The sequence below is a fragment of the Hermetia illucens genome, chromosome 3 (genome assembly GCF_905115235.1).
Source record: "Hermetia illucens chromosome 3, iHerIll2.2.curated.20191125, whole genome shotgun sequence".
Classification (NCBI taxonomy): domain Eukaryota; kingdom Metazoa; phylum Arthropoda; class Insecta; order Diptera; family Stratiomyidae; genus Hermetia; species Hermetia illucens.
In genome coordinates this window covers 52607859-52679676 of record NC_051851.1, presented here as the reverse complement: position 1 = coordinate 52679676, position 71818 = coordinate 52607859, and the positions used below count along the sequence as shown (strand labels likewise).

Here is a 71818-nt window from a genome sequence, read left to right as displayed (position 1 = left end):
TAGCGAAGTCAATCGAGCGTCATTCGGAACGATAAATGCGAGCTTTATTACGACGATCGATCTGGCATGTGACTTATCATGTGTTTAACATTATAATTTCCGAACGACTCTGAATATGAAAAAATCACTCTGGCTATATATTCTACACTATATCTAGATGCAATTGATGATGATGATTGCTTGGGTGTCATTAACTGTTGTTTCCTCTCTAGATTGAGGTTCCATTACTTCTAAAACTCATTCGCATTTGCCATCCAAGGCACTCGGTGATGATTGCTCTCCGGTACTTCAAAATTAAAAAAATAAAAACCAAGTGACTTTTCTCGCCCTGCAAAAATGTTTATTTTCACCAAAATACGGTCCAACATCAAGTAGATGTAGGACCCCCATATTCCAAATAAAGTTTAACTTTGGCTGGGCTTAGGCTTAAAATACTGACAGTTTTAGGTTGGATATAATTCCCACCCTTGCTGTATTTGCGATTATATAAAAAGAAGCGATTTTTACCATATATGTTGCCACTTTCGGTCACGCTGCTCCCAAGGCAAAAGTAAGGCAGCGTCTGATGAGTTGCCTGTGAATTAGAGTAGAGAGTGACCCATATCTTTAGGCGCAAAGGCCGTAGCAATTAATATATCAAAAGCTACTTACACATCTTCATTTGCAATCCCATAACGGGCTTAGATTTGTCTGGAGAATCAGCGTGGTAGTCAACCTTTTCTGCGTAAACACCTAGAAGACCGTTTAATATTCGCAAAACCGATCGGGCAAATGAGAAATTAGAAATCTCGCCGAACTAGTAGAAGCTTGACTCTTCGCCAGCCAGCTTGCACTTATATATCTTACCTTAAACGGCCAAGCAATATGAAGCATAAGCCAATAATTGAACTTTGAAATAGCAGGGCATACTCCCGACCGCCACCAATGTGTCGGTTACAACAACAACTATAAGCCCAAAGTGACACACGCGGAATTCATGTCACAGCTATGCTTCCGGAAGCAAAGGCAAGCATTGAAGTAAGCACATCCACTTCGGAAGATGAATCTGACGACACCGAAGTTAGGAGCTGCAAAACTATCAAGAGACAAATTAAGATCAATACGGATAAATAATATGAGGCCTAGCCTGAAAAGGTGGTATCACGAGCGGAACAGAAAGAATCAAAGAACTAACAGGACGACTGACACAGAATGATCAAAAACCGCAGTGAATAATAAATTCAAGTTCATTATCGATGCCCAAACTTGGAGCACGGTCCTCCAACAAGTAAACGACTACAAGTAGGCATTTAAACTGAAGAGAAACTGTAAAAAAATTATCCAGACGACTCGTAATCAGATTTGACTCAATCAGGGTTAAAAAAGGAATATCATAAGCGAATCAAGCAACAAATCAAATCCAACCTTGATAGTGAAGAATTTATTCTAGAGTACAGTTCGCCTGAAGCATAGCTGACAGATTACCTAATCGGAACTTCTTGAACATCAATATCATTGGTTGCTCTCCATCTAGTCCAGTCAAACATCAAGTAGATATGGTCTTAGGATCCCTCAAATCCAAAAAAACATAGCTTTAGCCTGACTTAGGCTTAAAATACTGGCGGTCGTGTTTGCAGCCCCACTGCCCAAAGGGCTGGGGCGAAGCAGCATCTGATGAGTTACCTCTGCCCTGGATGAAACCGTTAGTCATTTTTCTTTCTATTTTTCTCTTTTACGTGTTTGAGACAACTCTCCTCCCGCTTAAAATTCAATGTATAATGGCATCATTTACTGCATTTATGCAGTCCGGGGACCTCATTTATTAGAACGCTAAGCTATTATATCATAGTAAAAGGCCGTGAATGACAGTTGACTCATCTGTGAATGAGTAGCTGAGCGAGACCAGGGTACCGCAATGCAGTTAAGCGCAATGATGATCACATTGTCCCATTCAGTGCACTGTAGTCCTATAGTGAACCATTGCGATCGTGAATGAAGTACTCTAACACGCTTCAGGGCCCTGATCCAATTGAATTGTCGCGCAGTTTGTTATTCACTGCATGCATGCGTTCAATAGCAGAAACCCTTCACAGATGGACACACAGCTTTCGAAGTCAGAAGACTGTCCAACAGATCCGGAACCCACTGCCAACGCAGTGCTGATTCATATGGTCATCTACTGACGGCGACTTGCAAACACTGAAAGCGCTAATAGTTTCTGAAGGAAGGAAATTAGTACGATGATAAATGTCATATTTTTGGCAATACTCTAGTTACAAAGTAAACTACACGCACAAGTAGCATCAGGTCCCATTAGGGTAAACTAGTTCCAGAAAATAGGTTTAACGAAAAGACTCTTGAAAGGTTCTGCTGCAAAATACAACACTGGAGTAAAACCGGCTGATAAGGCCTAACAGATCAATGAAAAGTAACCCGTTGTTGCCTCATTTTTAAGCAATACAAATACATTTAAGCAATACAAATAACAGTAAAATGCTTTAAGTGACTGTGTAAGGAAGCTTTCTTTAGCCCAGGAGCGATACATATTACCGAACCCAACCTGCTACAAGGAGTAGTGCCGAATTTTTTATGCAGAATGAGAGCCTTTCTAACTTTCTCACTGCCCAGGTAAAGCCCTTTTAACTTCTAGCGGCAAGTGAGGAAAAGGTAAGATTACCTCCGATGGCTGGAAATGAGGAGATCTCTCTAAGAATCAGTTCGCATTTTGGCACACGAGATCTACGATCGATGTAGTTAACCTGGTAATTAATATAATAAAAGCCACACAGGGTGAGAATAAATATTGTGCAGTGATAAAACTCGATATGAAGAATCCCTTGATTTCCACTATAGGAAGCAAAACTCTAGTAGCTTTAGGCGATACTGCAACTTAGATAAAAGAGTGAAATTAAATCAAATAACAGATGGCGTCTCACCAGGGTTCGTCGTAGAATCTCCCCTGTAAGTAGTTATGAATAGACCTGGAAAAAGTCGCGCCACTACTGGCTTCGCGATTTACACAAATGAACCAGCTTATGACACTAAGTGCTGGTTGGAAAATTTTGGGGTATCGCCACGGAAGTAGTATGATATTTAGCAGAAAGAAAGCACACGTCTTTAAATCGTAAAGTTACATTTCAGCATGTGCAGGTATAATTATGGTCCAAGAAATAAATTCCATACTTCAGATATATAACAACGGAGCACAGATGACAGGTGGCCTTAGGCTGAGCCGTGCCCTCCTTATCTTAATGCTGGTTAGCTCGATGCGGTCGCTTACAAGTTAAAATCAAATAGAAACATATCATTTCATACCTGTTCGAATTACGGCTCTTGAATTCAAAATTAGTATTTAAGGCCGGGCAACGTGTGCAAGGTGGAATATCATCCTCACATTAACCTTCTATCCGATTGTCTCGTCATGTCGATACCTGAATAAATAACTAAAAGCTTTCTCAACTTATTCTAGTAAATAAATCTGCGCTATTTGCGGATTATCAATCTATCTGCAGATAAACAACCGATGATTGATCACGAATCATATTAAATTCCACTTATTGTACAACCTAGGTACACTCAACACAACTGAAACCACCTTTCTTCCTCCATTATTTTGTGCTGGAACATCATGTAGTTCTCTGTACTGGTAAGAGTTCATACTATCTCTCACGTAATTACAATAATTACTTCACGAATGGTTGGAGTCGATAATGTTTCCTTTCTGCATGAACTTGATTAGTTCGCTGTTCAAACTAATTTTCTTGCACACGAAGTTCAATCTTTCCAGGCATGCTTCAAGAAAAATATCGTCACGATGCCGGACTGTAATTCTCTTTGAACTCCATTCTGTATCTGAAGGAAACGAAACCATCTAACGAAGATCCTCTGCAATTGTCGACAGGCCTTGCTGCAGCTACGTATATGCATACTATATATGAACGTGCCCGTCCCCATTGGGAGGAAAAAAATAGATCCGAAACGCTAAACACGGGTGAAAACAAAAGGAGTACAAGCCATTTGTGAGGATCACACTCGAAAGATTGCATTTCAACCGAACATATAATCGAACACCACTGGCAGGCAGAAAACAAGATCGAAAGTAATGCCACACCTTGGAGTCATCTTGGCAATTCACCTGGACTGAATGCTGCCTGCTTAAGGGAGCTTGTTATTCGCTACGAACACAGTTGCCTCTCAAACAGCCACTTCAGGGCCAAATAGGATCACATTGTGATCATTCCAATGGCTTAGCCTGGATTAAAATCGTGCTTGTCGATGTTGTTGATCTTCACTGGGTAAAATAATTGTTAACTGCACACAACATTGCGTACTAATAGTCCAGTTAACACTTCCGAAGCTCGGAGATGTGCAGTTTGTGGCTATTTCATATACATATGCAGAAATTTCCAAGCAGATGAAACTTAAATTTACAAACAGTTGCGGTTGAATCTGCCGCACGGAATGTTATCCGCCAATGGAAACCATGGAAGTAAAATGTCTTCGTCTACTAGACATAATTCTACCAACATTAATCAATTAAAATGTGAATATCTGAAAGTATCAGCAGATACGAATTGCATGCATCTGCACGCTATTCTGGATATCCTCTCTGGCGGTTTGTCTCTGGAGGACAAAGTAATATTTGTTCACTATTAGATGTTGGTTTGAAGGGTTACATCTGGTTAATGTAAATTTGATCCCCTCGAGTGTCTCCAGTTTATTTGGTTTTCACACTAGTTGCTACATGTATATAAACCATCTTTTTTTATCCACATACGCCTTTTCAGCTGGAGTTTGTTACTATAGGGGTGGGAGGTATAAAGGAGTAAACAGTCCTTGCTAAAAAAAACTCAATCAAAAGAACAAATAACGCCTCTATCACTTTAAAGTACTTTCAAGAGCGAATGTCAGTAAATTCGTTTGCCTGTAGTACTATAATGAAAAACTACCATTATAGTAGTAGTCAGATAAATGCTTGAATATGGTCCCGTATCAAATTTAATTCAAGAATACTCGAATATTGTAGCTTTATTTTTTTTCATAATATTTTTACGACCACAACTGGGGAGCTGATTGTATTTAGAAGTCACGTTATGGAAATTTAAGCAAAATTTCGAAGAAAATGCCCATGACTTTCAGAAGTGACCTTAGGGTAGTTAACTAGAGAGCAGAAATTTGCAATTGTGAGGTTAAGAAACGAAAATTTGTCATTACCGGGAAGAAAGCAGGATCTCGTCTTTTGGTTGTTTAGCAATCTTTACGCAGGTATAAAGACAGTAAATCCTTAGAGAGAGCTTCTAGAAGTCAAAGTGCGAACGAAATAACGATGGCGCGGAGGATCCTCTTTTAGTTTGTTCAAGTTGTACAAACTCATCTTGGCTGGTTTTTGTTTGTTACTTCCACACAAAAAACCAGAAAACACCAATCAAGTCTAAACACCACAGCACCACGCGTCGACGGGTGATATTGGAAGAATCTTCGTAGCGAATGAAATATATCTGTTTCGTCGAAGAATTGATTAATTTCCGTATTTCTATTAAAATAACTTTCTCGTTTTCTACGTTCTTAGGTTGTATCAAATGACTTGCAATTCTTCACTACTTAAAAACGCGGATGTCCGTAGTCAAGGTTGGAGATAGAAGAGACCGGCTTATTTTCATGCGGTCTTTTCCTGTCCCAACCAACGGCGCTTTCTCACCGCTAGCTCTCCACTCCCGTGGCGAGTTCTAAAAGGTGGAGAGTTCCGCGCCATCTATTTGTTCGCATTCGCACCATTCGAAATAAATTTCAAATGCTGCGAATCCTGCCGCGCCACATCACTCCGCCCCCAGATGAAACCTAAGGGGTTTCGGTGACTGATCCCCGAACTTCGTTGACCGTCGATCCACAAAGCGGACACGACGCTGCTTCGGGGCGCACACGGGTTTCAGCCTGGACAGAGGGATCGCCTTTTTGTGTCCACCGATCTCGAGCCCTCATATGGAGGCTGCAGCGGCTTCCGGACGGCATCCGTCCTGACCAGAACGTGCGTGCACGTGTCCAGTTCCTTGGGCGAGCAGGCAGGTGTGGACGAGTGTCGGGTGGGTGGTGTGACTTTGATGCGTCGGAGATTGTCCCTCAGCAGACGCACCAACCCCGACTCTGTGAGACCCGATCTCTTGTCGAAGACCGGATCGCTTGGGAGTCTTGGATTCTCCCCGTATACCAGCTCCGCGGGGTTGGCAGCAAATTCCTCTCGTCGGGTTGTACGTAGGCCGAGTAGGACGAGAGGCAAGACTTGAGTCCAGGACGGATTGTCGCGAGCCATAATGGCGGCTTTCAACGTCCGGTGCCAGCGTTCTAGCATCCCATTGGATTGCGGGTGGTGTGCCGTAGTCCGCTGGCGTTTAAAACCCAGGAGTTTGCCTAACTCCGAGAAAATGGTGGACTCAAATTGCATTCCTTAGTCAGTGATGACCACTGCAGGGACACCAAAGCGAGGTATCCACTCTCGACAGAGGGCTTCGGCACAAGATTGCGCCGTAATGCCTCAGGCCACCGCGTCAACCTGTCGATGATTGTGAGGCAATACTTGTAACCGTGCGAGTCTCTCAAAGGCCCTACTATGTCGAGGTGTATCGTGTGGAAACGCTTGGTAGTGCGGGGGCATGAGCCCACTTCTTTCCTTTCCTTTCATTCCTTACAAGTCGTGAACTGCGTGGAACACTTCCTTGCGAAATGTGGCCGGAATGTATGGCCGAGATCCCTTTTCCGAGTCTCCGCAGCAGAGAGAGAGGTTTGAACCAAAGATGGGCAACTCCCGAAATTTGTATTTGGGGTTGGATTTGAGGCTCTGAAGTGCTGCGTCATCCTCCTGCGCCTTGGCAATAGCCGAGAAATCGAGTGAGGCGGTGATGTTAACCTCAGAGACACGAGACAAAGCGTCAGCGACTACGTTGTCCTCGCCGGATACAAGCTGGATGTCTGACGTAAACTGGCTTATAAAGCTCAGGTGTCGAAGCTGACGAGGGGACGCTTTGTCGGGCTTTTGTTTCAAAGCATACAAGAGAGGCTTATGGTCCGTGAACACTGGGAGGGGGAGAAACGGAAGTATTTGATGCTCAAGTACGCGGCGAACAGTTCGCGATCGTAGGTACTGTAGTTCCGTTGAGCGGGATTCACCTGCTTCAAGAAGAAGCTCAACGGCTGCCAGAATTGATCCACCTTTTGGTGAAGGGCAGCACCTACTGCACTGTCAGAGGCATCAGCGAAAACGGCTAGGGGTGCATCTTGCAGAGGAAATGCCAAGAGTGTTGCGTCGGCCAGCTGTTGACGGGATTTGTCAAACGCGCGGATAGCCTCTTCAGACCACACGTACTCTCGTGTGTCCTTCGTTTCGGGGCCAGACAAGTGCGCGTTCAAAACGGACTAGTGATGGGCGGCCTTGGGCAGGAAACGACGGTAGAAGTTTAGCATGCCCAAGAACCTCCTCAACTCCTTTACAGCCTTTGGCCGCGGGAAGCTTGTTATCGCTCGCACCTTGTCTGGGTCGGGCTGTATTCCTTCAGGGGAAATGGAGTGGCCGAGGAATCTGTTTTTGAAGGAATTTGCATTTCTTAACGTTTAGGACTAAACCGGCCTCAAGGCTAAGTGCTCAGACTCAGTGGAAGAAGCGACCAAAACATCATCCAAATATACGAAACATAAATCGAAGTTTCGCAGGACTGAGTGAATGAACCTTTGAAAGGTTTGCGCCGCATTGCACAATCCGAAAGTCATCCGGGTGAACTCGAAGAGTGCAAAGGGTGTGCATATTGCCGTCTTTGGAATGTCTTCAGGAGCTACTGGGATTTGATGATAAGCCTTGGCTAAGTCCAAGGTCGAAAAAATGCGGCAATTCGCGAGGTGATGCGCAAAGTCGTGGATGAGTGGAATTGGATATCGGTCAGGAACAGTCTATGCATTTAGCCTTCTGTAATCCCCATAGGGGTGCCATTCGCCATTTGGCTTAGGGACCATATGCAGTGGGGAAGACCAACAGCTGTTTGAGGGCCTGCAGATACCCTGTTGGACAAGTTGTTCAAATTCTTTCCGCGCAATAGCCGGTTTCTGGGGTGGTAGAGGACGCACCTTCGAGAAGATCCGGGAACCAGTAATGTTAATGTGGTGCTGCACATTGTGCTTTACTGGTTTTGAGAGACTACACTCGGTAGTAATCTGGCTGAACTTTTGGAGGAATGTCCGAACACGAGACTCGGTGATGTCTTCCATAAGAACGGAAATGTTATTGTCAGTGTGCGATACCACTTGGCACGACGAATTAAGCTTGGTTGTGGGGTCTATAAGGGCTTATTTTGCAAGTCCACCAGCAACCCATAGTGACACAAGAAGTCTGCGCCTAATATGGGGAAGCTGACATCCGCCAGGATGAAACGCCACGAAAACGTCCTACGCAAACCAAGACTCACGTCCACTTGCCTATACCCGTATGTGTTGATGCGGGAGGAATTTGCTGCCGCCAGTTTGAGCGGCTGTGGGTAAAGTCGATGATGCCGGTGAAAATTCGCCTAAAATACAAGCAATTCATTGGCTTAAAAATCATAAGTGGACAGAAACCGATGGAACTACAGCTGAATTGGTTAAATATGGAGACGACCAATTACGCCAAGTGGTTCATGAACTTGTGCTCAAAGTGCGGGATATCGAATTAATGCCTGACGACTGGCAACGAGACATTATCTGTCTCATACCTAAAAAGGGAAATATCACGGAGTGCAGCAATTATAGAGGTATCACGTTGCTGAGTACCATCTATAAGGTATTCTCCACTATCTTGCTAGGCCGGATAGTCCCATACGCCCAGAACATCATTGGCCCATACCAAAGAGGCTTCACTCCAGGCAAATCAACAACAGATCAGATTTTCTCTTAGCGGCAAGCGATGGAAAAACTGCTGGAATATGGACACCAGTTGCACTATCTATTCATCGATTTTAAAACAGTCTATGATCGCATAGCCAGGGTAAAACTGTACACGGTCATGAGAGAATTCGGTATCCCGACAAAATTAATAAGATTGACTAGGCTGACTCTGACCAATGTGCGAGGCCAGATAAAAGCAGCAGGATCACTCTCCACACCATTCGACATCAAAAACGGTCTACGAAAAGGGGATGTCCTATCATGCGTCCTCTTTAACCTGGCCCTCGCGAAAGTGATCCGTGATGCTGAAGTAAATGCAAGAGGTACGATTCTCTCTAAGTCCACCCAACTACGCTGACGATATCGACATCATGGGAAGAACCACCCAAGACGTACAAACTGACTTCATCCAGATCGAGCAGGCGGCGATTAGTGCAAAAACGAACCAACCAACAACATCAAACCGCACTGGTCAAACGGGAAGAATAAAGATAGGATACTACAACTTTGAGACCGTTGATAATTTCTCCTATTTAGGGTCGAAAATCACAACCGATAACAGCTACGATGATGAAATCCGCGCGTGGTTGTTGTCAGCCAACAGAGCCTATTTGAGCTTACAAAAGCTGTTTCGCTCGAAACGTCTCACCATAGGGTCAAAGCTCTTACTGTACAAGACTATGATCTTGCCAGTCCTCATATATACCTCGGAGACTTGGGTTCTTAGCAAGAAGAATTGCGAACTCTTGGCCACGTTCGAGAGAAGAATTCCCCGAAGAAATGTTGGCTTCTTACATGAGGATGGACGATTCTGTCGCCTACATAACGGCGAAATCTATGAGCGATACCATGACCGTCCGGTTGTGGGTAAAATCCGGTTCAATAGATACGGTCACTTAATCCGTATGGACGAGGATAATCCAGCCCGGAAAGTCTATAAGGGCAATCTCTACGGTAGAGAAAGAAGGCGACGGCGGACCCCGCCTAAGATGGAGCGATGGCGTAAGTCGGGACGCCAGACAGCTTTTAGGGATATCGAATTGGTGGACCTCGGCGCAAAACCGGGATGTCTGGAGTTCCTTATTAAGGCAGGGCTAGACCGGATACCGGTTGTTGCGCCGTTGATGATGATGATGAAATGCTAAACCTTAGACTAGAGAAAATAGTAACTTTTAAGCCTGTCAACGGCAAAACAAAAAGAAATAAACAAGTCGAGAAGCCAGACGCTTCAGATATGAAGGAATTTGTGTATTTCTTTTAGAAGAACATTTATCCCATTAATACGTAGCACTTAATGTATATACATATTTTGTCAAAATACCCACTTTTGGGGGTTAATGACATTCAAAGTCTTAGAATTTACACTAAAGCGACAATTTTGCCTATTATAACTTTGTTAGCAATAGTGCGATTTCTACCAAGGATCATGCGCGATACCATAGTCTATATTACTGCAATATTACATGATTCTTGGATGGACTTAAGGGGGTTTTGCAGTCAATTACTAAAAATTATAGAAATATATTATTATTAATTTTATTTAAACAGGTATATGTATAAAGGGTATTTCGGGGCCTAGGCACCACAAAGTGGCAGTTTCCTGATTATCTTCAGGTTCTTCTCATGGGTAGTTTTTGAGACGGCCTTGTGAATGAGATACGAATTAGATGTCAAAACTGAGACCAGTTTTGAAAAGTACTCATCGAGATCTTTCATTTGATACTTCATTTTTACCTGTGTGGGACCCCCTTAAATTCCACGTACAACGATGTAGCACACTATATACGTGAGCGTTCACAATTCCCACCTAATAACCAAATTTGGTGTCAATGGGTGTAACTGTTTCCGAGAAAAATGCGTGTGGCAGATAGACATATTCAGTGCAAAATGGTGCCACCTGTTGTATGTAAATGGATTCACAGACCGCGTGTCAATCAGCTCATTCGGTTCTGAGTAAATTGCATGTGACAGACAGATAGAAGGACATACAGGGATTGAAACAAATAATAATAATAATAATCGTTGGCGCAACAATCCATGTTGGATCAGGGCTTTGAAGTGTGTTAGAGCACTTCATTCAAGATTTGATTTGACTCAGGTACTCATTCACAGCTGAGTTGACTGGTGTCCGACGTCAAATCACGATATAAATTCCACTGCCACCAGTGAGATTTGAACCGCGACCTTCCGTACGACAGCCTTGCGCTCTAACCACTCAGCTATTCGGACACCGTGGATTAAAAGAAAATTTTGAAAAAGAGCTCAACTTTCAAAAAAGTGGTTCAGGTGAGAAAAATGGCTGAGGCTCCCGGCGAAACTCACCTTGCCACAATTCCGATGAAAGGGGATGGATCTCACAAGGAGAGATTGGATTAAGATAAAAGCGGAGGTTATCGTTATCTCCAAACGAAGTGAAGGGTCACGCGCTCACATTTTCAGGAGCATGAAGGTAAAGAAATTCTTATCAGAATTTTTGATGAAATCAGGGAGATGTTACTTTTTTCAGAGCTCCAAAGAATGAAGATTGAACTCATTTCAGTCATAAGCCAGTTCTTATTGATAAATTTTCAGCAGACATTTCTCAGTGTTAATTTACTTCTTCGAAAATTTGACTGAAGCGGATACTGTTTGATTTTCCACCTAACGAACAATGTTGACTTGGTGTTTATTTTGTTAAATGCTACTAAATATCCAAAAATATATAAGAAACAAGTCGGGAAACCGAAAATTCAGAGCTTCAGGTATGAAAGGTTTTGTTTGTTTCTTCTGTGAGTATACTTCAGTGCAGAACTACCCCATTTATACGTAGCCTGTTATGTCTATGCATTTAGCATGTCAGACTACTCACTTTAGTATAATATTGATATTTAGTTCCTGTAAATTTGAATGGTAAAGTCAACTTTGAGCTACTGTAACTTTTTTAGTAATAGAATGATTTTGATCACACTTGGAGAGAATATGCTTTTTACTAACTCTGGGGGGGGGGGGGGGGGGGGGTTACTCAATTTCCCCATCAATGTAGTAATATTCTATTATTAAGTTAATTTGAGCAGATATCGATATGGAGAATATTTTCAGTCCTGGACACCGTATAGAGGTAGATTCGTGATTTTATTTAGATTTTCCGGTTGGAAAATTTCTGAGAATGGGTCAGTTAAAGAAATCATCACTTTGAACCCCTACCACTTCCCGCCTTTCCTACAAATGTCAAAAATAAGACCGCCATCGAAAAGTAGTAATCAAGACCTTTCAGTGGATACCCAACATGACATCCGGTGAAAAAAAAATTTTACACCCCTCCCTTAATCTCAACACAGAATGATGTCAATCGCTACATTTCTGGGCGTCCACAGTTTCCACCTTCTCACCAAATTTCGTGTCAATCGGTATAGCCGTTTCTAAAGAAAATTCGTGTGACAGACAGATCTGTGAGGGGTTACCAGATCTCCCATCAGGCGCGACCCTTGTGGCCGGGGCATACCTATTGATGTGTAAATATGAGTTCATGCACTTTGTTTTCTGACTGTGCATGGGCTAGTGTTTGCTCATCTCTAGTGCGTCGACCAAAATGGCTATGGGAAGGATACCCAGAACATAAAACCACCATGGAAGACGAGAGAAGGAGGAAACTTATGGTGCATGGCCTCGGAACCCCAGTACTGGTGGCTTTTGGGAATGCCTCGGTGGTCGACAACTTGACTACCTTGAAATATAATGCTACAAGTGATTTGCATCTGGAGAAGGAGGTATTCAAGCGAAGTTCGACCTTACCGTGATCGCCAGTAACAAGACCAAACAAAGATGAACTGAGGGTAGAGCGTTGGACGATAAAAACCGTGACAACACCCACCGAAAATATTCGAGGCAGCAGAAGGTGCTTTAGGACCAAGAAAGAGGTTCGTTCAAAAGAAGCTCATCAACTATGAGATCTCCACCAATACCAAAGACGGCAAAGGAGGTGCAGGCAAGGTCCAGTGAAGGTAATCTGTCCTACGCAGAAATACTCAGAAAGGTCAAAGCTGATCCCGACCTAAAAGATCTGAGCGAAAATGTGAACAGAATCCGAAGAACCCGGAAAGGGGATGTCAAGTTCGAGCTGAAAACATCGAGAGAAGTCCAAAGGTGATTGCTGGTGATTTCATTGTTTGGGCCCTTGAGTGGGGTAGCAGAGAATGAAATACCAGGGGCGCAGTTTATTAGAAGCTTTTGCAGAGATGGGCATAGTTTTGGTTCGGTTGTAGTCCTGACGTTTGTCGCAGGGCTGACACGTGGTATATCCTGGTGGGTCAGCGAACGCTACACCCACAGCGATCATTAGACAATCTTCGTTGAGACATGCGCCCAGCCACAGGGCAAAGATCCATCATGCCCGAAACCGAGAAAGATTACAGGCTGGTCTGCAAAAGCTTTGGATCAGTTGACCTTCACAGAGGTGTGGTTAGATCAACATGATAAATCAGGTGCCTCTAAGGAAAGGGCCATCCATGAGGCTCAATGCATCGGCAAAGCAAGTAGCGCGTCCATACCTAGGAGGTGTTCATTCCCCAGTAGAAAACCAAACTACTAGGGAAATGGTGAACTGACCAACTTTCAATCAGCCTGCCACCGATCCAGAAGAGGGGCTCAGAGGGCGGTAGGTACAGTCGATCAGAGGCAAAAAGAGCGCGACTATAAGGCACCCCGCAAAACCCTCAAGCTCACCATCCAGCGAAGCAAGAGGAAATACTTTAAGGAGCTCTGCTCAGAAGCGTCGAAAAGTGCTTACATAATCGTGATGGGACGATTCAGAAGCCATTCATCTCCGCAGATCATTGCTGTATCCAGACCAGTGTCTATTAAAGATTTCCACCTCCTCAAAAAAAAAAAAAAGACAGACAGACAGAACCGATTTTAATGTTTTGTTTTACAAAGAAAACCTCAAAAATTGTTACACACAAAAAATATTTAAGTTTTGTATATATTTAAAATTCCAGCGTTACCCTAATAATAATTCCATAGAAACTACATTAACATAATGAGCTGTGCGCTATATATCATGAATAAATGTCTAAACCCAAACAACAATGTTTAAATAGCCTGACAATGATTTTCACTTTTATCGTTGCTCATGAAAATTATGAGTATTTTAGTTTTAAAGGTTTTGTTTTTACTTTTCATTAGCAGATTTTTGAGCTGTGAAACCAACAGTCAAGGAACCTCAAAAATAGCAAAACCTGGAGATTATCCTTGGCAAGTAGGGAAACAAAAAGGACAAAATGTCATTCATGTGGCGCATACTTTGGAATGTTTTACAGGTATCGGTGCAATTTGAAGGATATGGGCATCTATGTATTGGAACGTTAATCACACTCCAGCATGTTTTTACAACTGCTTCTTGTGTAAGAATTGGCGTAAGGATATTAGAAATATATGGTGTGAGTGAATTTTTGGTTATTTGCTTAATCATTCCCATTACTTATTTATAAAGGTTTTATATTTAGCGAATCATAGCCGGTGACCTTTCTACTAAACTCGAAAGAAATCCTAATCGGCAAATTGGATATTTTACAAACATAACCATTCATCCCGAATATGATTGCCAAATGACGAACAATAATGCGGCTGTTATTCAGGTAAAGTTAGAGCTAGTTTTAAGATTAATTGAGATAAAATATTATATATATATACATTTTGAATGCAGGCGAATGAACCGTTTACTGCCACAAAATATGTACATCCCGTAAAAGTAGGCCGCTATAACCCTAAACCTTTCACAATTTGTGATATAACAGGATGGCCTGTATCGAACTTGACATATCCTAATGCGATGAATCCAACTTTTAGCGACATCCATTCCAAAAGGGGTAGAATACAAACAGCGAAACTGACAGTTTTGTATAATGAGGCATGTGGTTGGTTCAAAGAAAAAGATGATTTGATATGCCTTGAATATGATACTTCCAGAAAGGGATCCATATGCCCGGTAAATATCAAAACAACATATTTTTTCTGTTATTCCGGTTCTGAAAATTTCAATCCACCAATCTTTAGTTTTACATACTTACGTCTTCGTCTAATCTGAAAAGCTCCATTAATCAAGTTGCTTCAAAAATTCTCTTATTAGAAATCTTCAATGAGAAACCATGTAGTCGTCAATCTTGCGAATATAGTGAAAATAATACCCAATTGCCGATCATACCCTCTTTCATCATCAACAGCGCAACAATGCGGCACCCCGTCAAGGCCTGCCTTAGAAAATAGCTCCAGATACGCCATTTTTTTGTAGAGGTCCACCAATTCGATTTCCATAAAAGCCGGTTTTGCGTTGAGGTCCGCTAACTCGAATTCCCTAAAAGCTGTCTGGAATCCTGCCCTACGCCATCTCTCTATCTCAGGCGCTTTCTTTCTCTACCATAGCTTATACACTTGTACCCTTTCCAGACTGGATCATCCTTACTCATACGGATTAAGTAACCTGCACCGTATTGAGATGGATTTTATCTACAACCAGACGGTCATGATTTCGCCCATAAATTTCATTTTCCTGCTAAGAACCCAACTTTGCGAGAATTAAATGAGGGTTGGCAAGATCATTGTCTTGTACAGTAAGAGCTTTAACGCTATAGTTAGATGGTGAAGAAGGTATCAACGGTCTCAAACTTACATTTCCCTATCTTCATACTTCTTAGTTGTTGATGTTGTTGCTTCTTCCAAATTTTTTTTCTGATCTTGACACCATCTATTTCGCCTTGTCTTCATTGAAGTGCAGACCAAGACCTTGCGCCAGTCGCAGTCTACCCGATCAAAATGATGGTAGTTTGTATATCTCTGGTTGTTCTTCCCATGATGTCGGTATCTTCAGCATAGTCCAGGCAGGATTTAAAGAGGATCGTGCCTCTCTCAATTACGCCAACAATCCGGATGCACGGTAGCATCCCCTTGACTTAGACCGTTGTTGATTTTAAGTGGCCTCGAGAGTGATCCTGCTTTTATCTGGCTTTACACATTAGTAACGGTCAGCCTAGTCAGTCTTATTGATTTAGTCGGGATAACAAATTATCACATAGCAGTGTACAGTTTTACCCTGGCTATGGTATAATACGAAGCATTGAAGTCGGTGAAAAGAAGCCGCGGAAAAAAATTTTATCTGTTGCTGACTTGCCTCGAATGAAGCTTCCTTGGTATGGTCCGATAATTTCTTGGCGCATGGAGCTATCCGACCTAACAAGATAGCAAAGAATATCGTACAGAGTACTGTCTGTAGGATATTTTGTCTGTGTTAGCGATACCTAGCGATACCTCTATAATATGCGCTGCATGATATCCCCCTTTTTACGTGTGGGACAGATAATGTCCCGTTGCCAGTGATCAGGCAATGATTGACCAAGCATAAATTAATGAACCACCAAACGTGGATTGCTACCCAAGATGGAGCATAAGACGCCTGCTGAATCAACACCAACAGCTTTACTATCAAACTCTATCTCCACCTCCGTGTGGTGACCACTGGAAGCTCTTTCTTAACGAAAAGCTGAAGACGGAGTAGATTGAAGGCGAGTCTCCTGCGCCTAAAAACGGGACAAATTGTACAAACTGGCCCTCCAGATTGGGGGTTGGGTAGGGCTGACTACCGAAAACATCTTGTTTCGAAGTCACAAAAGCAGCCTCGGACTGGACTGACGATACAACGACAACGGAATAACGATTTACGCTTTTTCTCATGGAACGTGTGTTCCCTGTACAGAGATAAAGCTGCCAAGCTAGCTACCATGTCCCAATATAGGGCTGATGTAACAGCGTTGCAGGAAATGCTGAGCGGGCCCTTGAAACTTGTCCCAGATATGTTATCAAAATCATACTTGGGGATTTCGACAGTCAAGTAGGGATGGAGCCCGTATTCAGGCGATACGTCAGCTCCCATAGATTGCATAGGCATACCAATGATAAAGAACTCAGGACTACTCAGTTAGCAGTGTCATACGAAATGGTTGTTGGAAATACCTGGTCTGCGCGGAAAGCGCTCCACAAACAAACGTGGGCCTCCCCAGATGGGATCACTTTCAACCAAACTGACCACGATGAATGTAAGCTAGCAATGGAACGGAAGAATGCTACATACCGGGTAATGTTGCATTCTCAAAGAACGCGAGCTCTGGAGTAAAAACGAAAAGTGGGGTTTTCTTTTGGGAGAATATACAACGATTTCTCAGACTGAAGTATAATCGATCTTAAGGCTTCAACCTGATTGGCGAACGGTTGAAGGCAGACGCATCATAATTTGTAGTGTTAGTCAAGCTGCACTGAGATTTTTGAGTAGTTCTTTGGTCGCATCGAAAATTGTTCAAGAATTTAGAAACAGATTGATCTCTATTTTTAGAGTCGATACTGTGGTACTATTCTGGCCACTCTGTCTCTGGTCAGAGTTTGATCAGAATACCTGCCTGCATTTGGTACCTGGTACAGGGAATTGAAATCTCAGATGCCTAAGCAAAAGAGGATTGAATTTCTCCCATGCTGGTACCGGAACCAGCAATTGGATTATCAGTAGCTTTGGCTAAGGCTGTCTTCATAAACTTGAAACAAGACTCCCATAATGGCAGGTGGCATAGCCTTTTCCTATCAAAATCTTACAAACACACTGCAAAGTTTATTTCGTCGAAAAGCGAGAAGACTTGCATGAACAAAAACATTTTTCAAATCTGTTCTTGCAGTGGATCACGAGTCTAACAAACAGTGTGAGCGAGCTGTGTGCTTCTATGTCCACTGGCTGTTCGTTGGGAAAAATAACAAAAAGATCAACAGAATGAGGGAAACTCTGTTAAAAACCGCCACGGGGAATAGGACCAAAGATGATACATCCGCAGCTTATATGAAAGAAATATTCAGTCCGAGCCGGAGATGTCACTCAATCTTCAACTCAACGCCAAACCAAGTTACCTGTGAGTATCCATGGAAAGAATTAAAGGTTTCATTGGAGAAAAAGATCGATTCCAAAAATGCTCCTAAATGTAACTGTAGCAATTATTCCAACATTTAGAAAGAATCCTACTAAAATGAAGTCGTACAGAAATTACTGCCGGTCTAAACAGGCTTTAAGATTGTACCAGATCATATTTCATATTCATAAAACTGTATTATACAAGGGAACAGTTGGGCCGGATTTTCGAAAAGATAAACAATGCTCTTAAATGTAGAAGGTGTTGCACAAAAGTATTCCCAAATGTAGCGCAAGCAGAATAGAGTTCCTCAAGGAACTGAACCCAGAACTGGCTTATTTCAATTGGAAAGGCATTTGAGGGTGGGACAAAATTGATTCCAGCTGTAGTGGATGATCGTAAATAAATCGAAGTGTGGACCGAAGACTTTGACTTTACGAAACAGAAATTATTCTCAAGTAAAAATCAATGACATCATTACATCCCAATTGGCTGAAGTTGAATGCCTGGAAATATTGAATTGAATTGAATATTGAGCTTGTTCGTGCGTACTATTCATTTAACGTTGACTCACGGGGTTGCGATCTGGCACCCCGTGGCCTTAACTATAGTGTCAATTACCTCTAAAGTCAAACCTGCGATTAGTATTCTATTCGCGGCACCGACCACTCCCCGAAATCGGGGAATCTCGAGTATGCTGTTTAAATCGAGAATTTTCCAGTACGCACTTAATAGTTTATTATCAGTGCTTACAAAGTTAATTGAAAATCAGATATAACTGTGAATTTTACCCTTGTAAATACTGAATATTTGCAAATAAACTTCAACATATTTGCAAATAAACTTGAACATAATATTTGTCTTCCCTTTTCTCTTTGTCGATCTCTAAAAGAAACCCTCTTTTGCACTTTTGAGCCTAGGGCATTCCTCAAAATGGCTACCAAGAGAGGTAAACGATAGGTCTGCAGGTTGCACCTCAATAACACACTTCGAGGGGAATGCGGTCGAGGATGCTGGCTATTATGTAAACGAAGACGGTCGAAAATAATTTGTGGAAACTTTTTATTAACTTCAGATAGTGTGACAGTTGATTTGGTGCACCTAGTGAGTTCGGGTTCTGAAATGCTATAAATGTTAGTCTTGTATGTAGTATTTTATATAAATTGCTTAACGCATCACCGTAACTTGGATGATGTGACGTTTCACAACTGGTGTGAACATCTCAAATGAAAAATTTACCGCAGTGTCGTTTGCACTGTCGCTCCCTGTGGTCCCGAGCGTTAGCCCAGCATAAAAAACAATTAACGCCACCTTGCGGTAATGAGGGCGAAAATATTGCCTTGGACCAGTAGTGTAACACACCATGCTCATGTCTGAAATGAGAATATCGATGATAAATATTGGGTTACATTGATCATGGAGAAATTACGAGAGAGGGGTCTTCGATGATATGGGCATGTAATTCGCCCTGACGCCAAGATTGATCGGAATATCGAAGTGGGGGTGGAAAATGGCCAAAAGACCGGCCTGTGATTCCTGGCGAGCATTTACCAATACAGTAACACCCGGTATACCGCTTGAACCTAGGCCTGAACCTAGATATACTGCTTCAATAGATGTCTGCTACTCAAACGTAAATGCCGTAAAAGGTCGAATGACACTAGCCACTGGCCAAGTGAAGAATGAAGAATCTGAAAACTTGATTAGTGACTTTTCCTAAAACACAACAAACTAAGAAAAAGGATCCTGAAAGTTGGTGAAAGATAAAATGCGTCTAATTAATTTTCATATTTATTATACTTAATCAAGATCCTTCGAGTAATGATAACTATATACAATAGTTACGGATAAATTGTATAAAAATTTTTGAACTTAAATAGTTTTATATTCTTTTATGAAATATTGCAGCTTAATTGAAACGTTCAAACGTATGCCTCTTTTTTCACATATATAACATATCCGAAGAATAATCATGTTCGCCTGGTTTGATTCCTAATTCTCTGCAAATGTGACCAAATGTTCCAAATGTCTTATCCTCTCATGACACAAGGATTTGAAAGCCTCGAGATTGCAACCAGATCAGGCATTTTTTTGTTAACACATTCAATTTATTGATCATATTTGGTTTGTACATAGCTTATGGCTAAACTTAATACTAAACTTATCTCTAACAGTATAAAACTTTTCCTAGAGACTAACATTTCGTATATTACTGGACTTAAATTAAGGTAATACTAACTTATCCTAAGACTTATGCTATAGAGGGGAAAATCAGGAAAAACCCCTCTTATTTTGTAGTTTATGCGGCGAGATTATTGTTTTGCGTGAATGGGTGGAGGAAGGATACATATAGGGGATGGTGTTGTTATTGGGCGGTGGAGTAGACGAGGCCAGGCCGATGTCGATCGTATGGGCGGTTAAATAATATCAGTTTGCCGTTATGATAGCTGCTGTTCTGAGAGGACAGGGTTAGGAGGTTTGCAGGGAGGGAATGGTGACGGTATGGGGGGTTCGTGTTATGGTTGCGTATGTGGGAGTAGAACTGGATGAGGCTATTTTCGTGGGTTTGGCATTTGGTGAGGAATTTGGTCAGTGAGGTGAGGAGGATCTGGTCTATGCGGGAGCATTTTATCTCGTCATAGACGGCTTGGTTGGGGTGGAAATATGATTGGGAGAGGGGTAGTCGGAAGAACCTCCTTTCACGTACTCGTAGACGTTCCATTTGGGATGAAGAGACGTCGCACCATGCGACGAATCTGTATGTGATTAGGGGACGGATCAGCTGCTTGTAGCAGTAGAGTTTGACTTTGGGGGAGATAGCGGAGTCTTTCTTAAGGATGGGCCATAAGGTTTTTAGTCCTGTTAGGGTTTTTGCGATGATGGAATTTACCTGGGGCACGGGTGATAGGCGGGTATTGAGGGTTATTCCCAGGTATTTAGTGGATTGGACGGAGGGAATGGTGGATGTTCCGATTTTGATCTTGAGGTTGCGGGTAAAGGTGGCTCTACCGCGGAAGACGATGGCTTCGCATTTGCTGGGGTTGAGGAGGAGTTTCCAGGATTGGAGGAATTTGTTGAGCGTTAGGATTGTGGTACTGATGCGGTTTTGGGCGGATTGTATGTTTCGGGATGAGGTGTAAAGAATCAAGTCGTCAGCGTATTGGACGGTTTTGACCGTTAGTGGAGAGTTGGTGGGGTGTTGGAGTGGTATATCGGCGGTATAAAGGGAAAATAGAGTTGCTGACAGTACTGAGCCTTGGGGGATGCCTGCTGGTGGATTGTATGGGTCGGATAGAGTATCATGGATACGTACTCGGGCTTGACGGTCGGACAGGTAGTTGATGATGAGTTTGCATAATTGCGGATGGAATTTGAAAGTGTGGGAGAGTTTGTAGGTGAGGCCTTTGTGTCAGACTGTGTCGAAGGCTTTTTGGATATCAAGGAGGCAAGCGGTGGTGGGGATGTTGTTGTTTATCTGGGTTAGGATGTCGATTTTGAGAACTAGGAGGGCGTGTGAGGTGCCGTGGCCACGCTTGTTGGCAAACTGGAAGGGGGGGATAACGTCGTGGTCGGTGATGTGTTGGAGCATGATGTCGTGGATGACGTGTTCGAAAATTTTCGATGTCACGTTGAAGAGGGAGATGGGGCGGTAGCTGCTTGGGGAGGCTGAGGGCTGATCCTTTTTTAGGATTGGAACGATATGGGATTCTTTCCATGGAGAGGGAAAGTATGCAGATAGCAAGCATTGGTTGAAGAGTTGGGCGAGGAATGGGCATATCGATTTTGTACATTTTTTTAGGATGATGATAGGGATATGGTCAGGGCCAGATGACTTTTTGTTGTTTCGGGAAAGGATGATGGATTCTACTGTCTGGGGTGTGACGGCATGTATTGGTAGGCAGTTGGGTGCTGTCTGTTGGGGTGGGGGGGATTGGGAAATGGGTGTATATGGATGGTGTGGTAGTTAGGTTGTGGATGTATTGGCGCACCGCCGTTTCCGTGGGTGGGTCGGACAGATGTAGAGTGGTGCTATGGGCTGCCAGGAAGCTATTGGCAATCAGGTCGGCGTGGGCTTTGGGGGAGGTGTTATGGGGGAGGGCCAGATCAGGCATTCGATAGAGCCAAATGGCGAAGCCGATCACGACGAGCCGACCCCGCCTGTGAACGGGACAAAGGCTGAAGAAAAAGAAGAAGATCCTCTCATGACACAACATATTGCATGATTCCTTACATCAAACCCATACAGCTACGTAATTCAGAAAGAATGGATACGAATTACGCGATTACGCAAATCACATGTAGTAAAAACAAAAAACTTAAGCCAGAAACTTCATTTAAGGAAACGTTAATTTATTGAAAAGGCCTTCCTAAAGAAAGAGTGATGGGAATTGTAAGTTATAACATGGTTGATGGTGAAAATATGAAACAGAAAAACTTTACATCACTACGCCACCAAAATTTAATACAAGAACTCAAAATTACTAGATATAAAGTTGGAAAAACGAACTAGTTTGGGGCTAACGAAAATTTTAACGAAAAAACACTCTGAGACAAAAATATATGTTCATATAATAGTTGGGCATTACATAAAATTAAGTCAGTCACAATCTCACCGGGAAATAGTGCTCATGGACAAACTTCGGCCAGAGTATTTTGTTTAGTGAAAGTAATAGTACAAACTGCATAGTAGAGATACAAATGCATATATAGTAATTCTTTCCCAGGCGAAAATAAATGTGACAAGGTTTGAATCTGGCATTATATTTATAATAATGTGTATAATTCTAATGAATAATATCAATTGAACACCTTGTAAATTGACATACTCCACAGCAGTGTAGACCTTCATAGAAGCAGCCCTTTGCTTCTTCTGTCATCAAGTAACGATAAACACACAACAATTTATGTATTACTGTATCATAGATCCACTAAACTAAAGTATCATCAACACCAATGTCTACGAACACATGGATTGCGTACACTTTTTAGAGTTACGTTCTTTTCTAGAAACCAAAAAAAATGAAGAATAGGCTCACAGGACTTTCCACACTGGCAAACATATTGGTTTTTATGTGGCGAATGTGGTCTCAGTGGCTCGCAAATATAATTCTCAACAAGCCTTTGCAGATGAGAATAATGTTAAGCCTACATGACAGATATTTTTTGAGTTTAAACCATCATCTTAATTGTTTTCCATATGAAGGCTTCTACTGGACCTGGGACTGGAAGTCGCTCTAGGTGTTCTATACCCTACTTCATGATTGTTGGACAAATTCGTCCATTCCAGCCGCTTTCAAACTCTCAGAAGAAAGTACGACCTTTTACCAGGAACCATCACTCTCGCAATGCCCCAGTACCTCATACAACATTTTTGTATCAAAGAATTTGTAGAAATATTCTGATTCTACTCGAATTCAATCATCTGTTTTATATACTTCCAAGACAGTAAGAATTAATTTAATCTAGAATTTGTAACCATTGTCTTTTCCAAAAGCGTCTTATTTGACAAACTTAATCCGTTTAAGTCCGCTGCATAGATTTGATGCTTCTTTCCTTCCTTCTTAGCAGTGTATTCTAAAGGAGTCACGTTTCGAATGTCTTACAGGCCTCTTATATTCAAACAGAGAGTCTCTGAAGTTTAACTGTTCCTCATTCCTAATTTGAAGCAAGATTCAGAAGTTGGTTGGTTAATTTGTATTCTGGATTCCAATAGGGAACCGTTTTGTGCCGTTTTTAAGTACTATTCAAGTGCTACTTTGCCAAAACTAACCTTGATCATACGCATCACAGTCTACTCGTATTAAGAGTTATAGACCACCTAATCCCCCCAGGTCCTCCTTTTTGCGCAGCACTTTCCTTTATCATTGCCTGTCGATATTCACGGTGCCTGGCTCGCATGAATGCGACTTTCATGCAAGCGTTAGACCATATTGTTTTGATCTGTTGGTGAAACGAGAAACTGAGGTCAAATATTTGAGAATTACTCTAGAAAACGCATGTCGGTGACACTTTTTCGGAAAGCTACGAGGGCTCTGATGATTTGTAGGTCCAGCCAAAAATATAATAATTACAGACCAGTTTCATCCCCAGCGCAGCTTTTCTTTCTTCCTTTTGCAGACGTTCCGACAAGCGGTCACCTGTAGCGACCATCATTTGTAACTGAGGTTACCTTCTTCCGCTTCTTTTTCTTTCGTATTCTAGAAGCTGTAAACAATAATGCCACGCACTGACCGCCTATAGTCAGGTTTCCGATTTCTTGCATTATAGAAGTACTTTGTATTCTCCTTTCTGTGTCTGAACCACTAAATGCAACCTTTTTATTGAAATTCTAGATCATGATGCCCTTGTCATTTCTGATAACTCCAGAACACATTTTAAGAAACTAAAAATATCGCACAACAAAGTGTTGAATTTGATTTGAATGATGATTGCACTTTTTAAATGCCAATGGGCTCCGCCGTAACTAGTAGCATTTTTTTTTTCAAAATTTAAACTTAAACAGCCAGGATCACCAACTCTAAGTTTTCTTTCTGCCACGTCGACGGGGGCAATGATCTGGAATTGAGCTTCTCTGATTGTTTTTTATGAATGGAGGTGTAAATTTTTTAAAAGACCCGGCTATGCCAGTTTCCATCTTTGTGAGGGATTCTCATCTACTAAAAGCTTTTCCTTCTCAGTCTTCTTAGCCCCCCCCCCCCTAACAAGACTACTTCAAAGTATAACTTCACGGGGAGAACTTTGGCTACACCAGCACAATTAAGTCGCGCTTTCCGGACTCGATCCTATTCCTTCAGCTTTTATGGTATTGCAGTTATTCTTGCATTCACCGTGCTCGAATTTACTTCCGATTTCAGCATCTTTTCCACAATATTATGGGTTCCGATAGCTACGTTGAAGTCATTGTTTAACCTCCTACTTTTATCCGCGAACCTCGTCTAATTAGAGGCAATGCAAGGGTTTCCTGTACACACCATATTCCGTAAGGAATCGTGTTACGTAGTAATGCACTTCTCCATGTTTTCGTATGATCTTTCAACACGCGGCATTTTCGGGAATTATCCCATCGCTGCTGAATAGTGTTATTTCCATAAAGTTCTTCGTTATTAGGTACTTCGAAGCTACCATCACTGCCAGCTTACCTGTCAATCTGCCAATCGACATTGCCTCCTTTCGCCGGGGTCAAACTGTCAGTCATATATTATGTTCCAGACCAGGTGACCCAATACAGAGCTTTGGGGAACGCCTGCTGTCATAATATATTCTTTCAGCCCGCCATCCTTTTTGTACCGAAAAAACCTCTCCCAGAAGTACTTCTCGACCATCCGAGCTAAGTAACCAGGGACACAAGTTTCGCTAGGGTTGAAAAGCTTCTGGATCTGATTTTAGCAGCCAACTTTGGGGGGCTTTGTTCGAAATCCCGCTCCATTCTCCTTCTTTTTTTTCTTATAATTCCTCCTCAGTGACCCCCGTGGTTAAAGTCCACCTTCCTTCTGTTGTAAGAAAAGAATTGAGATTATTGTGAACAAGACTTGCACTCACGTCATCAGGGGTACTTTTGACTTAGAAATCTTGCTCGTTCCAATCTTGTAAGCAGCGCCCCACCAGTTCGTATTAATCTTAAGCCATAGCTGTCAGTAGTCGCTTACTTTCCCGTATGGTGATCTTAATGCTACCTTGAAAATCACTGTATACTCTCTTCATCTGCCAACATTTAGGCTTTCCTCCCGTTTCCTTCGGGTCGTGACCTCCTTTCGAAAACTGTCAGGAATATTTCCTTCTCGAAAAGTCCAGTGGACCAACCAGTTACCAGTAACCAGGTTCTCTCATTTCTGTTGTGCATTCGACTCCCGCCTCCTCTGTTTCTAATGATGGCTTTGGTCATGGTCATATCTTTGATTTAGTTGATAGTATTTATGCTCGATACTTTCTGAATTTAACTTGAAAGTAAAGTTGTCATTCAAGCTTCAAAATAAAAACCGGAGATCAAACAGCTAGGATGTCTAGAATTTTCTTTTAGGCTACAAATGTTACAGCCCAGTATAATCATAGTTACAGCTATTCTACCTATATATGTATGTATATGTACATAAATTTATATACTTGATATAATGATTTCAAATATTTTCAGCGCCTGGAAGGGGCTTCCCTAACATGCAATCGGATTTTCCTCGGTATGTATACTGGTACAGATAAGTGCGATCGAACACATCACCTTTACCGCATTCCAAGTATTCCATTTTACCGTGATTTCATTGTTATGGCACTAACGAATAAGTCTACTTATCATGATCATTCAATGGATTTCTATGTTCTAATAGTCTTGTTGTTTTCATGTTAAATTTATTTCCTTATAAAAATATAGACACAATGGAAAAGCTACACTAGAAGCTGAAGTTATGTTTTGGATATTCGTATTCGTACTCAAACTGATCCAGCGTAGATAGTTGGTCCAAGACAGGTGCTGAATTATACAAATAGGTCATTTATTTTTCTTTCAACTGCCTAGTAATGCTGTCCGGGAATTTTTACTGAAGAAGAAAACTGGACATCGAAGTTATAATATTTTTCAAAATTTTCTGAAAAAGTATTCACCTCTTTCATTGCTACGGTGGAATATATGAAACGACGCCAACAAGTCGTTATTGAGTATGCCTCACGGTCATGATCCATAGAGCAGTGATAATAGAAATTATGTAAAATAGGAAATAGGTTTTTTTTTGTTGAGGATTCAGTGAGTCCTGAGTCCGCACCCCCTTGATGATGCACCGGACCACTTGGGACCCTCCGCATCAAAAAAGCTCACTTCGGCCAAGTTTAGGTCTGAACACACAACGAATTTCACTTCAATATAATTCGCACTCATGTCGTGTTTGTGAATATACAGGGGGCGGCAGCATAACCTCCTTTTTTCAAAACTCAATAAAACTATTGTATGCATCGGAAAATATTTATTTATTTTTTATAATGTAGGTACATGTCTAAAGTTTTTATTTACATTGTTTTGAAGATCAAATCTGTTAGGTGACGTCCCCCATTCTCCATACATTGCGTAAACCGATTTCTGGGCTTTGTCATGACTCTTGTTAGCATAGCAGGTGTTATGTTGGCAATTTCTTGTAGGGTTCTTGGACCGTTCACATAAACACGGGATTTCAAAAAACCCCATAGAAAAAAATCACAAGGGGACAGATCGGGAGAGCGTGCCGGCCATTCCAAATCGCCTCTAATTGAGATAAGGCGCTCTGGAAAGTGTTCCCTCAAAACAGCCATCGATGCTCTTGAAGTGTGTGCTGTTGCACCGTCTTGTTAGAACCAAGTGTCCCCCAAATCCAAATTTTCTAGCCGGGGGAAAAAAAATTCTGTAGCATGTTTACATACCGGTCCGAATTCACTGTCACTGTAACCTCATTTTCCTCAAAAAACCAAGGACCAATAATTCCAGCTGAGGAAATTGCACACCACACTGTGACTTTGGGTGAATGCAAAGGCTTTTGATGCAATTCTCGAGGATTGGTGTCAGCCCAATAGCGCATGTTTTGTTTGTTAACCGACCCACACAAATGAAAATGGGCTTCATCGCTAAAAAAAAAACAATAGCACCCTCGGGAACGACATCAAGAAGAAGCTCACACGCGTTCATCCGAGAATTGAAGTCACGTTCTGAAAGTTCCTGCACTATCGCCATCTTATAGGGATGAAAATGAAGATCATCACGAAGAATTCTCCTCACCGAGCGATCGGATAGTCCAAGGGCAGATGCGTGTTTGCGCGCAGAACGCCGTGGCGATTGCAACATTGACGCTCTCACTGCTTCAATGTTCTCAGGTGATCTAACGGGACGGGGGACTCCAGTTCTTCCTTTTGTCGCACTTGCAGTTTGTCTGAATAACATGTAACAATTGATTTGCGGTCTGGGACGGGAGCCAACGGGGCTAAATTAAAACGATTCCGAAATGCACGCTGTGTTGCAATAACCGAATATCCGCTTGAAAAGTGAACCTCAACGGCAACGGCACGCTCCTCACTATTCCAACGCATGATGGCGACTGAATCATGTCGGGACAAAACTTTACAGTATCCCCTCTTGAACGAGACCACTAGCGCTCCGCTATGACATCAACTAACTGAGTGGCGCGCATTTTAAAAAAGGAAGTTATGCTGCCGCACCCTGTATATAAATGGAGCGGTTACTACCTGTCGCCACTTTCGGTCACGTTGCTCCCAGGGCAGAGGTGAGGCAGCGTCTGATGAGTTGCCTCTACCCTGGACGAAACCGTCAGGCAACTTTTTTAGGAAATAGGTAGTTTGTAAATAGCAGGACATCAACAATAATCCACGGTCAGAATCTCAACCTACCGCTAGGTTCAATATATTCCTTCTTTATGGTCTCCAGATTTTTTACAACTAGTCCCTTATTTCATTTTACCAATGACAGTTTTAACGCAAATGTTGGAACAGGTGAGTTCTTATGGTTATTTAAAAATTTGCCTAATTGGTACTAAATTTTCTTCCCAACGAGCAGGGAAAGTCTTTGGAAAGTGACCCTTGTAGCTTTTATCCAAAAAACAGAAGTATCTGTCTTACTAAAAGCTACTACTATTTTTCTAGTTTTTCACACTTTTCTTACTTTCTTGGGACTTCAATAAAAAAGGTCTATCGAAATCAACCTACCTGATTTTAACGAGTTTGCAACAAAATGCCTTAACTCCATACCATCCAAAAGTCAAATCAATGAACTATCCACAAATCAGTTCAAATAGAAGAGGGAAGGAGGGAATTTCCCCCGAATCCGAAGTAAAGAGAGTAATTGTGTGATTTGAATAGATTTTCACCCAAAGCCTCAATTTTCTCCGTACGTCCCTCACCCGCAGATCATAACTTCTAAACTAATCACTTTCTCTAGTATATTTTTACTTGTACGACCTCCTGTTTTAGTCATCGTCCATAATGATTCTCATTCAAAGGTTGTCTATTTGATCCCTGCTCCCCAAATCCAATTGATGCCGAAAACCATATGTTCAGCTCTTTATTATTTCTACTTTTTAGCGAATAACTCCCATTACCTCTTATTTGCGAATATGTACTTATTATGAACAAAAGTCGTGGAATTCCTAACTGACTGCGCGACTGCTTCTATGTACAATCGGATGGACGGTGGGGATATTGAATAAACTGCTGGACGGTTGTGATACCTGCATCAAATAATTTACCAAACGGATTATATTGCAGCAAAAGTTGTATCACTGAGCCTGATGGATGCCGTGCAATCCATTCAGGCACAATAAGAGTATTTCAGATGATGTTGGAACAATAGTATACTGTGAGCTTTTGCCAGCGTAGTTCCTGCCCGAATTATTATCCACGTTCAGCTACTAAACTTTCCCAAATGAGAATCCACAATCCAAGCATACTCATGCAAAACAAAACCTTATTAAAATTGGTTCGATGCCTGTCTGTCTGTCTGTCTTTTTCTTTCAGGAGGTGGAAATCTTCAAACACACGCCAGTGTGTGGGATTTTTACCCATTAAAACCATTCCTGACTCTCTCCCTGTCCTGCGGAACCACCACAAGGTATTACATCACGGGACGAAGTCAGCTCATTCTAACTTAGTCACCATTCTTCTATACGCGGTGCATGCGACCGCGCTTTTCTCCTCTCCTCTACCAATCTTCGCTAGGAATTTTCGCATTAGATTCCTATTGGCCGAATTGAGTGCTTTTTCAACGTCCAGGGTTACTACCACACAATGTTTGCTGGTACTATCCTTTCCATGTATTGCATCTTCGGCCAAGCCAGTAACCAATTTGATGGCATGAATGGTTGATCTGGCTTTACGGAACCCATACTGCCGACCTGAAAAGCCGCCTTTGCTCTCAAGAACAGGGAGTAATCTATTATAGATTAACCGCTCTAACATTTTCCCCACCGTGTCCAAAAGACATAGGGGTCGGTATGAGGATGGTTCACCTGAAGGTTTACCAGGATTAGGCAGAAGTACCAACTTCTGTCGCTTCCATGCCGCTGGAAATATTCCCTCGAACATGCACACTTCGAACAACTCAGCGAACATGTCCGGCCTGGATTTCACGGCAAGCTTAATGGCCTTATTCGGTACTACGACCAGGCTCGATGCTTTATTGTCTTCCATTCTACCGCAAATGTCAAGGAGCTCGTCTCTGGTGACTGCGGGAATTCCCGTCACATTCAGAGGTGGTTGGAATATGTCGGTGCTCTGCTCTTACTAGGGCAATAACCCCTGGATGATTTTCAGCAAGAGGGTGGGACACGTGATCTGCGGAGATGAACGGCCTCTGAATCGTCCAATCACGATTTTATAAGCACTCCCCCACGGGTTTACATCAGCTTCTGAGCAGAGCTCCTAAAAGCATTTCCTCTTACTTCGCTCGATGGCTGGCTTGATGGTTTTGCGGGCTGCCTTATAGGCGCGCTCTTTCTGTCCCTAATTGGCATTACCTATCGCTTTCTGAGCCGCTCTTCTGGCTTGGTGGCAGGCTGATCGAAGGCCGGTCAGTTCATATTTCCACCAGCAGTTTGGTCTTCTTTTACTGGGGAATGAGCACTTCCTAGGCATGGACGCGTCACATGTTTCAGCGATGCATTGAGCCAAATGGACGACTCCGTAGAGGCGCCTGTTTTATCAGGTTAATCTAACCCCCCACGCTTCCACTCCCTAGCATTTGATTCTCTGCTACCCCACTCTAGGGCCTAAGCATTTAAATCACCAGCAATCAATCACCTTTGGACTTCATCCCCTTGCATCGAGAACAAGATTATGAAGCATTTGCTCGAATTCAGACAGCCACAAACTTGGTAGGGAATAGCAGCTGTATACATATATACCACTTATTTTCGCCCACACAAAGCTACTGGCTGCCTGACTTGCAGTACATAGTATGGCATGTCGATCGTAAGCCCACATCGCCGCTCCATCAGTTGAATCTGTGATCCATATGCCACCGTGGCGGTTTCTATACAGTTATTTATGATGGCAATTTCCATCTCAGATTCGAATGTGGTCTGCTCAAGTAAATCCTGAGCGACCCTGCAATGATTTAGGTTTATTTGAATAAACCTCATTTTCTCATTACAGCGGGTGCCTTCCTAAATTCCGGACATTTACCACTTCCTTTCCACTTCTTTTCAGCTAGAATATGAGATCCCCTTTCTGGGTTCTTCGGATTCTGTTCACATTTCCGCTCAGCTCTTTTAGGTCGGGATCAGTTTGACATTTTCAAGTATTTCCGCGTAGAAAAGATTGCCCTTACTGAAGATAACAATGGCATCTGGGCGAGTTCACACTTTTGCTTTTCGTTTCGCATTTTTGTTATTAACCTTCGTCCATCCATCGTTTTCGTTCTTCTTGGGCTTCGCAACGCTGGTCGAGTTTTCTACATTGGCTGTAGGCTTTCCTCCTTCTGAGCTGTTAGTGCTGGCTTTGAGAATGTCCTGTCCGCTTTTTTTCTCTTAGCCGCCTGCTGATTATTTATAGGATCCGCCTCCTTTTCACGTACTCTTTTATTTCGCCATGATCCGATAATAGGTTAGGCGTCACTTGTGACACTGTTGGCTCAGCAGAATTCGGCGTATCCTATTATTCTTTCTCTCCATCTGCGATCTATTATAGAAGGCTGTAATAGCCCTAACCATATCCAAGCCAAGTTGTGTTTGTCAGACAGCTTAACTATTTTTGCGAATTTTGTGAAAGGCAATTTCTCCGGATCGGGACTGTAAGCCCCGTCAGGGTTATTCCTTTTATAGGCTTCTTCACTTTTGCTGTTTATTGATCTCGCCTGTACCTTATCCTTCACTGTCTTTGATATTAGTCGAGATCTCAAAATTGACGAGCTTCTTTTGAATGGATCCCTTCCTTGTTCCTGGAGCACCTCCTATTGTCGCGCACCTTGAACATATGCTGTGGGTGTTATTACAGTTTTTATCGTCGAACGATCTCCCTTCAGTTTACCTTTGTTTGGTCCTGTTGCTGGTGTTCTCGGTAAGGTCGTACCTCGCTTGAACACCTTCTCCAGATCCAAATCACTTGTAACCTTGTGTCGTCCACCACCGGCTTACTGTCTGTCGCACGCACTTTTCTGGGAAACGGCTATACCGATTGACACGAAAATTGGTGAGAAGGTGAAAACTGTAAACGCCCATATATGTGGTGAGTGATATCTTCTACGTTGACCTTAAGCATACATGCAAAAGCGGAGTGTACATTTTTTTCACCGAATATAGTCATGTTGGGCATCAAATGAAAGGTCTCGATAGGTACTTTTCGAAGCCGCTTATAGTTTTGACATCCGTTAGCAAGGCATGGAGTGGAAGGGGCGGAAAGCGATGATTTCTTTAACGGACCCATTCCCAGAAACTACCCAACCAAAAAATCTGAAAAAAATAAAAAGCTACCTCTATATGGTGTCCAGGCCTCAAAATACTCACCAGATCGATATCTGCTCAAATTAACTTAATAATAGTATATTACCATATTTTTGGGAAAATTGACTAAAAACCCCCCCTAAAAGTTTATCCGAGAATTATAAAAGTTAGTTGTAGTATAGAATATAATAAGAAGCATGTTATCCCTAAGTTTGACCAAAGTCGTGTAAATGTACTGCCACTAAATATCAATGTCACACTAAGGCGACTAAGGCACTAAGGGTCTGACATGCCAAATGCATATACATAACGGGCTACATACAAATGGGGTAGCTTTGTACTCAAATATACTCACAGAAGAAGCGAACAAAATCTGCGATCAATTCTACTAACGTAACGCACAGGTTGATGGGTATTTAAATCCTCTAATTCTTCACCATCCAGAGAATTCTAGGGGCCACGTGATCGATTTAAAGACCTGCTTGTCTAAGTGGCATGTGGCAATATACGACACGGTGGCTAAACTGTTGTTGCGTTAGGTGGCAATATGGCAACGAACGAGTTGGCCAGAAAGGAGCAGGGACGCCGCTATACGGCCAGAGCTATATGTGGGGTCTGAAATCGATTCCTGGTTACTACGCTGGAAAACGAAAAAGAACGTCTGAGAAACTGTACTGAGCAAACTGACAAAGGATGGAACAGCCCGGGGTGTTCATACGGCGATACAAACATAAGTGCTTGAAAGATTTTTTAAACGTCGACAGAAAGAACCTTTGGATCATAGAAGGAATACTTACTGATCACTCTAAGATAAATTATCAGCGGTGGAAGTTAAGGACATCAACGAACACTGGCTTTTGATTTTATGAAGCGAGTGACAAGACTTCCATACATGATCTAAGACAATGTCCAACACTTGTGCGAAGCAGGTTCGGGGGGGGGGGAGAGTATTTAATACCAGATACCAGAATTAAAAGCTTTGAAGTAGGAAACGATAAAGTTCTTGGCGATTATAAATTACATGAACGGCATACTATAAGTATACTATAAAGGGACAGTAAAGAGACATACATGGTTTTTTAGTAGACAGTGCGACAATCCCTGACAATATTATTATGTGCTCCCTGAATTTATTCATTACCATGTTTTTGGTTGTCCAATATACACTTCTGACCACAAAAAAGTCAAACAATATCTTTTGCTTATATGGTATTTTATGACTTTATACACTGAGCTTTTCAAACATAATAAATAATTTATATGTACGAGTTTACTTTTCATCACGTTAGCATCAACGCGACAAACCATATTCAAACATACGCCCCTTCGCAATTAGTCTTATAACAACCACAGGTATGCCAGTAAAATAAAAATCGATTCAGTATATGACCTTGACCCACCGCTGCCTGCTTTTCGTCCAATAGCACTGTTGAAAAAGAAAAAGTATTAAATCTAGGCGATTAGAGGGGAGGACTTCTGGTATCGTGCAATTGGTTTTCGATGGTGAGCTAATTTTAAAACCCTCGCTTAGAGTTGGGTTATTTTATCAAAATCAGTTAGCGACTTTTGAAAGCGAAAACATATTGCATGAAACCACCTTAATAATAATATTAAAAGCAATGAAAATACTATTACAGTCTTCGGCCTTCGGGCAATGGTAGAGGTATTTCACCGTCCCCCTCCCACACCAAAATACTTTTAATCCAAGGTCCAAGCTGTATAATATCACCAAAAGTGGCACCAGCTCCTGTGCATTCATTAAAGCTACCTGCGTAGATTCCACGTAAGTAACCATTACAATAAAGACCACCACCTTCGTCGCCCTACACAAAAATCAATTAGTACAAAATATAAAAAATATAACTAGTAGATCGGTAGAATGCCATAATTCAGTGCGGATAGTTTACGTCCCGTTTAAATTTGTTTGACGTTGCTTTCAAAAAGACTACTTTACACATCCTTTTTGTATTAGCTACCTTCGAGCTCAGCATGTATTTTGAATAGAAACACTAAATTTAGAACGAGAAAAATATGAATATGGCTGAGGTATTTGGCAGGCTGAAATGGTATTATTTCTCTTAAATTAGAGCGGATCCTCTCTCGAGGAACCTGGTAATCTACGGCCAAGAATAAAATTAGGGATACTTAGTGGACCCCAGGTTGTCGGAATTAGGCGACAAGTTACACTGATCTGATTTCAGACTTTTTTCAACCGGTTTCTGATTAAGTTCTAGGATTCTTATAATTGTCCTACTATCATTATAAATTTGAACTGCAAAAAGCCTACATAGATTTTGACTCTACCGTTGACTCCATATTATTCTACTGTATCCAAAAAGCAAGACCAATTTTCAATTTAAATCGCTTGGGTGAATCGCACATCTAAAATTATTTTCTAACCTGGCAGCATTGCAACAGACATCTGCGCCAAATTTCATACCAAAACATTCGTCACATCTCGTTTCACCCTTTTTTTTTTTCTTAACACATTCAATTTATTTTGTTTGATTTTGTTACATGTAGTTTATGACTAAAATTAATACTAGACTTATCTCTAACAGCTTAACTTTACCTAGAAATTAACATTTTGCTTAATACTAGACTTAATTTACGGTGGTATTAATTTATCCTATGGCTAATGCTAAAGAGGGGAAAGTCAGGAAAAACCCCTCTTATGTTGTTGTTTGTTCGTTGGATAATTGTGTTGCATGAATGGATGGAGGAAGGATACATATAGGGGAAGGTGGTGTTATTGGGCGGTGAAGTAGACGAGGCCAGGGCGATGTCGATCGTATGGGCGGTTGAATATGATCATCTTTCCGCCGCGATAACTGCTGTTTTGGGAGGAAAGGGTTAGGAGGTCTGAAGGGAGGGGATGGTGGCGGTATGTGGGGTTAGTGTTATGGTTGCGTATGTGGGAGTAAAACTGGATGAGGTTGTTTTCATGGGCTTGACATTTGATGAGGAATTTGGTTAGTGAGGTAAGGAGGATCTGGTCTATGCGGGCGCACTTTACCTCGTCGTAGACAGCTTGGTTGGAGTGGATATTGGACTGGGAAAGGGAGAGGCGGAAGAACCTCCTTTCGCGTACCCGAAGGCGCTCCATTTGAGCTGAGGAGACGTCACACCATGCGACGAATCCATATGTAATTAAGGGACGGATTAGCTGCTTATAGCAGTAGAGTTTCACTTTAGGGAGGATGGCGGAGTCTTTCTTAAGGATGGGCCATAGGGTTTTTAGTCCTGTTAGGGTCTTTGAAATGATGGAATTTACCTGGGGTATGGGTGATAGGCGGGTATTGAGGGTTATTCCCAGGTATTTAGTGGATTTGACGGAGGGAATGGTGGAAGGTCCGATCTTGATAGTGAGGTTGCGGGTGTCGGCCAGCATCTTGCGGGTAAAGGTGGCTCTACCGCGGAAGACGATGGCTTCGCATTTGCAGGGGTTGAGTAGGAGTTTCCAGGATTGGAGGAATTTGTTGAGGGTTTGGATTGAAGTATTGATGCGGTTTTGGGCGGATTTTATTCTCCGGGAAGAGGTGTAGAGGATCAAGTCGTCAGCGTATTGGATGGTTTTGACTGCTTGGGGGGAGTTGGTAGGGTGCTGGAGTGGGATATCGGCGGTGTATAGGGAGAAGAGGGTTGCTGACAGAACTGAGCCTTGGGGGATGCCTGCGGGAGGACTGTAAGGGTCGGACAGGGTATCGTGGATACGGACTAAGGATTGGCGATCAGACAGGTAGTTAAGGATGAGTTTGCATAATTGTGGGTGGAATTTGAAAGTGTGGGAGAGTTTGTAGGTGAGGCCGTCGTGCCAGACCGCGTCGAAGGCTTTCTGGATATCGAGGAGGCAAGCTGTGGTGGGGATGTTGTTGTTTAGTTGGGATAGGATGTCGGTTTTGAGGACTAGGAGGGCATGTGAGGTGCCGTGGCCGCGCCTGTTGGCAAACTGGAAGGGGGGGATAATGGCGTGGTCGGTGATGTGTTGGAGCATGATATCGTGGATGACGTGTTCAAAAATTTTCGATGTCACGTTAAGGAGGGAGATGGGGCGGTAGCTGCCCGGGGAAGCTGAAGGCTGGTCCTTTTTTAGGATTGGGACGATGTGGGCTCGTTTCCATGGGGTGGGAAAGTGTGCAGAGAGGAGGCATTGATTGAAGAGTTGGGCGAGAAAGGGGCTTAGGGTTTTGGCGCATTTTTTGAGGATGATGATGGGGATGTGGTCGGGTCCGGTAGATTTTTTATTATTTCGGGAGAGGATAATGGATTCAATTGTTTGGGGTGTGACGGCTTGTATTGGTAAGCAGTAGGGTGTTGTAGGTTCGGATGGTGGGATCGGGAATTCGGTGTGGATGGCTGGCGTGGTAGTGATGTTGTGTATGTGTTGGCGCACCGCTGTTTCTGTGGGTGGGTCGGACAAATGTTGGGTGGTGTGGTGGGCGGCTAGAAAGCTGTTAGCAATCAGGTCGGCGTGGGCTTTGGGTGAGGTGTTGTGTGGGAGGACGCTGGCTGAGCGGGGTTTGGCTAGTCGGGGGCAGGTACCCCGGAGTTTATTGCATGTTTGCTGATTAAGCGAGATGTTCGCCTGCTTTACCGCGTAGTGATCAGCGTATAGCGTCTGGATCTGGGATTGGATGCGTTGTGTGAGGGAGTGGATTTGTGACTTGAGGAAGTTAAATTGAGGAGCGTACCTGTGCCTGTGGAGTTGGCGTCGTAGGGTTGATTTTTGTTTGATGAGGTCTAGGATGTGTGGTGGCAGGGTGATTAGGCCCTGGTAGTTTAGTGGTCTGAGAGGGATGGTTTCGTTGCAAGCCTTTTGTGTGGATTCCGTGAGCTTTTCCACGGCTGAATCGATTTCGGTAGGAGACGGATTGGACGGGAGGCGGATGGTCGAGAGTTTGTCGGCTAGGTTGTAGTTGAGGCGTTGCCAGTTAGTGGCAGCGTAGTTGGGAAGGAATTTAGGCTGGGATTTGGGGAGGCGGTCGGTGATATTGAAGTGGAGAACCACTCCGTCATGATCGCTCAAGCCGGGGATGGTGGGGAGGTCTTGGGGGGAGGTAGGCGTGCTGGGGTGTACGAGAAGGTGGTTGCTTACCAGGAAGAGGTCGATGAAGGAGTGGGTATTTTGCCTGTGGTAGGTGGGTTGGTTGGTGGGGAGGAGGGTGAGCTGTAGAGGGTGGGAGTGTTGTGAGTACCAGTTGGCTAACCTATTGCCATTGGCATTTATCGTGGTGTTATACCAGGTGTTATGTTTGGCATTTAGGTCGCCCCCTAGTACAAGGGAGAAACGCTTGTTTCGGCTGACTGGGAGGGCTTTGAGGTGTTGTGTAAGGTTGGAGATGTCAGCGGGATTGAGAGTTTGGTCGGGGCAGTAGAGGCTACCTACGAATGTGATGGAGGAAGGTGTGGCAATGAAGACAATGGTTAGCTCCATGGATGGGGCAATAGTGTTTGGGATGTAGATCCGTTGAGCGTCTAGGGGATTTGCCACTAGTATGGCTGTGCCTCCGCCTGGGCGGTCAACACGGTCGGAGCGGAAGGTGGTATAGTTGGGGATGTGTAGCTTATGCCTTGGGTGCAGTTTGGATTCTGTGAGGAGGAGTAGGTTAGGTTTGTGGACGGACAAGAAATTAGTTAGATCGTGACGTTTTTGTCGACTGACCACCGAATTTACGTTCAGTAATACCACTTTAGTGGACATTACTGGGGGACACTTGGCAGAGGAAGGAGAGGAGAGCGAGTCTCTTCTCCATCGGCGAGGAAAGGGAGTTGTATGTGGGGAGGAATGAGGTGAGTTGGGAGGCTAGTTGGGTGGTGGAGGTGTTGAAGAGGGAGTGGATCTCGGAGTCGAGGTCAAAGGTGGGGACTGGGCGCGAGGCGTTCCTGGCCATCGCAGCGTAAGAGAGTGGTGGGGACGTAGGGTTGTACGGGGCGGGGACCTGAACGGGTTTTGGTTGGGGACCGGGTTTGGTTGGTGGAGCAGGGTTATGCTTTGTGGGGGGTGATTGTTGTGTTTGGCGGGCGCGGGCTTGCACGAACATCGGGCAGTTGCGATAACTAGCCGGATGAGTGTTGGCTCCGCAGTTGATGCAGGATGGATTTTCTTCCTGCTTCTTTGGGCATTGTCGTGGCCCGTGAGGGGTGTTGCATTTAACGCAACGGTAAGCCAGATTGCAATTTGACGCTGCATGCCCAATGCGCTGGCAGTTCCGGCATTGGGTGATTTCGTGTAGCTGGACGGCTTCGAACTTCACGATGCAGTGAAACATCGCCCTGGCTTTCGTGAGAGTGGCCTGCTGGAATTTGGGGGAAAACGTTACAAGGAAGAGGTGGAGGGGTTTCGCGTTTCGTCGGGAGGAGCTAGTCTCGTATTGACGAACGCTGATGGCTTCGGAGATGCCGAGGCGGTGTAGCTCCTTGAGGATTTCATCGGGAGAGTATGTATAATCTAGTCCTCGGAGGACTAGGTTGATTGGTTTGAGGTGTGACGGAGTATAAGTGAAGAAGGGGTGGTTTCCTTCTTTAAGTAGGTTTTTTGCAGAATCGTAATCTGCCTGGGAGGTGGCGAGGACGTGGGTTGAGCGTATTGATGTTTTTTTAAGGGATATATTGTTGGGGATTGTGGACAGAATTTTGTTAGTGATATCTTTAGTGGTTGTGGGGTCAGCGCGGATAATTAGCGGCGGGAATTTTTCCTGACTTACCCTTGGTGGGGTGGATTTGGCTGGTTGAGCGGCTTGCTGCGTGGTTGTGGTGGTTGTTATCGGGGTGTGTGTGGTTGGTTGTTGTAGTTGTCGGGCTGGATGTTCGGTGACATTCGTTGTTGTTGTCGTTAGATGGGGTGAGGGTGTAGATGCTATTACTGAGGCTATTTTTTGTTGTGGCTTCGGTGTGGAAATTTCCATTTCTGCCATCGACCGTTCTTCTTGGTTCTCATGAATTGATGTAGTTGCTGTATTGGGTTGCTGAGATGACTTGTTGAGGGCGATGGTAGATTCCACTAATGAAGAGCTGAACAACGCAGAGAGCCGGTCGTACCGGCTTGTCATCTCCTTCAGGGAGGTTCTCAGTTCTTCGACCTGTCTCCGCAGGGCGGCGACATCGTCTTGATCGTCGTCTGACGTTTCGCGAGCCATGTCCGACTCGCTATCTTCTCGGGCGGGTTCCCGACTGGCTTCGGGACTTGATGGAGCTTCGCTTTCGCTGTCCCCAAGGGGGTGAATCCTCTTGGGCTCAGGATCCATCCCCTGGGGCGACAGTGACCTGTCCTCAACCGGGCGCTTTGACATAGCGCCTCGCCACTGAATGTTTGATCGAAAACACTACGGTCGCGATCGTGTTTTGTTTTGTTTTTCACTCCGCACTTTGGATTTTTCACTCGGCACTTTCGTGAGCACACGTCCGATCGTCTCGGACGCTTGAGACTGACCCTCGTTTCACCCTTGATTTTGTACCACAAGTGCATTTGATGATTTTTACCATGCCTATTTATACTGAACGGAGAACTTCCATTAAGTTTTATTTCGGATGCAGAAACGACCAGGATGGTACAGAAACACTTCGGATACCATACTTGTTAGAAGGGGATGTTTATAAGTGAGATAAAGAGTCCAAAAGAAAGTCGTGGAAGTGTTGAAGACGAAAAGCGTTCCGGACGGCCAGCAGCCCCTGCCGATGAAGAATACGCCAAGAAAATCGGAGAACTTGTGCTTATCAATAGACGAATGAGCATTAGAGATCTTACTGATGCTATTGTTACTTCAAAAAGATCCCACCATATCACACCATTTTGAAAGATATTTTGGCCTGACACCTGTTAACTCTCAGCTGGTGTCAAAAGCGTAAAATTTATTCGAAAAAAGCTCTCGCCCTTCTTGACTTTATCGCCACAACCACCATATTCGCCTAATCTAGCACAGTGTGGCGGAAGATGACTTCAATAATTCGGAAGCTCGGCGCTCCAGTTATGAAAAGTATAGTTGGAGTTATTCCATTATGCTAAATCTTACCTGATCTACCCGACCAAGAAAATGCATCCAATATCGTTAAAAGCAAAATAATCGGATTGAGTAATCAGCCTCAAGGGCATCCGCCTCAGTTGACAAGGCAGGACGGGCCCTGATCCTGTCGAGAAATGGGCAAGAGTTCTTGACGCCTGGACGACGTCAGGACGTAGGTACGTATCCGCACGCTAAATACTGAAGCTTAACTGGAAAGACTGAGGAATTCGCAAGAATCCTTGGGAAAAGGTGCATTGATATCTGCGCTCTACAAGAAACCTGATGGTCTGGTGCCAAAAGCTGCGACACAGAGCGCGAACGCGGTAAAAATAGCTATAAATTTCTCTATTTTGGTAACCTACGCACTCCATACGGTCTTAGTCTCTGAGAAGGTTTCATGATGCTATTAAACAAGTCGAACGACTAGATAACCGGCTGATGAATCTCACTATTATATTAGCCGATCCCACTATTCATTAATTCATCGCGTACGCACAACAAACAGATCGACCTTATCCCAAGAAAGATGTCTTCCGGCAACTCCTCGATGAAAAGACCTGCAACGTGTCTGTTGATGACTACTACATTGGCATTGCAGGTGACCTTAATTGTCAGGTGGGTGAAAAGACAGACGGTAACAGGTGCCACTGGGGAAAGGGGTATGGAGCGCGCAATGAAGTTGGCGAGCATATAATTGATTTTGGGGACACCCATAACTTTGTACTTATGAATACATGATTCATCAAACGATTGTCTCATCTTCCAATAATTTATAGTAGAAGTAGTAAAACCCAATCGACTATATTCTCATAAGACGCCGACATTTTACCACCGTCACTGATTTCAAAGCCATTCCCTATGAGACCATCGCACCTCAACATCGGCCGTTGATTGCTGACTTGCGTATCAAGCCACCGATAAAACAGCGTGGGGAACGCATTGGCCCAAAGTGCATTAAATGGTCGCGGTTCCATGAGAAGAAAGAAGAAATGATCTTACTTGCCCGATTACCAACAATTACGAATGTGGAAGAATTGTAGAACTCAATGAAAGACACGATCCACAAAGCGGCCTCTGTAACCCTCGAGGTTACCAAGCCAGCGGTATATCAACCGAGATACTTGGCTTTGGAATGACGATGTTGAAATGAAGGTTCGTGGAAAGAAACGCACAAGTTTCTCGACGATAAAACGCTGGCCAATTCATCGTCATCATTGCTCTGTATCAGCTGACAGAGGTACTACGGGACGCCATTGAAACAAAAGAAATTGCACTGTGCGCGTTTTTGGATATCGAGGGAGCATTCGATAACACATCGCACACAGAGATACAGGATGCCCTGAGCCGCAAAGGAGTGGGAAACACCCTGGCATTCTGGATGGGCAAAATGCTAGAAAGCAGACAAATAGAGGTACAAACAGGTACAAATTCTATTATCATGAACACCACTCAAGGCTGTCCACAGGGCGGAGTACTATCGCCGCTGATGTGGAGTATGGTAGTGGATGAACTCCTGGACGTGTTAACTAATACTGGAATACAAGTCCAGGGCTACGCGGACGACATTGTTCTAATCTGTAGGGGCAAATATGAAGATACCCTATGTGATAGAATCCAAACTGGATTAAGGGTTACTAGTGCCTGGTGCAGGAAGGTGGGACTGCGGATCAACCCAACCAAAACCACCATAGTACCATTCACTAGGAGGCGTAAGCTGGATCACCTGAAAGCCATAACATTACATGATATGGAGGTGAAACGAGAAACAGAGGTCAAATACTTGGGAATCACGCTAGACCAAAAATTACTCTGGAAGACACATGTCGGAAACACTTGTCGGAAAGCCACGAGGGCTCTGATGACTTGCAGATCCATAGCAGGAAAAAAATGGGGTTGTAGCCCGAAGATACTACTTTGGATATATACTGCAATAGTAAGACCAATGATTACCTATGGAGCGGTAATCTGGGCAGAAAGAACCCAACTCAGCACACAAGCCAGGGAATTACATAAGCTCCAAAGGCTGGCTTGCGTGTGTATCAGTGGGGCAATGAGGACATGCCCAACGGCATCCCTGGAGGTCCTTCTGGGATTAACCCCTCTCCATCTGCACATACAGATGCAGGCAAGGAGATCAATATTCAGGATGGCCGGTAGCATGAGTGAGGCGGGGAGCTGCCTAAATCGAAGGAAGATTGATATCCTTTCTAGGCGGTATCCCGAATTACTGATACCGAGGGACAATATGACAACGAGGTTTCACTTCGATAAGAAGTTTGAAACACGTTGGAGTAACAAGACAAACTGGGAAAGCGTGGCTGTGACATACGGCTTAAACCAGCAACTGATTACTTGGTACACTGACGGATCCCTCACAGCAGAGGGAGCGGGTGCCGGTGTCATTGGTCCAAGGAAAATGTACTTTGAGCCAATGGGCAGGTACACTAGCATATTCCAGGCGGAAATTTACGCCATAGACAAATGTGCCTCCTTTAATCTGCAAAGGAACTACAGGGGGCAGAACATAGCTATTCTCACCGATAGCCAAGCAGCGATCAAGGCACTTAGGTCCAACCAGGTGAACTCTAAACTGGTATGGGAATGCCTTGAGAGACTGAATACACTCGGCTCGTCCAACAAGGTCTGGATACTTTGGGTTCCAGGCCATGCTGGGCTGGAAGGCAATGAGGCAGCGGATGAACTAGCCAAGAAGGGAGCAGGGATGCCTTTATACGGGCCAGAACCCTTCTGTGGAATCGGAAACGGTTTCATGGCTATGAATCTAAGAAACGAAGAAAAACGGTTGAGGGAACTATATTGGGCGGGCCTACCAGGGATGGAGCAGTCCAGGGTGCTTATTGGGGGATACGAACCCATGCGCACAAAGGATTGCTTACACCTCACCAAAAAGAACCTCCGAATCATAGTGGGAATTCTCACTGGTCATTGTCGGCTGAACTACCACCTAGGGAAGCTAGGGATATCTACGGACACTGCCTGCAGGTTCTGTGAGGAGGAGGACGAAACCTCTATGCACGTCCTGGGACAGTGTCCAGCACTTGTGCAAAGTAGGTCGGTACATCTGGGAGAACACTTAATACCAGATGCAAAGCTGAAACTTCTGGAAGTGGGGAACATACTAAAGTTCCTAACGGTTACTGGCCTGCTTGAGATACTATGATCAACAGGTACACTATAACCAGTAAAAGGGGCACAATAGTTCTTCAAGGACGCGGTGCGACTTTCCCTTAACAAAATAATAATAATAATCGTCATCATCAACGGCGCAACAACCGGTATCCGGTCTAGGCCTGCCTTAATAAGGAACTCCAGACATCCCGGTTTTGCCCCGAAGTCCACCAATTCGATTCATCATAAGCCGGGTCTGCCTCGTCTTCTTTTTCTACCATAGATATTGCCCTTATAGATTTTCCGGGTGGGATCACCCTCATCCATACGGACTAAGTGACCCGCCCACCGTAAGCTATTGAGCCGGATTTTATCCGCAACCGGACGGTCATGGTACCGCCCATAGATTTCGTCATTGTGTAGGCTACGGAATTGTCCATCCTAATGTAGGGTGCCAAAAATTCTTCAGAGGATTGTTCTCTCGAACGCGACCAAAAGTTGGCAATTTTTCTTGCTAAGAACCCAAGTTTCCGAGGAATACATGAGGACTGGCAAGATCATAGTCTTGTACAGTAAGAGCTTTGACCCCATGGTGAGACATTTCGAGCGGAACAGTTTTTGTAAGCTGAAATAGGCTCTGTTAGCTGACAACAACCGTGCGCGGATTTCATCATCGTAGCTGTTATCGGTTGTGATTTTCGACCCTAGATAGGAGAAATTGTCAACGGTCTCAAAGTTGTATTCTCCTATGCTTATTCTTCCCGTTTGACCAGTGCGGTTTGATGTAGTTGGTTGGTCTTCGGTGCTGACGTTGCCACCATATATTTTGTCTTGCCTTCATTGATGTCCAGTCCAAGATCTCGCGCCGCCTGCTCGATCTGGATGAAGGCAGTTTGTACGTCTCGGGTGCTTCTTCCCATGATGTCGATATCGTCAGCATAGGCCAGTAATTGGGTGGACTTGAAGAGGATCGTACCTCTTGCATTCACCTCAGCATCACGGATCACTTTCTCGAGGGCCAGGTTAAAGAGGACGCATGATAGGGCATCCCCTTGTCGTAGACCGTTGTTGATGTCGAATGGTCTTGAGAGTGATCCTGCTGCTTTTATCTGGCCTCGCACATTGGTCAGGGTCAGCCTAGTCAGTCTTACTAATTTCGTCGGGATACCGAATTCTCTCATGGCCGTGTACAGTTTTACCCTGGCTATGCTATCATAGGCGGCTTCAAAATCGATGAAAAGATGGTGCAACTGTTGTCCATATTCCAACAGTTTTTCCATTGCTTGCCGCAGAGAGAAAATCTGATCTTTGGTATGGGCCAATGATGTTCTGGGCATATGGGGCTATCCGGCCTAGCAAGATAGTGGAGAATATCTTATAGATGGTACTCAGCAACGTGATACCTTTATAATTGTTGTGCTGTGTCGTATCTCCTTTTTTATGTATGAGCCAGATAATGCCTCGTTGCCAACCGTCAGGCATTGATTCGCTGTCCCATACCTTGAGCACTAATTGATGAACCACTTGGTGTAACTGGTCGTTTCGATATTTAACCAATTCGGCTGTACTTCCATCGGCTCCTGGCCACTTATGATTTTTTAGCCGATGAATTGCACGGTGGTGGCAGTATTTGTTCGTCGTCTTCAGTTGGCGGGACCTCCAACTCGCCGATGTTCTGGTTGTTCAGTAGCTCATCAAAGTACTCAACCCATCGTTCCAATATGCCCATTCTGTCGGAAATCAGATTTGCCGCTTTGTCTCGGCAGGATGAGCATCGAGGTGTATAAGGCTTCATCCTGCTGATTTGTTGGTAGAACTTCCGCGCCTGGTGCGGTTGCTCCCTGTGCTTTTCGAGTTCACAGACTTGTTGGTTCTCCCAGGCTTCTTTTTTCCGTCTGTGAAGTCGTTTCTCCGCTCAACGGAGTTCGTCATAAGTCTCTGCGCGTGCCCGCGTTCTTTGAGATTGCAACATTACTCGGTAAGCAGCATTCTTCCGTTCCGTTGCTAGTTTACATTCATCGTCAAACCAGCCGTTCCGACTCCTTTTGCGGTTGGGGCCAATTATGTTTGTGGCCGTATCCATGATAACGTTCTTCCGGTGGTTGTGAAGATCATTTATTGATGCTTCATCTCCAGGTCCTCTGTTGACTGCGGTTATTGCGGCATCCATTTCCCTCTTATAGGTGTCGCGGAGGGCTGTGTTGTGGATGGCTTCAGTGTTAACCCTCACCTGATTGTCAGAGGGGATTCTAGGTGGTATTGTTATTCGAGCTCGGAGCACCATGCCAACGAGATAGTGATCCGAGTCTATATTGGCCCTCCTATATGTTCCCACATTCATCAAGGCTGAAAAGTGGCGGCGTTCGATCAACACGTGGTCAATTTGTTTGAAAGTGGTCCGTCTGGAGAGGCCCACGTATGTTTGTGGACCGCTTTCCGCCAAACCAGGTACTTCCAACAACCATTTCGTGTGACCCTGCTAATTGAATAATCCGCAGTCCGTTATCATTTGTTTTTTTCGTGTAAGCTATGGGAGCCAACGTATCGCCTGAATACGGGCTCCTTCCTTACTTGGCTGTTAAAATCCCCAAGTATGATTTTGATATCATATCTTGGACAGGCTTCGAGGGTTCGTTCCACTGCCTCGTAGAAGGTATCCTTCTCCGACTCTGCAGTCTCCTCTGTAGGGGCGTGAACGTTAATGAGGCTTATATTTCTAAACTTGCCTCGCAAGCGCAGACTGCATAGCCGTTCGCTTATGTTTTCAAAGCCGATAACAGGACGTTTCATTTTTGGGCTGACTAAGAAGTCCGGATAGCTGAGTAGTTAGAGCACAAGGCTGTCGTACGGAAGGTCGCGGTTCAAATCTCGCTGGTGGCAGTGGGATTTGTATCGTGATTTGACGTCGGATGCCAGTCGACTCAGCTGTGAATGAGTACCTGAGTCAAATCAGGGTAATAATCTCGGGCGAGCGCAATGCTGACCACATTGCCTGCTATAGTCTACTGTAGTGTACCGTTACGGTCTTGAATGAAGTGCTCTAACACACTTCAAGGCCCTGATCCAATATGGATTGTTGTGCCAACGATTATTATTATATTAAGAAACCTACTCCGAGCACATGATTTACTGCATGGCCACTATAATATATGGCGTAGCGGCTCTTCCCCAGGAAACCGATCCCTGTCCAACCCATCTCCTGTAACGCTGTTATATCAGCCCTATATTGGGACAGGGTATCGGCTAGCTGCTTATCAGCTTCATCTCCGTACAGGGAGCGCATGTTCCATGAGAAAATGCGCAAATCGTTATTGCGTTATCGGTGCCAGGTTCGTTGTATAATCCGTCCAGTCCGAGGCTCCTGTTGTGGCTTCGTAACAAGTTCTTTTCCATGTAGGGTTGTCAGCCCTACCCAACCCCTAACCTGGAGGACCAGTTGGTACCATTTGTCCCGTTCTTAGGCGCAGGAGACTTGCCTTCATCCTTCTCCGTCTGCAGTTTTTTGTTACGAAAGATCTCCCAGCGGTCACCACGTGGAGGCGGAGATAGGGTTTGGTAGTAGAGCTGTTGGTGTTGGTTCAGCAGGCATTCCCCAGGTTTCATGCTCCATCGTGGGTACCAAGCCACGTTTCGCCCCGAACCTATACTATCCTGTGTATGCCAACCGGGAACCCCTTAAGAATGTTTCACCCGAGCGGACCATTACAAAAATCTTTACGAAAAACTGGACACTCTGAATGACGAGAGAGATCTGTATCGATTTGCCAAAAGCAGACACAAACGGGCACAGGTTATCAAACAGTTCTGTTGCATTAATGACAAGGACGATACTTTGCTTACCAACCGTCGTGCCGCGGTCGATAGATGGTGAGAATATTTCAAGCAGATTTCAACTGAAGAATTTATTCATTCTCCATTTCCACAATCATTGCCGACATTTCGAGCAGTTCCACCTGTCAGCGAAGCTGAAATCGAAGAAGCAATGAAAAGAATAGAATCGAGGAAAGCCACAGGAGCTGAAGATATTGTATCTGAGCTCTGGAAAACGACGAGCTGGGACCCAACAGTGTGGATCAGTAAATCCATTAATCGGGTTATTCAGGAAGGTAGAACACAATTTGACTGGCATGAAAGAACCACAGTTCCAATATGGGAAAAGAAAGGTAATCGTATTCGCGAAATCATTGAAATAGGTCTTGTCAAGAACTGAGGAACTACTGATGCAATATACGCTGCGTGGTTACTCATAGAGGAAAACTCAGAGAAGCATTGCCTGCTTAACTTTGCATTTCTGGAGAGAAAGCGTTTGACCGTATGCCACACGAACTCATCTGTACCCTCTACGACAACACTTAGTGCTTAGTGGTTCAATTGCTCCACCACGATCCGAAAAGTAAATTTGTGTAGTGGGTGTATCAGGACCGCTTCGTGTCTCTGTTAGTGGTCATCAAGGAATCGCCCTTTCAATACGCATCTTTGTTCATGTTATGGACACTACCATACAGGGCATCAACGTCCACCGCCCTATACACTGCTTTATGCAGATGATGTTTTGCTAGCGTCTAAAAGCAAAAATGATCTCGAGCAACTTGTCCAAAAAAGGAATGATCGTCTTATGCAACACGGTTTCAGATTGAATCTGAATAAAACTGAATTTTTGATGACCATTCCCCATGAAACAAGTACAATCACTGTCAGTGGTAGTCACCTACCCAGAACTGGACGATTTAAATATCTCGATCCAATGCTATCAGCGAATGAGGAACTACATTATGAAATTGTATGTATGTCCACCCTGTCGCCTTCTGTGGTTCTGAATGTTGGCCGACTACAATGAACGTCGTCTTGTGGTAATGGAGACGAAGATGTCGCGGTGTACTTGTAGCGTAGCACGCCTTGATCACATCCGAAATGAGGATTTTCGCGTTCAATATGGGGTTGCATCGATCTTGAAAAAATTGGAAGACAGGCGTCTTTGATTCACTCGCCAAAATTGGTCTGAACATCGAAATCGATGGTAAGTGACCAAAAGGCCGACCGAAACAACGGTGGTTTGATATCCTGCATGGTGATTTGAAAGCCTCACGATAACATCAAGATTAGGCTTTTGATAAAATGAGATGGAGCAACCGACCACGACGAGCCGACCCTGCTTGTGAACGGAAAAAAGGTCGACGAAAAAGAAGAAAAGATGAGACCGTCGTCATATTCACTTTGGAAGCAAAAATGGACCCTATTACTGCTGCGCAGGATATTGAAACTACTTGGGGATGGTGCATGTTTTTCTTTAGACAGGGCCGTAGAGAGGAGATCTGGGTCCGGGTGGCATTATATGCACCAATCAGGCCCGGGTTGAAGTTTATATCTTCTTACTGTGTTCAAAATTTTGTGTTTCGCTTAATATCTTCATAAGTATCTACCAATGAAAATATTTTTCAAAATCTCTATGATGTCCATTGCTTAAAAATGTACGTAACTTGATTATTAGACCGGGATCATAGATGAAATGAAATGAATTTTCACTGCATTAGTTCCCAAGCCACTTTTAAACTACTCGACAAAATTATGGCAAACTACAGATTTTGATATTGTTAATCCATATCCATATACCTTACAAACACCTTGCTTTTCAGATGTAGAGATTGCACACATTGTTTTTTCGGCACAATTTCCGCAAACTGTGAAGTCAACGACGAAAAGCTCCGCATAATAGAGCCTATCACTTAACTTTGGTGGAGTGTTCTAAAAAAGAGCGGTCATGAAATGAAGATAGCTTCCTGGTTACCACGAAATAATACCCTAATACTTCCTATCCCCCAACCTGGCGTGAAGCAATGATGATACTTTTCTTTATCAGGGGTTGCCATTTGCACTGGCGCTAATTCTGAATTTCTCGCAAAACCTGCAATTAGCTGAAGAAGAAGCAGCTTAACCTTTATATGCAGAACGAAAAAAAAACAAATAATGGAAACCTGCACAATAATCGAATAAATTCGTGACCAAAATCACTAATATCTATTCCTCCGAGACCACACTACCAGTTCTGAATTATGGCAACCTAAACTCTTGTTAATCAAGACTCATTCGTACCTCACAAGGACCTTCCTGCATGCTAGGATGCATGGCGCATAGCGTCTTTTCCGCGCAGTGGCCGCATGCTACGATGTCTACTATGAAAAGTTCACTATAGTAAAGACGATCTGCAGCTGTTGGCGCTTTGTCCTATATTTATTGGCAGCAGAGTATAGCCTAATTGTTTGAATGGAATTCGGTGGTGCAAATATACCTTTATTGATCCAACTCCCCATCCTGGAACATAGCACTCTGTACTATTTTTATTCACCGTGCGTATCATAGCCACAGGTTCAAGGTACTTATTTTGTATGAAGGCCATAGATAACTAGAATGGGAGCACAATCAACTTATATTCTACCACTGAATTAATCATACATGTTTTCATAAGGTTTAAAACCAGCTCTTATGTGACAAATATTTAGGAAGTCTTTTGAAATATACTGTACAACAAAAAACCAAGAATATTAATCCAGAATTCGTCTCGGTCCGATAAACGGTTCCCATTGACCACTATTGGGAGCAAGATCCAAATTATATAAAAATCGGTGAATGATTATACACTACCATATAAAGGTTATCGCCCTGATTGTTGTAAGAGGCGACTAAAAGGGATAGAAATTTGTGAGCTAGCAGCCTGGAAATTTTAAAACGTACCGTTACTGAGACGTCAACAACGCCTCGGATAGTGAGCTCAGGGCAACGACACAAACGGACTATGATTGGTTCTTCATCTGGACTAAGCAAAGTAGGGTGCTGAGACTCTGAAAAGTGTTCCTCTCCCTCATGCCACACTACCGGCAATATCGCGCGCGAATCTGATGTCGAGCTGCTTCTGACTTCCGCCGCAAGGCGCGCTCTTTTGTCCTGGGAACCGGTTTCTGACAGACTTCTAACCGCAAGATTCCGGTCCAGATTAAGGAGCATCACAATTGTATAATACTAAGCATCAACCGAGAGTTCCGATATACTGGAGGAGGATGCCTTCTACGTGCAATTAAACGCTGTTGAGGGGAAGCTTCCTAAAGGTGATATTGTGATCGTGATGGGTGATCTGAATGCCAAGGATTTGACAAAACCTTGCTCGGGCATATGATAGGAAAGCACGACTGTAACGGTAATGGTGGGATGTCGCGTCATCTGTGGAACATTGTTCGAGCACAGAGCCTGTAATAAGGCCAGTTTGGTTTCAACTGACCGACGCCCCACGAGAAATCAGATCGACTACTTCGCAATTATCAGTAAATTTAAGAGTTGTCTTCTGAATGTGGGTAACAAGAGACGCGCTGACGTCGACTTCGAAAGGGATCACCATCTGATGGTCGCTTGCGTGTTGCGTTGGGTTGTGTTGTTGTAAGGTTGGAGAGCTGCGATCCCCTGACTTCAATATCGACTGGTTATATGACCAAGCTATAGCCCGACAGTGGGAGAGGTATTTTGCTGATCGGGTGGTAGATCCACTGAGTAACACGTCTGAGAATATTGATGAAGATTGGCCATTACGTTCACTTGCGTGTTGCGTCCGCCACTTGTCGTAAGGATGGGGAGCTGCCACCTCGTGAGCTCAATATCGACCGCTTGTATGATCTAGATATCGCTCGACAGTGGGAGGGTAATTTTGTTGATCAAGCGGCAGATCTACTGAGTAATGTACCTGAAAATATCGATGAGAATTGGGCTCCCATCAAAAATGACGTCAACGTCTGCTGAACCAACACCAACAGCTCTACGACAAAACCCTATCTCCACCTCCACATGGTGACTGCTGGAAGTTCTTTCCTAACGAAAAGCTGCAGATGGAGAAGGATGAAGGCGAGTCTCCCGCGGCTTAAAACGAAACAAATTGTGCCATCTGGTCTTCTAGAATGGGGGTTGGGTATGGCTGACAACCCTTTACGGAGCCGATACCGTCTCCCAATATAGAGTTGATATTAACAGCGTTGCAGGAAATTCGTTGGACAGGGACCGGTTTCATGGAGAAGAACCAATACACCATATATTATAGCGGCAATCCAGTAAACCATGTGCTCAGAGTAGGTTTCTTAGTCACCGAAAAAATGAAACCTGATGTTATCGACCTTGAAAGGCTATAAACCCTGCGCCTGCGGGGCAAATTTAGAAATATTAGTCTTATCAATGTTTACGCCCCTACAGAAGATACCGCAGAGTTGGAGAAGGATACCTTCTACGAAACAGTTGAACGGACCTTCGAAGCGTGTCCCAAGAATGATATCAAAATCACACTTGGAGATTTCAACAACCAAGTAGGAATGGACCCCACATTCAGGCGATACGTCAGCTCCCATAGCTTATCTGGTTTGCGCCGAAAATGGTCGACAAACAAACGTGGGCCTTTCCAGACGGGACCACTTTCAACCAAATTGACCACGGACTAATCGAACACCGCCATCTCTCGGCCTTGATAAATGTCAAAACAAAAAGGGGGCCAACATAAACTCGGTCACTATCTTGTTAGCATGGTGGTACTTGGCCCCAGCCGCACAAAAAGTCGGAACGGCTGGTTTGACGAAAAGTCTAACCTAGCAACGGAAAGGAAGAAAGCTGCATACCGAGTAATGTTGCATTCTCAAAGAACGTGGGTACACGCAGCGACGTACCAAGAACTCCGTCGAACGGAGAGGCGACTTGACATAAGGAAGCCTGTCAGAACCAACAGGTCTGTGAACTCGAAAAGTACTGGGAGCAGCCACACGTGCCGCGCAAATTTGACAATTCAGCAGGAGGAAGCCTTATACACCTCCATGCTCGTCCTGCCGAGATAAAGAGACAACTCTAATTTCCGACAGAATGGACATGGAGCGATGGGTTGAGTATTATAATGAACTGCTTTACAGCCAGAAAGAAACAGTCCGTGCAATTCACCGGCTTAAAATCCATAAGTCGCCTGGAACCGATGGGATTACAGCCGAATTGGATAAATATGGAGGCAATTACACCAAGCGGTTCATCAACTGATGCTCACGGTGTAGGACAGTAAATCAATGCCTGACGGCTGGCAACGAGGCATTCCCTGCCCCATATGTAGGAAGGGAAATATTACACAGTGCAGCAATTATAGAGGTATCACGTTGCTGAGTACCATCTATAAGTTATTCTCTGTTATCATGCTAGGCTGGATAGCCTAATACGCCCAGAGCATCATTGGCTCATACCAAAGAGGCTTCACTCCAGGCAAATCAGCAACAGATCAGATTTTCTCTGTGCGGCAAGCGATGGAAAAACTGTTGGAATATGAACACCAGTTGCACTATCTATTCATCGATTTTAAAACCGTCTATGATAGCATAGCCAGGGTAAAACTGCACACGACCATGAGACAATTCGGTCCACCCAACTACTGGCCTTCGCTGATGATATTGACATTATGGGAAGAACAGCCCGAGATATACAGTCTATCTTCACTCAGATCGAGCAGGCGGCGATTGGCGCGAAATCTCGGGCAGCACATTATTGAAGGTAAGACGAAGTACATGGTGGCAACGTTAGCGCCAAAAAGCAGGAAACGAACGACATCGAAAACAATAAAGATAAGAGATAAAAACTTTGAGACCGTTGAAAATTTCTCTTGTCTAAGATGGAAAATCACAACCGATAACAGCTATGCCAATGAAATCCGCGCACGGTTGTTGGCAGCCAACAGAGCCTATTTCAGTTTGCAAAAACTGTTCTGCTCGAAACGTCTCACCATAAGGTCGAAACTCTTACCGTACAAGACAATGATCTTGCCAGCCCTCATGTATTCCTCAGAGACTTGGGTTCCTAGCAAGGAAAATTCCGAATTCTTGACCGCGTTCGAGAGAAGAATCCTCTGAAGAACTTTTGGTGGCCTACATGAGGATGGCCGATTCCGTAGCCTACATAACGACAAAATCTATGAGCGATACCATGACCGTCGAGTTGTGCGTAAAACCCGGATCAATAGGTTGTGGTGGGCGACTCGCTTAATCCGTATGGATAAGGATGATGCAGCCCGGAAAGTCTATAAGGGCTATAAGACCCTGCCTGAGATGGAGCGATGGGGTAGGTCAGGACGCCAGACAGCTTTTAGGGATATCGAAATTGTGATCACTGCGCAAAACAGGGGTGTCTTGAGTTCGTTATTAAGGCCGGCCCAGACCAGATACTGGTTGTTGCGCCGTTGATGATGATGATACCGCCTCATGAAAGAGCCTGCAGGTGATCGCAAATTTTTCGATGGTCCTGTGAAGTATGTCAAGGGTCGGTTCTATGCTAGTGTGCAAAAGCTCCAAGCTTTCGCCAATACCTGTCTGCATCGTATCACCGCAGTGCGCTGAACTGACATTATTTCAAACGAAGAACTTGGGTGGGCGCACAGGCTTGAGACTCGTACGCAATGTGATCGGGAAACGAAAGTGGCAGTGGATAGGTTACACTGAAAGGAGCGGCGACAATTGCATTGCGGGCTACGCCATCCAGTGAAATCCACTCTCCGAAGATGGCCGGCGTGTAGGTCACCCCAAGTGTACTTCGTACAGAACAGTAGAGGACGAGCGTGATTGTCTCGGAAAGTCGCGAACAATGGCACGTAGGTGTGGTGACGCGCTATACCCCACCAGGTTGTCAGAATTATCATAATCATGTAATTTAGAAGAAATGACAAGTGAAGCTAATTACGTCCAAAACATTACAATATACAATTTAATCAAACCGAAAAGCATATGATTCAGGTAAATGATCAGATGCAATTGATTCAAGACGGTCTTCCAAAAATTCGTTATTTAGTATTTAAAATATTGTAATCAGCGTAAAAAAGAGTAATAAGAGGAACAACAACTGATCTAAGAACTACGGTAGCTTAAAAATCGTAAAATTGGGGTGAGGAGCTTTTCTAGTATTTAGGCCATTAATAAGGTGGCATTAAGAAACCAATATCACCGATCTAAAAGATGTTTGACAGAATAGGCAATCACATGCATCGTTACTGAACAACAAAGTTAAACTCTGCAAATAACTCCCGATATGACAACAAATTAAAAGCTACCTCCTTCGACATAGATTCTATGCATAATGCAATTTTGGTGGTCGAACCATCATAAGGATCACACCCCATATTGGGTGCACGACTAACGTTAATCCTGTGAATTGCCCACTATATAGTATTTCAACGTTTGCAGCTCCGCTATCGAATCCTGTTTACACATCCACATGACGTTAATGTCCAATAATGGAAACACCGAACAAAAAGGGTTGAAGGTGAACCTTCCATGCCTTGAAAGGAAAAAAAATATCCCAAGTGGTCTCCTGAATGCAGGTCAGTGAAAAATTATAGAAAGCATGTGGTGCGTCCTTGCAAAGGGGTATTTTATCCCAGAAGCAAGTACCAAAGTGCCTCAAGGACATAAAATTCAGTTAGTGAAACTGAAACCGATCTCGATATGGGCAGCTACATAAAGAATACAAAGAGGCTCGGAAGAAATTATATGAGGCCGTCATAAAAAGTAAGAGCGAACAATTTAAGCGACTGTGTAACGAAGTTGGCGCGGACCGCTACGGTGGCGCCTACAGGACAATAATGTCAAAAGTCAAAGGCAAATTCTCTTCACCGATTTCTTGCCTTAATCTGTTTAATGAAATAGTGAAATATATTTCTACTGTCAAATAGAGACTACTGAAGCTCCCATGGTAACTAAGCGTGAGTTCCTAGAAGCTGCGAATAAGACTAGTGGATCGCATTTCCAACAAAGCCCTTATGGTAGCAGTTAAAATAGCGCCAACTATGTTTGTCGGGGAATTCATCACGTGTCTTGAAGAGGTAGAAGCTAATACTAGCTGCCAAGTCAAATAAAAAACTTTGTCCTACAGGCCGATATGCCTTCTAAATAATACTGAAAATTACCTTGCTGGCTAGCACAGCTAAGGCCGCACTTAACGCGGATAAATTCTGTGTAATGAATACTCGACATGGAGAACGACTTCAATTCCGCGAGATGAGGCAAAATACTTGAGTCCCTATTCCACTTAAGCTGAACGAAGTACCTGGTTCGTACTGATGTGGACTTCTTAATCGATAGGCTTTTGTGCTGCGAATGAAATGATGCAAAATCCGACAAGGGCTCATCCTAGACCCCTTCTTGTGGATAATTATGTATAACCGAAGACTGACGCTACATCCCCTATTGGTGTGGTCTCCATTAGTTTCGCGGACGACATTGGAGTAACGGTTATTGAATACCTCCTCGCAGAAGTCGAAACTCATGTGAATGAAGCAGTTTATGACTTTTCCTGGAGATCGCTGGTCTATCGCTCGCAGAACATAACCGGGAGATAGTACTTGTTACCCAGCGGAGAAAGTGCAACAGAAAGTACATGTTAACAAATTTAGGTCGTCCAAGGCTGAGCCTTCGACTCCTTATTTCGAGAGTGGTTAGTTCGATTGATCGAGAAAAACTGGAGCTGCGTATTGCATAAGTGCACCATAGACATGTTGCGCTTGGAGAAAAATATCCGACGAAGCAACCCGCTTGATATCAAGAATGACCCCTCTTGATATTTTGGCGAGAGAGAACAAAATATTTATAACCAAGCATATATAACCGGAGAACCTTCGGCCTGACCTTACCGTGCCACAGGGGGTAAAGCATGGCGCACCTCCTCCCATACTCATGGGAACTATGTGAGCACTACAACGAAACAAACCAAGAAATTAAACAGCAAACAAGCGGGACCCCGTTTTGCAGACAAATTGCCACATCAGCCGAACACTAAGAGCCAGGTGATTACACCCAAGAAGGGAGAATTTGGGAAGTCAGGCGGTGGGCCAAGGACTACATTGGCCTACTGCGAAGACCATAAGCAACTAAGGTCCCCGCTCAAACAGTAGGGACAAGTAAGGGTACGTCTGAGGTCAGCATATCAAACATCAGTGGTGAAGGTGCTAAATGGTATCGCCGTTATTTGAAGTTAGTCCGGAACCAGAAGTGGCCCTTATGAAGGCTTAGGCAGAACCAAACCTTGAGCATTAGGGCCAAAAAGCAGAGAGCAACGGAGATTGGTTCCGCGAACTGAGTAGCAGAGGTATAATATTTTGGAATTACACTAGCCCAGAAATAACTCTGGAAGACACATGCTGGAAGACTTGGAGGCCCATAGCAGAAAAAAATGGGAGTGCACCTCGAAGATACTTGTTTTAGCGATGCACTGCAAAAGCAAAGCGAGTGATTACCTATGGAGAGGTAAAGAAATCAAAGGAAAATTGATATTCTTTTTTGATAATATCCTGAATTACTGAAACCAATGAATAATATTACAACATGGTTTTATTTCGATAAGAAATTTTAAGTACATGCGTGTTAGAGGGCAAACTGGAAATCCTGAAATACGTGAGAAACTGAACACGTTCATCTTGAACAATAAATTCGGAATACTTTGGGTTCCAGGCCTTATTAGATTAACAGGCAATGAGATAGGGGACGAACTGGCCCGGAAGGAACGCCTCTACGCGGACCGGAACTCGTTCTCAGGAATCGGAAAAGGATTCATGGTTACGGCATTGAACAACGAAGAGGAACGACTGGGCGAACTATACTACCAAGAATAGAGCAGTCCACGTTGCTCACGGGAGAATACGAACCCAAGCCCCCTAAGGATTGTTTAAACCTCATCAAGAAAAGCCTCTGGATCATAGTGGGAATACTCACTGGTCACATTAAACTAAATTGGAACATGGAAGATAGGGAGGTCTTCAGACTCTGTCTGCAGGTTCTATGTGGATTAAGGTTCTATGGATTAAGGCACCTGAGAGAATACTGAATACCGGAACAAATAAAATAATGATGATTTACCAAATTACAATTTGCTGAAAATAAAAATGAAGAGAGAATAACATGCAATTATAGTTTAAATTTGTGTTTTGATTCTACTCACCTTAAGGACTGCAACGTTATATGCCCATCTGTCTATTTTTGGATTGTAACTTGGATGAATGATGATCATGTCTACGTCACGGAATTGTCTAGAGCCTACCGTAGTTTCATATAAACTGACATCACCACCCATTACCGACTAAAATGAAGAGAAATAGAATAAACTCTTCTGCTATTCCTTGTTGTACTTATTCGCATCCTTTACCAGTTTATCGGCAGCAAGACCATCGATGCACACAGCCGCCGTCACAACATGAGTTTCTTCTACTAAGGAACCACCGCATTTATGTAAATTTCTTTTTTTAAGGCGAATTTGGACCTAGTTCAACAGGAAGCAGATCAGGGGAGTGTGGGAACACCATGTAAGTACCCCTACCTGAGACGCGAAAAGACCAAGTGTTGCTGGCTCTCCGTTGAGAATTCTTCCTTCCCGACATAGGACAGTATGTAAGCTATAAACAATAATAAACAATAAACATAATATATAACTTAATTCTGCCATATCTAGTTACGAAAAATTTGAAGCTATATTGGAAAGGAAAGAACTTTTGATAATTCTCCAACGTTGTGAGTTACATCGAAAAATGGAAAATAGAGCGCAAACGTCAAACAAACTTCGACTATGTTTAGAAATTTTATTCAAACTACAGTGGATATAAAGCATGTTGAAAAAATTTCGGAAAAAGCAAGTGGAAAACCGGAAGCTTGATGTGTCAGATATGAAAGGTTTTGTGTATTTATTGTGTAAGTATATTTGAGTGCAGAGCTATTCCATTTGTACGTAGCCCGCAATGTTTTTGAATTTATCAATTCATCATAAATATGAAGGCGACCAATGACACCAGTCAGTTCATAGACTTATGCTCAAGACGTGAGAAAGCGAATCAATACCTGAGGACAGCAACGATGTATTATCTGCCCCATACATAAAAAGAGAGCTATCACATTTTCTCTCTGCGGCAAGCGTCGACTTTAAGGCCACCTATGATAGCATAACCAGGGTAAAACAGTACACGGCCATGAGAGAATTCGGTAACCCGACGAAATTTATAAGGCTGACCAGTGTGCCAGGCTAGATAAAAGCAGCACGATCACTCTCGGGGCCTTTCGACATCAACAACGGTCTAAGACAAAGGAATGTCCTATAATGCGTGCTCTCTAACCTGGCCCTCGAGAAAGTGATCCGTGATGCTGAGGTGAATGCGAAAGCCACAATCCTCTTTGAGTCAACACAACTACTGGCCTATGCTATCGACATCATGAGAAAAACAACCCGAGACCTACAAACGGCTTTCGTCCAGATCGAGCAAGTGGCGCGAGATCTTGGGCCGCATGTCAATAAAGGCAAGACGAAATATATGGTGGCAACGTCAGCACCAAAAACCAACTAACCAAAGACATCAAACCGCACTGGTCAAACGGGAAGAATAAAGATAGGGGACTACAACTTTGATATCGTTGATGATTTCTCCTAGGGTTGAAAGTCACAACCGATAACAGCTACGATGATGAAATCTGCGCACGGTTGTTGGCAGCCGACAGCCAACAATGATCTTGCCAGTCCTCATGTATTTCTCGGAGACTTGGGTTCTTAACAAGAATAATTGCGAACTCCTGCCCGCGTTCGAGAGAAGAATCCTCCGAAAAATGTTTGGCCCCCTACATGAGGATGGACGATTATGTAGCCTACATAACGAGCAAACCTATAAGGGATAGCACGACCGTCTGGTTGTGGATAAAATCCGGTTTTACAGTTTGCGGTGGGCGGGCCACTTAATCCGTATGGATGATCCAGCCCGGAAAGTATATAAGGGCAATATCTATGGTAGAAAAAGAAGACGAGGTAGGTCAGGACGCCAGACAGCTTTTAGGGATATCGAATTGGTGGACCTCAGCGGGATGTCTGGAGTTCCTTATTAACGCAGGCCTAGACCGGATGCCGGTTGTTGCCCCGTTGATGATGATGGTGCTGTATATAATATTACAAATTTTTATGACTCTAGGAGAAACTCAGGAAGAGTCCCTAGTTAATTTACTATTATTGACTCAATTTAAGTAGATTTCGGTATGAAGGGTGCTTTGAGGGCTTGACATCGCATATAGCAACTTCCTGGTTTATTGTTTTCAGATTTTTCTCTTGGGTAATTTCTGAGAAGTCCGTGAAAGGAACGATCACTATATAGCCCCCCCCCCCCATTCTAACAAATCTCAAAACAACGTCTTTACTAATCAAGACTTTCAATTCATACCCCACCATATTTAGTGAAAAAAATGTTAAAGCCACCTTTTGCATATTTTATGTAGCCCATTGAATGTGTGAGCATTCAGAGTTCCCACCTAATTTCATGACAATTGGCATAGCCGTTTCTAAGAAAAGTGAGTGCAGCAGGTAAGGATCTCCCATTGATGTGTAAACATATCTTTATGTACTTTCTTTTCTGACTGTGCATGGGCACGAGTTTTCTCATTTTTGGTGAGTGAACCTAAATGAAAAGATGCCCGGAAAAGAAAACCAACATGGAGAAAACTTACGGTGAAGCGGCTCGGAACCCCAGTACCGCCGGCCTTTGGAAGTAAGCAACTTGGACACCGTGGCGTGCTAGAAGTGATTTGCAGAGGAAGGTCTTCAGGCAAGGTATCCAATAATGAAAGCTATAAATTATGGGTTGAATGGAGAAGCCCGGCCCGGACCAACTACTTTCCATACAAATTGGAGCGGAAATAGTTGAATTTTCCGAGTTTATCAAGCGCAAGTGCAGTGTGCACCACGCTATCAAAAACATGGTGGCAGTCATAACTCGTAAGGCCCTCTATAATAGGTCCCAGGAGGAATAAAGAGGACCCAAGCAAAAGCCGAAACCTACAGGCCCAACTGTGACGCCAAACTGTAGTGTAATCGATCTGCCACCGAATTAACGGTGCGGGAGAAAGATGGAAATCATCCAGGAATCAACAGGCGCTTTGGGGGAAAAAATACACTAGTAGTTCAAAAGAACGGAACTAAAAACATAGAAAGGAGGGAGTCTGTGCCCAAGTACGATTGACGGCAACAGAAGCGAAATCTAAGTAAAATAGAAATAATGAATGGACCTAGATTATACTTAAAAAGTTAAGAATAAAGCGAAATTGCGAGTTCGTCCAAAGGCAATTGTTATCTCCAGCAAGGGCAAGCAGAAACTATAGACGGCAAGAAAAGTTCGAATCGGATGCGCTGTCTGCCTCCGGTTTGGACACTTTGTGAAGATCCGATAGATATAGAAACGGTAGGGATAAAGACCATATTTCCATGGAGTGCAATAGATATCCAAAATGCTTATTGTGCGAAGAAAAGGAGGTACAGGATAACCGACATATTGCCGGAAGTGGAAAATACCAGTAATTTAAGAAGATGCTAACTATAATAAGAAAATAAGGTTTATTCAAACAAACTTCAGTCATTACAGGGTCGGTCAGGTTACCTACCAATCTGAAACGGATATTACCATCATAAGCGAATCTCACAAAAGCCATCACGGTCGCGTATAGGTAACCGATTTGATTGGCGGAGCAGCGATATGGGTAATGATCGACAAACCTATTATACAATTAGTCAGGCAGCCAGTGGCTCTGAAATTGAGGAAATGCTTGACAATCTCGTTCTCAACCCAAGGGGTCGCAGTCCAAAGCTGATTGCTGGTAACTTCAATGCGTGGACCTTCGAGTAGAGTAGCAGAAAAGCAAACGCAATGCAGTTGGAAATAGTTCTGGTCAACAAAGGTAATGTAAATACTTTTCGAAGAGGCGAATCTGCCTCAATTGTAAATCCTACCTTTGTGATATGTGCTGGTGCATCATTGAGGACTCCACCCATAACGGTCACCAGGCATTCTTCTATGAACTATGAGTTGCCCCACAGGGCAGAACACCACCAAGCTCGAAGAGAATAAATCCCAGTTGGTCTGTCTGTCTTTGGATGAGGAAGCCTTCGTAGAAATACTATTAGAACAACTTAATGAAACAGGCACCTCTACCGAAAGAGCTTTCCAAGTGATACAATTCCGTACCGAGGAGATATACATTCTCCAGAAAAAGACCCATCTACTGATGAAATAGTGATTTGGCCAGCCTTTAATCAGCCTACTACCGAGTCACATAAACGACTCATAGGGCGGTAGGTAGAAAGACTGCCTATAAGAAAGTCCGCAAAAACCTCAAGCTAACCATTCAATGGAGCAAGAGCGAATACTTCAAGGAGCCCTGCTCGGAAGCAGACGCAAACCCTTGGGGGAATGCTATAGAATCATGATGGGACAATTACGAGGCCGCTCATCTTCGCAGATCACGTGCCCTTTCCCCGTGTTAAAAATTATCCAAGCGATATTTGCCCATGAAGACGATGGCACTGACAGCTTTGGGAGACCTATGAATGTGATCACAATTGCAACAGTCAACGGAGACGAACTGCTGGATATCTACAATAGAATAGCAGACAGTAAAGCCCAGGGTATGGATGGCATAGGGCCTTTAAACTTCCGGTGAAATCTAGACCGGATATATTTGACGGCGCAATAAAAAGTATCCGATCTAGGCCTACCTTAATAAGGAACTCCAAACATCCCGGTTTTATGACGAGGTCCACCAATTCGATATCACCAAAAGCTGCCCGGCGTCCTGACCTACGCCATCACTCCATCTCAGGCAGGGTCTCACTCGTCCTCTTTTTCTACTATAGATATTGTCCTTATATACTTTCTGGGTTGAATCATCCTTATCCATATGAATTAAGTGACCCGCCAATCGTAACCTATTTAACCGGATTTTATCCACAACTTGACTGTCATTGTATCGCTGATAGATTTCATCGTTATGTAGGTTACGGAATCATCCATCCTCATGTAGGGGGCCAAGAATTTTTCGAAGAATTCTTCTCTCGAACCCGGCCCAGAGGTCGCAATTTGTCTTGCTAACAACCCAAGTTTCCGAGGAATACATGAGGACTAGCAAGATTATTGTCTTCTACAGTAAGAACTTTGACCCTGTGGTGATACGTGTCGAGTTGTTGTAAGCCGAAATAGACCCTGTTGACTGCCAACAACCGTGCGCGGATCGTAGCTGTTATCAGTTGTGATTTTCGACCCTAATTAAATTTTCAACGGTCTCACAGTTCTAGTATCCTATCTTTATTCTTCCTGTTTGACCAGTGCGGTTTGATGTTGTTGATTGGTTAGTTTTTGGTGCTGACGTTGCCACCATATATTTTGTCTTGCCTTCATTAATGTGCAGCCCAAGATCTCGCGCCGCCTGCTCACTCGGGATGAAGGTAGACTGTACATCTCGGGGTAATGATCCTGGATATGAGAAATGCATTCAATTCAAAAATTGGTATTTCCCCCTACCTCACGGCTATTATCTACAGGCTCTGGCGTGACATCGCTGACGGACCCTTAGAGAACGTTGTTTCGCCAGATGTCCCACAGGGCTCTAACGCTGTTTTCAAATTTCCGGTCCTGGATAAAGTGATGATGGTGGGTTACGTCGACGATATAGTCACAAAGCATTTTCAATATGCTCAGTTATACTTATCCGAAGCTGTTAAAGGTTAGCTAGAGAGTTCTGGTCTGACGCTTCCGGAGCAAAAACCGCAAACGGTCGTCATCATCACCGTAAAATAAATTATAGCCTGATTTGGATAGGCAGTCATATCATCATTTGAAAGTCGACTACCTTGACTTGAGATATAGATGCCAAACTCAGTTATAAACAGCACGTGCAATATACTTCTGACGAAGCATCCACTGCAAATATAGGCGCTGAGCTCAGTCTTACTCTAAGCAACCTCAGTTTGGGGAAAGGCATTACAGACTTCATTTAATGCTAGCAAACCGAGTGCGTTTTATACAAGGAGTGCTCTAAGGACGTGCTCTGACTTCAGGACTATCTCAGATAATGCTGCGTTCACTATCACGGGAATAATGCAGATAAAAATCCTAGCGGATGAGATGACGAACATATATAACGTCAGGTCCATCTCCCCTTTGTCGCGGACGCAGAAAGCCGAAATAAAGGGAGATGTAAATAGATGGCAAGGGGGCTGAGAATGCTCTGGAAAGGGTCGGTGACCACAAGGAGTGGTTGGAGTCACAGCACGGTGAGATAAATTACAATCTCACCAAGTTTCTCGAGTCATACAGAAGAGTGAGAAAAGTGTTCATATACTAAGGGCAACTTTCCAAAAAAAATTCTTTCAAACGCCTCTTCGCAAAATGACACTTTTCACATTTGCGAAAATTCTAGCTAAAAAAGTAATGAACCGATTATTATGAAATTTGCAAGTATAGTTCTTTATAAAATTACCACGAATATGAACCAACATTTGGGGCAATGTCATATTTTTAAAGATGATGATTTTGTGTAAAGGTTTTTTCCAACAGCTACAAATTTTTTTTTATTTTTACATTGAGGTTAATATTCTTAGAAAACAAACTAGTAATGTAAAATTAAAAGGTTTGGTTTCAGAAAAAAATTAGAGACGCTACAAGTCCCGCAGTTGGAGAATTCTCGTTACGACCTTTAACAGGATAATGTTGTTAACTCCCTTATTTTTGGCTTAAATTTTTCAAAGAATTCTCAAAAGTTGTTCGAACTATGACTAATTTAATGCCCAAATTTAATCGAATTTCAATTAAAATTTCCCACTAATAAAATTCCTAAAACATGCGTGAAAATCAGTCTTCTTATGTGGTTTTCCTCTAAGAGGTAGTTATTGGAGCAAGACCCATATTCCTGGGTACTTTATGGTCTCTCTAGGCCAAGTTTAGATGCATCATAGAAAAACGTTTTCGCCAATAAAAGGCAGTAGTGTCACAAATCAAATAAATTTTTTGCAAGCATTTCCAAACTATTCAAACTTAATTCAAATTATTTGTACATATAATATTAATTTATTAATATCGTATATACACCAGCAAAAATTCGTCCTCATTGCTTTTCAATTTCTAAACTTTCTCATTTAGTATGATAATATTTGCAGAGATAATTTCATGGTCCTTGCGGTGGGATCGGGTTCACGTGCGCTATCCATTCTATCCATCTTCTATTACTGTAGGCATTGACAATAGTTTCCGGTGTGTGATCACAAGCTCGATGGCATGCCCAAATCAATCCTGTGAATTTACCCTCGCACATAAATGGACCACCATCATCGCCCTGTTAAATAAAGGATGGAAAATTTTAGTAGAAATTGAGACTAACTTGAATCAGAATGTAACATATAAGCTTCGTCTCTGTTTTGTAGAAAAGCTCGAAGAAATCGTTCGAGATGGCCAGATATTGCCCTAAATGATTAATTCATCACTTAAAAACGATACTTCATCTAAGCTGTGAGCATTTTAAAGCAGCAATCAATTACTAAATTAATCTAGGACACCACCATCTGCTCGACATACCAAAGGTACTCCCGGAAACTATCCTATCAGAGTTGGTGTTCAAAACTAGGCAAATCACGAAATTCGATGTTATTATTCGAAATGATTCTCTAAACATTATAGTAGAATTACAAAGGCACTCCCAATTCTAATGACTCCAGGGCCAAAAAAACCCCTACTTTTCAAGAAGTACTTTCTTAACATCCTTTATTGTACTATATACGGGCGAACAACAATTTGGGGGTAAGTCATCATAATCAACGGCGCAACGACCGGTATCCAGTCCAGGCTTGCCTTAATAAGGAACTCCAGACATCCCGGTTTTGCGCCGAGATCCACCAATTCGATATCCCTAAAAGCTGTATGGCGCCCGGCCGAAGCCATCGTTCCATTTCAGGCAGGGTCTGTCTCGGCTTCTTTTTCTACCATAGCTATAATCCTTATAGACATTCCGGGTTGGATTATCCTTATCCATACAGATTAAGGGACCCGCCAACCGTAACCTATTGAACCAGATTTTGTCCACAACCTGACGGTCATGCTATCGCTCATAGATTTCGTCGTTATGTAGGCCATCCTCATGTAGGAGGCCAAAAATTCTTCGGAGGAGTTTTCTCTCGAACGCGGCCAAGAGTTCGCAATTTTTCTTGCTAAGAACCTAAGTTTCCGAGGAATACATGAGGACTGGCAAGATCATAGTCTTGTACAGTAAAGGCTTTGACCCTATGGCGAGACGTTTCGAGAGGAACAGTATTTGTAAGCTGACAACAACCGTGCGCGGGTTTCATCATCATAGCTGTTATCGGTTGTGATTTTCGACCCTAGATAGGAGAAATTATCAACGGTCTCAAAGTTGTAGTATCCTATCTTTATTCTTCCCGTTTGACCAGTGCGGTTTGATGTTGCTGGCTGGTTGGTTGCCTTGTCTTGCTTTCATTCATGTGTAGCCCAAGCTCACGCGCCGCCTATTTGATCTGGATGAAGGCAGTTTGTACGTCTCGGGTCATCCTTCCCATGATGTCGGTATCGTCAGCATAGGCCAGTAGTTGGGTGAACTTAAAGAGGATCGTACCTCTTGCATTTACCTCAGCATCACGGATCACTTTCTCTAGAGCCAGGTTAAAGAGGACGCATGATAGGGCATCCTCTTTTCCTAGAACGTTGTTGATGTCGAATGGTCTAGAGAGTGATTCTGCTGCTTTTAACTGCCTCGCACATTGGTCAGGGTCAGCTTAGTCAGCCCTATACATTTCGCCGGGATATCTAATTCTCTCATGGCCGTGTACAATTTTACGCTAGCTGTGTTATTATAGGCGGCTTTAAAGCCGATGAAAAGATGGCGCAACTGATGTCCATATTGCAACAGTTTTTCCATCGCTTGCCGCAGAGAGAAAATCTGACTTGTTGCTGATTTGCCTGGAGTGAAGCCTCTTTGGTATGGGCCAATCATGATCGGGGCGTATGAGGCTATCGGGCCTTGCAAGATAGCGGAGAATATTTTATAACTGTCATTTAGCAACGAGATACTTCTGTAATTGCTTCACTGTGTGATATCATCAGTTTATGAACCACTTGGTGTAATTTAGCGCCTCCATATTCAACCAATTTGGCAGTAATTCCATCCGCTCCTAGCGACTTATGATTTTTAAGCCATGCATGAACTGTTTCTTCTATACTTGGTAATGGCAGTATTTGTCCATTGTCTTCAGCTGGCGGAACCTTCAACTCACCGATGTTCTAATTATTCAGCAGTTTATCGAAGTGCTCAACCCATCGCTCCAATATGCCCATTCTGTCGGAAATCAGATTTCCCTCTTTGTCTGATTCATTCTGTATTCAGAAGCAACGTGGCTGACGAAAGCAAATTTCTGGCTATCCAAGTAGATGACGGATCCCCGGAGACAATCAAAAACCACATGTGTCATATAAATTACAGATTCCCACACAATGGAGGGAAATCTCATTTGCCCTATCCCATCCGCTAAAGTACTGCAAAAGGAAGACGGTACCACTTCTCCTCGACTACGATGCCAACTCACATACCAAAATCTTGGGAAGCACCGAAAGCAATCGAAAAGGGAAGCACCTTTTTGATTTCATCCATAGCAATACGTTAGCAGGACATACGACAACACACCAACATTCGTGACCAATTTCAAGCAGGAGCTGCTAGACGTATCTCTAGCAGATGCTCTTAAGATTCGATGTTGAGAGCAACTGTGAAATAAAGAGGATTGTAGGGGATCCCAGGAGAACAGATAGGAATTTCTATATAAGGTGCCTGAGCAATAAAATTGTCCATCTAGAGATGGTTCGTGGTATTAGGAGCGAACTGAAACTTGCGCCAATAGTAAAAGATCCCAACTGTGTCGTCATTTACGCATATCGCACCAACTGCCCGGTTAAGACTGTCGCCTCATCAAGAAAAGTACCTCAGTTTTATGAGAACACAGCTCCGAAAACTTTTCAATCTGGTGGAATAACCGAGGTCTAGCGATGGTACCAAACCAGATTGGCAGCGTATAGCAAAACGATTAGAGAAGCAAGACGAAATTGCTACAGAAAATTTTTGTGAAACGATTAGGCAAGTCGCAGAAGCATCCAGGCTATACTAAGTTGAAGCCTAGAATAGGGCAATATCATATATTTGGCCGAAAAAGAAATATGGTACATTTACAGAGAAAAAGAAAGACTAATACTCCAATAAAAGACAGAAGGAATAAAAAGAAAAATTGAAGGATAACAACGGATATAATCTAGAAGCTAAAGCACTGCGAATTTTCAACCACTGTTTCAACCGGAGTGGATGGTATATCTCCCTCATCCAAATCTAGCTCAAGAGAACCAACATTTTAACGAGTCATGTTACTCCGCTTAACGAGCAGGACAATGAAAGGATGTATTTAGTGTTCTTGTACAATCAACGATTAATACTGTAAAAAAAATCAACTTACCCAACAACTAGCATATTTTTTTTCCTTATCGACTCCACACAAGATATCTTTAATTTTATAAGGGCAGCTCACGGCATTTAAGGAAGTAAGAAAACCGTAGTTGAGTTTTACCTGCTTTACATGAGGATGTGTCTAGGAGTGAATTTTTGTATAACAGAAAATTCGTGATCGAACAAATAAGTTTTTATTACAGCATTTTTACTTCCCCAACCAGCTATCAAACAGAAAACCCTGGAAACGGGTAGGACCCAATGGATAGGAACGTTTTTAATATCGTGAGTAGGAGGAAATGGATGTTTCAACTAGAAAGAAATTTTCGACCCCTTAGCGTGCGGTATAAAATGTCAGATTAGAAATTTTACCCGAATCATTGCTAAATCCCATTGCGGAGTTGTAAATCTTGACGCGAAATTCATATGATATCGAACAGCAGCAACTTCTTCCTTATATCTTGGTACCCCGTTTGTGGTTTGCGTCCCACCAACTACCAACTAAAAAGTATAAGTTAATTATCCTCAACAGCTTGAGCACATTAAATAATAAAAAGTAGTTTTTCGGTGAAGCCCATCGAAAGGTCCTATTAAAATTTATGCATCTAATTGCTCACTGGCGGTAAAGCCTTTCCATTGAACGCGAAAGAAAAAATGTACTTTCTAAATATGCATATATACCAAGTCATCAGGATTCAATTCATTTGAGTATCTATATACACAATGGGCCACAGTCAGGACAGCATGTCTGGCATATAACACTCCAGCGCAAAGAAAAGTAGAGGGTTTCCTACGGATTTGCATCTGCGAATAAAAATATACGCACAATCTTAATAAGCTATAAAACTGCTAGGATCTGCAATTACATACCAGATACGGGAAGTGTTTTATTTGTGTGTTCACGCCATTTATTATCCCAGCGGTTGGGTAATTGGACAAACATTCCAAAAGTAAAAGAAGAACGCCCCAATTAACAAACATAACGAGAAACAAATTCGTCCAAAACTGCAGAAATTAAATTGAACACTGACAGCCACAATAAACGAAAAATTATCGAACGCAATGCAGTTCCTTTGACATTTTTATTTTTAGCCCCACGTTGTAATCTGGGTGGACACCAATAGGAGAATTATCTGGGCTGAAGTCGAAAGTAACTGAAATTGATCTCAAAATAATACACTTGGTAGCATTCTCTGACCTTAAATTCTGTATGTCTTCTCAAACAAAATGATAGGAAAATAAAACATTTATAGTATTTAAGGAAATAGCCTGAAGAAAATTTACAAACTGAAATTGACTAGGCTGACTGAACATCAATCAACTGATTGATAACATACATCTAATCAGATCGACCACATCATGATCAACAATAGGTTTTGGGATTGCCTCATGAATATGCGAAGCAAGAAAGACGCTGTCATCAGCCTCGTGCGAAATCATCTCTTGATGATTGCTTGCCTGCCTTCACTCGCCAACCACATCGGCATTTTTTCGTAGAGGGTGGAGAGCTTCCACGCTCAGCATCGTGCACTTTCGGGAACCAACTTTCATTCGCCTGTGGAAAAGCTATCTTGCTGATCTGACGGTATTTTGAATAATTCATTGAAGAATTTTGATGTGCACTAAGCCTCCATCAAAAGTGCTACCTTTCGCGGTGCAGTTAAAGCTGGGCCCCATTAGATTTGGCTAACTGCGGGATTTCAAGGCAGATTGGCAAGGATGGAGTAGTGAAGGCCCCAAGTGGAGAGGGACGTGAGGGGATTGAGCGGTTGTACCCCGGAAAATCTCTAGACGTGAAGCATAGCTTGTGTAGTGATTATTTTGGGGCAGTGATCGTGTTTGGATATATCTGCTTCACCTACTCTAAACCGATTTGGAAGGGCTTTCTGCAGCGTAAATATGTCTACGCAAGAGGGCCATTCCACAGGAACTAATTTTATCGTGACCTAAAATGCTAACATTCATGGAATTTAACCAAGTAGCTTTGGATTTCCAAAAGTAGGCATGCGTTCAAGATGAATGAAGGTGAATACTCACAAGCCCAGGTAATCCAATGACAAAACATTGACAGCGTTGACCAGTTTGTGTACTTGAAAATTACATTCAACAACTGCCCCAGCCGCCGGGATTTTATCATCAAGTCAGCACGATAAAGCCTGAAAAACCTCGATGCTCATCCTGCCGAGACAAGAAGGGAAATCTGATTTCCGTTCGTATGTGCATATTGGAGCGATGGGTTAATTATTTTGACAAATTGCTCAATAAGCTGAATATTGGCCAGACAATTAATGACACCAACAAACATGAAACAATCAGTCCGTGTAATTCATCGGCTTAAGAATCGAATGTCTCCAGGTGTCGATAAAATCACAGGCGAACTGGTAAAATAAAGAGGCAGCCAAATACATCAAGTGATTCATTAACTTATGATCCACTTGTGACACAGTAAGTCAATGCCTGATGACAGGCAACGAGGAATCACTCCATGTCATGAGAGAATTTAATATCCCGACGGAATTCATAAAACTGACTAGGCTGACCCTGACCAATGGGCGGCGCCATATCAAAGTCACAGGGTTACACTCTCGAGACCATTTATCCTCAACAACAATCTATGGCAAGGGATGCCCTATCATGCATTCCTTTGAACCTTGTTAAAAGTCATTCGTGATGTACAAGACAACGATCTCGGCGGTCCTGATATAATCCTCGCAGACTTGGGTCCTTAACAAGAAAAGTTGTGAACTCTTAAGCGCGTTAGAGACAGGAATCCTTGAAAAATGTCACCCCCTTTAAGAGAATGGACGATTCTTTATCTTATATGACGACGCAATCTATGAGCGATGCCAGGACCGTCTGGTTGTGGATAAAATCTGGTTACATTGGTTGTGGTGGACGAGTCAGTTAATCCATATGGGTGAGGATGATTAGACACGGAAAGTTCATGAGGGCAATATCGCTAGTAGTAGAGGAGAACGCGTCAAATCCTTACCTCAAATGGAGTGACGGCGTAGGCCAGGATGTCAAACAGCTTAAATTTATTGAATTGGCGGACCTCAGTGCGAACCCGGGATATCGGGAGCTCCTCATTAAGGCAATCCTAGACCGGATGTCGGTTGTTGTGCCATTAATGATGATGAAAAAGAAAAATCGTCTAATTATTTACATCATAGGTGTTTCTTCTTTTCAGTTGTTATCTGCGACCGACAGTGATATAATAATATTGTCAAGGAAAGTTGTACTGTGCCCTGAAGGAGCTATTCTAGGAAGATGCTCCCAATAATGCGTTAGCCTACTTTGCATAAGTGCCGAAAATGTGTTCAGGTTCTAGAAGTCTCCCCCATAGAAGCTGTAGACAATGGCCGCAGGTATCCCTCGCTTCCTCAGATGATACTACAATGACCAGTGAGTATTCCAACTATGCTGCTAAGCCTGTTCTCGATCAGGTTTAAACAATTCTGGGCGAGCTTGGGTTCGCATTCCCGCATGAGCTGCCAGGACTGCTTCATTACTGGTAGGTTCGGCCAGCACAACTTCCTCAACCATTCCTGTTCCATTTTAAGTGTCGTAGCCATGATCCGATTTTCGATACCATAAAAGGGTTTTGGCCCGCATAGCGACGTTACTTCTCCTCTGCTGCCCAGTTTATCTGCTGCATCATTGCTTTCTAATCAAATATGGCCTTGTGGCGCGGCACGATTCGCAGCATTCGGAATTTATTTCGAATGTTGCGAATGCGAACAAATAGATGGCGCGGAACTATCCACTTTGTAGAGCTCGCCACGGGAGTGGAGGACTAGCGAGGAAAGTGTGCCATGAGTTAAGGGCAGAAAGAAACACATGAAGCAAGATGATTCTCTTCTGCCTCTAACGTGTAAATAGTCATTTGTTCTTACTGATTCTTTAAAATTAATAAATTATAATAATTTCATCTATCGAGTATTGATTGTAAAAACCTAGTCTATGTTCCGGTGTACCTAAAAATTGTGGTTTGCAAAGAAATGGACTATTTTAGTTAAAGCCTCCTGGCTCGTATAATAAGATCTACGTCCTTTGGACTCGTGCCCAGAGTTCCTAGATCTTATTGTGGAAGCCAAGCGTATTCTAATCAAATATTGCCTCCTGGCTCGCACAATAAGATCTAGGTACTCTGCACTCCTGTCGTATTCGAT

The 71818-nt window shown here is 43.4% G+C and overlaps 3 protein-coding genes across 6 annotated transcripts; 1 reads left to right on the top strand and 2 right to left on the bottom strand.

The window, feature by feature from the left end:
* Positions 1-13901: 13901 nt before the first annotated feature.
* Positions 13902-26182, top strand: LOC119652281 (serine protease 27-like). The gene is made up of 5 exons (XM_038056274.1): positions 13902-14113; positions 14175-14294; positions 14361-14492; positions 14561-14842; positions 25924-26182. Exons 1-5 carry the CDS (start codon positions 13988-13990, stop codon positions 26131-26133), a joined length of 870 nt encoding a protein of 289 aa, XP_037912202.1. The 5' UTR covers positions 13902-13987; the 3' UTR covers positions 26134-26182.
* Positions 26183-33390: 7208 nt separating this feature from the next.
* Positions 33391-57911, bottom strand: LOC119653192 (trypsin-3-like). Of its 3 annotated transcripts, none has more exons than XM_038057751.1 (7): positions 57676-57911; positions 57505-57618; positions 57301-57438; positions 49122-49235; positions 48934-49065; positions 33830-34017; positions 33391-33620 (listed from the first exon to the last, which is right to left on the bottom strand). In XM_038057751.1, exons 1-7 carry the CDS (start codon positions 57799-57801, stop codon positions 33533-33535), a joined length of 900 nt encoding a protein of 299 aa, XP_037913679.1. In that variant the 5' UTR covers positions 57802-57911; the 3' UTR covers positions 33391-33532. The 3 variants fall into 3 exon arrangements, with proteins under 3 accessions (XP_037913679.1, XP_037913680.1, XP_037913678.1); XM_038057752.1 differs by lacking the exons at positions 48934-49065; positions 49122-49235 and adding exons at positions 49414-49545; positions 49610-49723 and having other exon boundaries at positions 33824-34017; positions 57676-57910; XM_038057750.1 differs by lacking the exons at positions 48934-49065; positions 49122-49235 and adding exons at positions 49414-49545; positions 49610-49723 and having other exon boundaries at positions 57676-57910.
* A 6324-nt stretch (positions 57912-64235) lies between these two features.
* Positions 64236-68941, bottom strand: LOC119652445 (serine protease 55-like). Of its 2 annotated transcripts, XM_038056589.1 has the most exons (7): positions 68845-68941; positions 68517-68752; positions 68328-68450; positions 68019-68147; positions 67848-67958; positions 67657-67788; positions 64236-64484 (listed from the first exon to the last, which is right to left on the bottom strand). In XM_038056589.1, the coding sequence occupies exons 2-7, from the start codon at positions 68625-68627 to the stop codon at positions 64317-64319; spliced, it is 774 nt and encodes a 257-aa protein (XP_037912517.1). In that variant the 5' UTR covers positions 68628-68752; positions 68845-68941; the 3' UTR covers positions 64236-64316. The 2 variants fall into 2 exon arrangements, with proteins under 2 accessions (XP_037912517.1, XP_037912515.1); XM_038056587.1 differs by lacking the exon at positions 68845-68941 and having other exon boundaries at positions 68517-68801.
* Positions 68942-71818: the final 2877 nt, after the last annotated feature.

Excerpts from the sequence above, each read along its gene's own strand:
- LOC119652281 (XM_038056274.1), top strand. The coding sequence starts at position 13,988 with ATGAAAATTATGAGTATTTTAGTTTTAAAGGTTTTGTTTTTACTTTTC. Across the intron at positions 14,295-14,360 it reads GGATATTAGAAATATATGGT|CGAATCATAGCCGGTGACCT; the intron begins GTGAGTGAATTT and ends TTTTATATTTAG. Across the intron at positions 14,493-14,560 it reads ATAATGCGGCTGTTATTCAG|GCGAATGAACCGTTTACTGC; the intron begins GTAAAGTTAGAG and ends TTTTGAATGCAG.
- LOC119653192 (XM_038057751.1), bottom strand. The coding sequence starts at position 57,801 with ATGGCAGAATTAAGTTATATATTATGTTTATTGTTTATTATTGTTTAT. Across the intron at positions 49,236-57,300 it reads ATAACGTTGCAGTCCTTAAG|CTAATTGCAGGTTTTGCGAG; the intron begins GTGAGTAGAATC and ends CTTCTTCTTCAG. Across the intron at positions 33,621-33,829 it reads TTGCCCGAAGGCCGAAGACT|TGCTATTGGACGAAAAGCAG; the intron begins GTAATAGTATTT and ends CTTTTTCAACAG.
- LOC119652445 (XM_038056589.1), bottom strand. The coding sequence starts at position 68,627 with ATGTTTGTTAATTGGGGCGTTCTTCTTTTACTTTTGGAATGTTTGTCC. Across the intron at positions 68,451-68,516 it reads TAAAACACTTCCCGTATCTG|ATGCAAATCCGTAGGAAACC; the intron begins GTATGTAATTGC and ends TTTTATTCGCAG. Across the intron at positions 64,485-67,656 it reads AAAAATATGCTAGTTGTTGG|GGCGATGATGGTGGTCCATT; the intron begins GTAAGTTGATTT and ends TTTATTTAACAG.